This window comes from Haematobia irritans, chromosome 5 (assembly GCF_050003625.1).
Source record: "Haematobia irritans isolate KBUSLIRL chromosome 5, ASM5000362v1, whole genome shotgun sequence".
In the NCBI taxonomy this organism is placed as follows: Eukaryota; Metazoa; Arthropoda; class Insecta; order Diptera; family Muscidae; genus Haematobia; species Haematobia irritans.
Window position 1 is genome coordinate 151,745,610 of NC_134401.1, and position 72,089 is coordinate 151,817,698.

At 32.4% G+C, this 72,089-nt stretch overlaps 5 protein-coding genes across 5 annotated transcripts; 4 read left to right on the top strand and 1 right to left on the bottom strand.

The window, feature by feature from the left end:
- Window positions 1-15,399: 15,399 nt before the first annotated feature.
- LOC142240132 (uncharacterized) lies at window positions 15,400-22,364 on the top strand. The gene is made up of 3 exons (XM_075311843.1): window positions 15,400-15,441; window positions 16,242-16,362; window positions 17,140-22,364. The coding sequence occupies exons 1-3, from the start codon at window positions 15,400-15,402 to the stop codon at window positions 22,362-22,364; spliced, it is 5,388 nt and encodes a 1,795-aa protein (XP_075167958.1).
- On the top strand, window positions 15,857-23,824 carry LOC142241502 (uncharacterized). The gene is made up of 2 exons (XM_075313280.1): window positions 15,857-16,362; window positions 22,397-23,824. Exon 2 carries the CDS (start codon window positions 22,398-22,400, stop codon window positions 23,247-23,249), a length of 852 nt encoding a protein of 283 aa, XP_075169395.1. The 5' UTR covers window positions 15,857-16,362; window position 22,397; the 3' UTR covers window positions 23,250-23,824.
- Window positions 23,825-25,425: 1,601 nt separating this feature from the next.
- Window positions 25,426-26,206, bottom strand: LOC142238961 (endocuticle structural protein SgAbd-6-like). Its single transcript, XM_075310723.1, has 2 exons — window positions 25,943-26,206; window positions 25,426-25,839 (listed from the first exon to the last, which is right to left on the bottom strand). Exons 1-2 carry the CDS (start codon window positions 25,952-25,954, stop codon window positions 25,456-25,458), a joined length of 396 nt encoding a protein of 131 aa, XP_075166838.1. The 5' UTR covers window positions 25,955-26,206; the 3' UTR covers window positions 25,426-25,455.
- A 16,744-nt stretch (window positions 26,207-42,950) lies between these two features.
- LOC142238962 (larval cuticle protein 65Ag1-like) lies at window positions 42,951-47,130 on the top strand. The gene is made up of 2 exons (XM_075310724.1): window positions 42,951-43,040; window positions 46,500-47,130. The coding sequence occupies exons 1-2, from the start codon at window positions 43,029-43,031 to the stop codon at window positions 46,887-46,889; spliced, it is 402 nt and encodes a 133-aa protein (XP_075166839.1). The 5' UTR covers window positions 42,951-43,028; the 3' UTR covers window positions 46,890-47,130.
- An 11,763-nt stretch (window positions 47,131-58,893) lies between these two features.
- Window positions 58,894-63,990, top strand: LOC142237822 (endocuticle structural glycoprotein ABD-5-like). The gene is made up of 2 exons (XM_075309251.1): window positions 58,894-58,964; window positions 63,416-63,990. The coding sequence occupies exons 1-2, from the start codon at window positions 58,953-58,955 to the stop codon at window positions 63,806-63,808; spliced, it is 405 nt and encodes a 134-aa protein (XP_075165366.1). The 5' UTR covers window positions 58,894-58,952; the 3' UTR covers window positions 63,809-63,990.
- Window positions 63,991-72,089: the final 8,099 nt, after the last annotated feature.

A 72,089-nucleotide genomic window follows, 5' to 3' on the forward strand; every position in this document is an offset into this window, starting at 1 on the left:
CTATAGAAATAAAATTTCACGAGATTTTTTTTATCTGATGGCCTCTGTAGACAATGCTACTATTCTAATATTATTCTTATATTTTACTATAAGTCTTATTTTGTAAATAAATAAATAAATAAATAAAATTTTGATAAAATTTTCTATAGAAATACAATTTTAGACAGAATTTTCTATAGAAATAAAATGTTGACAACATTTTTCATAGAAATAAAATTTAGACAAAACTTTCTATAGGAATAAAATGTTGACAAAATTTTCTATAGAAATAACGTTTTGACAAAATTTTCAAAAGAGATAAAATTTTGACAAAATTTTCTATCAAAATAAAATTTTAACAAAATTTTCTATCAAAATAAAATTTTAACAAAATTTTCTGAAGAAATAAAATGTTCACAAAATTTTCTAAAGAAATAAAATGTTGAGAAAATTTTCTATAGAAATAAAATTATTGACAAAACTTTCTATAGAAATAAAATATTGATAGAATTTTTATAGAAATAAAAGACTGACAAAATTTTCTGTAGAAATAAAAATAGACAAAAATGCCTACAGAAATAAATTTTATACAAAAATGCCTATAGAAATAAAATTTTAACAAAATTTTTATAGATATAAAATGTTCGCTAAAGTTTCTATAGAAATAAAATTTCACGAGATTTTTTTTATCTGATGGCCTCTGTAGGCAATGCTACTATTCTAATATTATTCTTATATTTTACTATAAGTCTTATTTTGTAAATAAATAAATAAAATTTTGACAAAAGTTGTTATAGAATTATGACAAAATTTTTTATGTCTATAGAAAATTTTGTCAAAATTTTATTTCTGTAGAACATTTTGTCAAAATTTTATTTCTATAGAAAATTTTGCTTATTATTATTGCTGCAACTAAATAAAATTAAATAAAATTTTAACAAAATTTTTATAGATATAAAATGTTCGCTAAAGTTTCTATAGAAATAAAATTTCACGAGATTTTTTTTATCTGATGGCCTCTGTAGGCAATGCTACTATTCTAATATTATTCTTATATTTTACTATAAGTCTTATTTTGTAAATAAATAAATAAAATTGTGACAAACGTTGTTATAGAATTATGACAAAATTTTTTATGTCTATAGAAAATTTTGTCAAAATTTTATTTCTGTAGAACATTTTGTCAAAATTTTATTTCTATAGAAAATTTTGCTTATTATTATTGCTGCAACTATAATATGTTTGCGGCAACCATAATATGCTATGCAGCAAACATGTTATTTTTGGTGTCAAACATGTTATGTTTGCTGCAACCATAACGTGTTTGCTGCAAACATAATATGTTTGCAGCAATCATAAAATGTTTGCTGCAATAATAACATGTTTGCTGCAAACATATTATGGTTACAAGAAACATATTATGTTTGCAGCAAACATAATATGTTTGCAGCAAATATATTATGGTTGCAGCAAACATATTATGTTTGCTGAAACCATAACATTTTTGCTGCAACCATAACATGTTTGCTGCAAACATGTTATGGTTGCAGCAAACATAATATGTTTGGTACCAAAAATGACATTTTTGCTGCAAGCATAATATGTTTCTTGTAACCATCATATGTTTGCAGCAAACATGTTATTATTGCTGCAACTATAATATGTTTGCGGCAACCATAATATGCTATGCAGCAAACATGTTATTTTTTTAAACATTTTTGCTGCAAACACGTTATGATTGCAGTAAACATAATATGTTTGGTACCAAAAATGACATGTTGGTGCAAGCATAATATGTTTCTTGTAACCATAATATGTTTGCAGCAAACATGTTATTATTGCTGCAACTATAATATGTTTGCGGCAACCATAATATGCTATGCAGCAAACATGTTATTTTTGGTGTCAAACATGTTATGCAACCATAACGAGTTTGCTGCAAACATAAAATGTTTGCTGCAACAATAACATGTTTGCTGCAAACATATTATGGTTGCAGCAAACATGTTATGGTTGCAGCAAACATAACATGTTTCACACCAAAAATATAATGTTTGCTGCATATCATATTATGGTTGCCGCAAACATATTATAGTTGCAGCAATCATAACATGTTTGCTGCAAACATAACATGTTTTCTGCAAACATATTATGGTTACAATAAACATATTATGCTTGCAACAAACATGTCATTTTTGGTACCAAACATATTATGTTTACAGCAAACATGTTATGGTTGCAGCAAACATGTTATGCAACCATGTTATGTTTGCTGCAATCATAACATGTTTGCTGCAAACATATTATGGTTGCAGCAAACATGTTATGGTTGCAGCAAAAATATAATGTTTGCTGCATAGCATATTATGGTTGCCGCAAACATATTATAGTTGCAGCAATCATAACATGTTTACAAGAAACATGTCATTTTTGGTACCAAACATATTATGCTTGCTGCAACCATAACATGTTTGCTGCAAACATCATATGTTTGATGCAACCATAATATGTTTGCTGCGACATAATATGTCAAAACTAACATGTTTGTCGCAACCATAATATGTTTGCTGCAACCATAATATGTTTGCTGCAACCATAATATGTTTGCTGCAACCATAATATGTTTGCTGCAAACCTATTATGGTTACAGGAAACTTATTATGTTTGCAGCAAGAATGTTACTTTTGGTGCCAAACATATTATGTTCGCAACCAAACATATTATGTTTGCGACAAATATGTTTGAATAGGAAAATATGTTATCTGAACATTATCATTTCTATAGAAAATTTTGTCAAAATTTTATTTCTATAGAAAATTTTTTATTTCTATAGAAAATTTTGCTTATTATTATTGCTACACCTATAATATGTTTGCGGCAACCATAATATGCTATGCAGCAAACATGTTATTTTTGGTGTCAAACATGTTATGTGTGCTGCAACCATAACGTGTTTGCTGCAAACATAATATGTTTGCAGCAATCATAAAATGTTTGCTGCAACAATAACATGTTTGCTGCAAACATATTATGGTTACAAGAAACATATTATGTTTGCAGCAAACATAATACGTTTGCAGCAAACATATTATGGTTGCAGCAAACATAACATATTTCACACCAAAAATATAATGTTTGCTGCATATCATATTATGGTTGCCGCAAACATATTATAGTTGCAGCAATCATAACATGTTTGCTGCAAACATAACATGTTTTCTGCAAACATATTATGGTTACAAGAAACATATTATGGTTACCAAACATATTATGTTTGCTGCAACCATAACATGTTTGCAGCAAACATGTTATGGTTGCAGCAAACATAATATGTTTGGTACCAAAAATGACATGTTTGCTGCAAGCATAATATGTTTCTTGTAACCATAATATGTTTGCAGCAAACATGTTATTATTGCTGCAACTATAATATGTTTGCGGCAACCATAATATGCTATGCAGCAAACATGTTATTTTTTTAAACATTTTTGCTGCAACCATAACATGTTTGCTGCAAACATGTTATGGTTGCAGTAAACATAATATGTTTGGTACCAAAAATGACATGTTTCTTGTAAACATGTTATGATTGCTGCAACTATAATATGGTTGCGGCAACCACAACATGCTACGCAGCAAACATGTTATTTTTGGTGTCAAACATGTTATGTTTGCTGCAAACATAAAATGTTTGCTGCAAACATATTATGGTTGCAGCAAACATGTTATGGTTGCAGCAAACATAACATGTTTCACACCTAAAATATAATGTTTGCTGCATATCATATTATGTTTGCCGCAAACATATTATAGTTGCAGCAATCATAACATGTTTGCTGCAAACATAACATGTTTTCTGCAAACATATTATGGTTACAATAAACATATTATGCTTGCAACAAACATGTCATTTTTGGTACCAAACATATTATGTTTGCTGCAACCATAACATGTTTGCTGCAAACATATTATGGTTGCATCAAACATGTTATGGTTGCAGCAAAAATATAATGTTTGCTGCATAGCGTTACGACACCAAGCGTTAGATCGACTCAGGAGGTGATTCTGAGTCGATCGGTATATATTTTATGGGGTCTAAAATCAATATTTCTGGTAGGCACTTTTTTTGGCCGATCAAACTTATTATACCCTGACCACTATGTGGTTTAGGGTATAAAAATTTTATAGAAATAACAATTTGACAACATTTTCTATAGAATTAAACTTTTGACAAAATGTTGTATAGAAATAAAATTTTGAAAAAGTTTCCATACAAATAAAATTTTGAAAAAAGCTTCTCTCGAAATAAAATTTTGACAACATTTTCTAAAGCAATAATATTTTGATGAATTTTTCCAAAGAAATAAAATTTTGACAAAATTTTCTATAGAAAAAATTTTTGACAAAATTTTCTATAGGAATAAATTTTGACAAAAATTTGTTTTCCATAGAAAATTTTGTCAAAATTATCTTTCTTTAGAAAAATTCATCAAAATATTATTTCTATAGAAAATTGTGTCAAAAATGTATATAGAAAATTTTGTCAAAAATTTATATAGAAAATTTTGTCAAAAATTTATATAGAAAATTTTGTCAAAATTTTATTTCTGTAGAAAATTTTGTAAAAAAAGAATTAAATAAATTTTGACAAAATTTTCTAAAGAAATAAAATTTTGAAAAAATTTTCTATAGAAATCAAATCTTGAAAATGTTTTTTATAGAAATCAAATGTAGACAAAACTTTCCATAGGAATAAAATTTTGACAAAATTTTATATGGAAATAAAATTTTGACAAAATTTTATATGGAAATAAAATTTTGACAAAATTTTATATGGAAATAAAATTTTAACAAAATTTTCTACAGATATGACACTTTGATAAAATTTCCTATAGAAATGCAATTTTGACAAAATTCCTATAAAAATTAAATTTGGACAAAATTTTCTATAGAAATAAAATTTAAGCAAAATTTTCTATAGAAATAAAATTTTGACAAAATGTTCTACAGAAATAAAATTTTGACAAAATTTTCTATAGACATAACAAATGTTTCTATAGACATAACAAATGTTGTTATGTTTGCAGCAAACATGTTATGATTGCTGCAACTATAATATGTTTGCGGCAACCATAATATGATATGCAGCAAACATTATATTTTTGGTGTGAAATATGTTATGTTTGCTGCAACCATAATATGTTTGCTGCAAACGTATTATGTTTGCTGCAAACATAATATGTTTCTTGTAACCATAATATGTTTGCAGCAAACATGTTATTGTTGCAGCAAACATTTTATGATTGCTGCAAACATATTATGTTTGCAAAAAAAATCTCGTGAAATTTTATTTCTATAGAAACTTTAGCGAACATTTTATATCTATAAAAATTTTGTTAAAATTTTATTTCTATAGGCATTTTTGTATAAAATTTATTTCTGTAGGCATGTTATGTTTGCAGCAAACATGTTATGATTGCTGCAACTGTAATATGTTTGCGGCAACCATAATATGATATGCAGCAAACATTATATTTTTGGTGTGAAATATGTTATGTTTGCTGCAACCATAATATGTTTGCTGCAAACGTATTATGTTTGCTGCAAACATAATATGTTTCTTGTAACCATAATATGTTTGCAGCAAACATGTTATTGTTGCTGCAAACATTTTATGATTGCTGCAAACATATTATGTTTGCAAAAAAAATCTCGTGAAATTTTATTTCTATAGAAACTTTAGCGAACATTTTATATCTATAAAAATTTTGTTAAAATTTTATTTCTATAGGCATTTTTGTATAAAATTTATTTCTGTAGGCATTTTTTAAAGAAATAAAATTTTGACAAAATGTTCTACAGAAATAAAATATTGACAAAATTTTCTATAGACATAACATTTTGACAGAATTTTCTATAGAAATAAAATTTGGAGAAAATTCTCTATAGAAATAAAATTTTTAGAAAATATTCTATAGAAATAAAATTTAGACAAATGTTCTATAGAAATAAAATTTTAACAAAATTTTCTATAGAAATAAAATTTTATTTTCTATAGAAATAAATGTTTGGTTGCGAACATAATATGTTTGGCACCAAAAGTAACATTCTTGCTGCAAACATAATATGTTTCTTGTAACCATAATAGGCTTGCAGCAAACATATTATGGTTGCAGCAAACATATTATGGTTGCGGCAAACATGGTAGTTTTGACATATTATGTCGCAGCAAACATATTATGGTTGCATCAAACATATGATGTTTGCAGCAAACATGTTATGATTGCTGCAACTATAATATGTTTGCGGCAACCATAATATGCTATGCAGCAAACATTATATTTTTGCTGCAACCATAACATGTTTGCTGCAAACATATTATTATATGCAACCATAACATGTTTGCTGCAACCATAATATGTTTGCAGCAAACTCGTTATGGTTGCAGCAAACATAACATGTTTGACACCAAAAATAACATGTTTGCTGCATAGCATATTATGGTTGCCGCAAACATATTATAGTTGCAGCAATAATAACATGTTTGCTGCAAACATATGATGCTATGCAGCAAACATTATATTTTTGCTGCAACCATAACATGTTTGCTGTAACCATAATATGTTTGCAGCAAACATGTTATGATAGCAGCAAACATGTTATGGTTGCAGCAAACATAACATGGTTGCATAACATGTTTGCTGCAACCATAACATGTTTGCTGCAAACATGTTATGGTTGCAGCAAACATAATATGTTTGGTACCAAAAATGACATGTTTGTTGCAAGCATAATATGTTTATTGTAACCATAATATGTTTGCAGAAAACATGTTATGTTTGCAGCAAACATGTTATGATTGCTGCAACTATAATATGTTTGCGGCAAACATAATATGATATGCAGCAAACATTATATTTTAGGTGTGAAACATGTTATGATTGCTGCAACCATAACATGTTTGCTGCACCCATAATATGTTTGCAGCAAACATGTTATTGTTGCAGCAAACATTTTATGTTTGCAGCAAACATAACATGTTTGACACCAAAAATAACATGTTTGCTGCATAGCATGTTGTGGTTGCCGCAACCATATTATAGTTGCAGCAATCATAACATGTTTACAACCATGTCATTTTTGGTACCAAACATATTATGTTTACTGCAACCATAACATGTTTGCAGCAAACATGTTATGGTTGCTGCAAACATTATGTTATGCAACCATGTTATGTTTGCTGCAAACATATTATGGTTACAAGAAACATATTATGGTTACCAAACATGTTTGGTACCAAAAATGACATGTTTGCTGCAAGCATAATATGTTTCTTGTAACCATCATATGTTTGCAGCAAACATGTTATTATTGCTGCAACTATAATATGTTTGCGGCAACCATAATATGCTATGCAGCAAACATGTAATTTTTTTAACATTTTTGCTGCAACAATAACATGTTTGCTGCAAACATGTTATGATTGCAGTAAACATAATATGTTTGGTACCAAAAATGTCATGTTGGTGCAAGCATAATATGTTTCTTGTAACCATAATATGTTTGCAGCAAACATGTTATGATTGTTGCAAACATAATATGTTTGGCACAAAAAGTAGCATGCTTGCGGCAACCATAACATGTTTGCTGCAACCATAATATGTTTGCAGCAAACATGTTATGGTTGCAGCAAACATAACATGTTTCACACCAAAAATATAATGTTTGCTGCATATCATATGGTTGCCGCAAACATATTATAGTTGCAGCAATCATAACATGTTTGCTGCAAACATAACATGTTTTCTGCAAACTGGTTGCAGCAAACATGTTATGGTTGCAGCAAACATAACATGTTTCACACCTAAAATATAATGTTTGCTGCATATCAACAAACATGTCATTTTTGGTACCACACATATTATGTTTGCTGCAACCATAAAATGTTTGCAGCAAATATGTTATGGTTGCATCAAACATGTTATGGTTGCAGCAAACATGTTATGCAACCATGTTATGTTTGCTGCAACCATAACATGTTTGCTGCAATCATAACATGTTTGCCGCAACCATATTATAGTTGCAGCAATCATAACATGTTTACAAGAAACATGTAATTTTTGGTACCAAACATATTATGTTTGCTGCAACCATAACATGTTTGCTGCAAACATCATATGTTTGATGCAACCATAATATGTTTGCTGCGACATAATATGTCAAAACTAACATGTTTGCCGCAACCATAATATGTTTGCTGCAACCATAATATGTTTGCTGCAACCATAATATGCTATGCAGCAAACATGTTATTTTTTTAACATTTTTGCTGCAACAATAACATGTTTGCTGCAAACATGTTATGATTGCAGTAAACATAACATGTTTGCTGCAAACATCATATGTTTGATGCAACCATAATATGTTTGCTGCGACATAATATGTCAAAACTAACATGTTTGCCGCAACCATAATATGTTTGCTGCAACCATAATATGTTTGCTGCAACCATAATATGTTTGCGGCAACCATAATATGCTATGCAGCAAACATGTTATTTTTTTAACATTTTTGCTGCAACAATAACATGTTTGCTGCAAACATGTTATGATTGCAGTAAACATAATATGTTTGGTACCAAAAATGTCATGTTGGTGCAAGCATAATATGTTTCTTGTAACCATAATATGTTTGCAGCAAACATGTTATTATTGCTGCAACTATAATATGTTTGCGGCAACCATAATATGCTATGCAGCACACATGTTATTTTTGGTGTCAAACATGTTATGTTTGCTGCAACCATAACGAGTTTGCTGCAAACATAAAATGTTTGCTGCAACCATAACATGTTTGCTGCAAACATAACATGTTTCACACCAAAAATATAATGTTTGCTGCATATCATATTATGGTTGCCGCAAACATATTATAGTTGCAGCAATCATAACATGTTTGCTGCAAACATAACATGTTTTCTGCAAACATATTATGGTTACAATAAACATATTATGCTTGCAACAAACATGTCATTTTTGGTACCAAACATATTATGTTTGCAGCAAACATGTTATGGTTGCAGCAAACATGTTATGCAACCATGTTATGTTTGCTGCAATCATAACATGTTTGCTGCAAACATATTATGGTTGCAGCAAACATGTTATGGTTGCAGCAAACATGTTATGGTTGCAGCAAAAATATAATGTTTGCTGCATAGCATATTATGGTTGCCGCAAACATATTATAGTTGCAGCAATCATAACATGTTTACAAGAAACATGTCATTTTTGGTACCAAACATATTATGCTTGCTGCAACCATAACATGTTTGCTGCAAACATCATATGTTTGATGCAACCATAATATGTTTGCTGCGACATAATATGTCAAAACTAACATGTTTGCCGCAACCATAATATGTTTGCTGCAACCATAATATGTTTGCTGCAACCATAATATGTTTGCTGCAACCATAATATGTTTGCTGCAAGCCTATTATGGTTACAGGAAACATATTATGTTTGCAGCAAGAATGTTACTTTTGGTGCCAAACATATTATGTTCGCAACCAAACATTTATTTCTATAGAAAATAAAATTTTATTTCTATAGAAAATTTTGTTAAAATTTTATTTCTATAGAACATTTGTCTAAATTTTATTTCTATAGAAAATTTTCTAAAAATTTTATTTCTATAGAGAATTTTCTCCAAATTTTATTTCTATAGAAAATTCTGTCAAAATGTTATGTCTATGGAAAATTTTGTCAATATTTTATTTCTGTAGAACATTTTGTCAAAATTTTATTTCTTTAAAAAATGCCTACAGAAATAAATTTTATACAAAAATGCCTATAGAAATAAAATTTTAACAAAATTTTTATAGATATAAAATGTTCGCTAAAGTTTCTATAGAAATAAAATTTCACGAGATTTTTTTTATCTGATGGCCTCTGTAGACAATGCTACTATTCTTATATTATTCGTATATTTTACTATAAGTCTTATTTTGTAAATAAATAAATAAATAAATAAAATTTTGACAAAAGTTGTTATAGAATTATGACAAAATTTGTTATGTCTATAGAAAATTTTGTCAAAATTTTATTTCTGTAGAACATTTTGTCAAAATTTTATTTCTATAGAAAATTTTGCTTATTATTATAGAATTATGACAAAATTTGTTATGTCTATAGAAAATTTTGTCAAAATTTTATTTCTGTAGAACATTTTGTCAAAATTTTATTTCTATAGAAAATTTTGCTTATTATTATTGCTGCACCTATAATATGTTTGCGGCAACCATAATATGCTATGCAGCAAACATGTTATTTTTGGTGTCAAACATGTTATGTTTGCTGCAACCATAACGTGTTTGCTGCAAACATAATATGTTTGCAGCAATCATAAAATGTTTGCTGCAACAATAACATGTTTGCTGCAAACATATTATGGTTACAAGAAACATATTATGTTTGCAGCAAACATAATACGTTTGCAGCAAACATATTATGGTTGCAGCAAACATAACATATTTCACACCAAAAATATAATGTTTGCTGCATATCATATTATGGTTGCCGCAAACATATTATAGTTGCAGCAATCATAACATGTTTGCTGCAAACATAACATGTTTTCTGCAAACATATTATGGTTACAAGAAACATATTATGGTTACCAAACATATTATGTTTGCTGCAACCATAACATGTTTGCAGCAAACATGTTATGGTTGCAGCAAACATAATATGTTTGGTACCAAAAATGACATGTTTGCTGCAAGCATAATATGTTTCTTGTAACCATCATATGTTTGCAGCAAACATGTGATTATTGCTGCAACTATAATATGTTTGCGGCAACCATAATATGCTATGCAGCAAACATGTTATTTTTTTTAAACATTTTTGCTACAACCATAACATGTTTGCTGCAAACATGTTATGGTTGCAGTAAACATAATATGTTTGGTACCAAAAATGACATGTTTCTTGTAAACATGTTATGATTGCTGCAACTATAATATGGTTGCGGCAACCACAACATGCTATGCAGCAAACATGTTATTTTTGGTGTCAAACATGTTATGTTTGCTGCAAACATAAAATGTTTGCTGCAACAATAACATGTTTGCTGCAAACATATTATGGGTGCAGCAAACATGTTATGGTTGCAGCAATCATAACATGTTTCACACCTAAAATATAATGTTTGCTGCATATCATATTATGTTTGCCGCAAACATATTATAGTTGCAGCAATCATAACATGTTTGCTGCAAACATAACATGTTTTCTGCAAACATATTATGGTTACAATAAACATATTATGCTTGCAACAAACATGTCATTTTTGGTACCAAACATATTATGTTTGCTGCAACCATAACATGTTTGCAGCAAACATGTTATGGTTGCAGCAAACATGTTATGGTTGCAGCAAACATGTTATGCAACCATGTTATGTTTGCTGCAACCATAACATGTTTGCTGCAATCATAACATGTTTGCTGCAAACATATTATGGTTACTGTTATGGTTACATGTTATGGTTGCAGCAAAAATATAATGTTTGCTGCATAGCATATTATGGTTGCCGCAACCATATTATAGTTGCAGCAATCATAACATGTTTACAAGAAACATGTAATTTTTGGTACCAAACATATTATGTTTGCTGCAACCATAACATGTTTGCTGCAAACATCATATGTTTGATGCAACCATAATATGTTTGCTGCGACATAATATGTCAAAATTAACATGTTTGCCGCAACCATAATATGTTTGCTGCAACCATAATATGTTTGCTGCAACCTTAATATGTTTGCTGCAACCCTAATATGTTTGCTGCAAGCCTATTATGGTTACAGGAAACATATTATGTTTGCAGCAAGAATGTTACTTTTGGTGCCAAACATATTATGTTCGCAACAATCATAATATGTTATGCACCAAACATATTATGTTTGCGGCAAACATGTTTGAATAGGAAAATATGTTATCTGAACATTATCATTTCTATAGAAAATTTTGTCAAAATTTTATTTCTATAGAAAATTTTGTTAAAATTTTATTTCTATAGAACATTTGTCTAAATTTTATTTCTATAGAAAATTTTCTAAAAATTTTATTTCTATAGAGAATTTTCTCCAAATTTTATTTCTATAGAAAATTCTGTCAAAATGTTATGTCTATAGAAAATTTTGTCAATATTTTATTTCTGTAGAACATTTTGTCAAAATTTTATTTCTTTAAAATTTTTTGACAAAATTTTCTATAGAAATCAAATTTTGAAAAAGTTTCTATAGAAATAAAATTTTGAAAATAGCTTCTATAGAAATAAAATTTTAACAAAATTTTCTATAGACAGAATTTTCTATAGAAATAAAGTTTTGACAAAATTTTCTATAGAAATAAAATGTTGACAACATTTTTTATAGAAATAAAATTTAGACAAAACTTTCTATAGGAATAAAATGTTGACAAAATTTTCTATAGAAATAACGTTTTGACAAAATTTTCAAAAGAAATAATTATGACAAAAATAATTATGACAACATTTGTTATGTCTATAGAAAATTTTGTCAAAATTTTATTTCTGTAGAACATTTTGTCAAAATTTTATTTCTATAGAAAATTTTGCTTAAATTTTATTTCTATAGAAAATTTTGTCCAAATTTAATTTTTATAGGAATTTTGTCAAAATTGCATTTCTACAGGAAATTTTATCAAAGTGTCATATCTGTAGAAAATTTTGTTAAAATTTTATTTCCATATAAAATTTTGTCAAAATTTTATTTCCATATAAAATTTTGTCAAAATTTTATTTCCATATAAAATTTTGTCAAAATTTTATTCCTATGGAAAGTTTTGTCTACATTTGATTTCTATAAAAAACATTTTCAAGATTTGATTTCTATAGAAAATTTTTTCAAAATTTTATTTCTTTAGAAAATTTTGTCAAAATTTATTTAATTTTTTTTTTACAAAATTTTCTACAGAAATAAAATTTTGACAAAATTTTCTATATAAATTTTTGACAAAATTTTCTATATAAATTTTTGACAAAATTTTCTATATAAATTTTTGACACAATTTTCTATAGAAATAATATTTTGATGAATTTTTCTAAAGAAAGATAATTTTGACAAAATTTTCTATGGAAAACAAATTTTTGTCAAAATTTATTCCTATAGAAAATTTTGTCAAAAATTTTTTCTATAGAAAATTTTGTCAAAATTTTATTTCTTTGGAAAAATTCATCAAAATATTATTGCTTTAGAAAATGTTGTCAAAATTTTATTTCGAGAGAAGCTTTTTTCAAAATTTTATTTGTATGGAAACTTTTTCAAAATTTTATTTCTATAGAACATTTTGTCAAAAGTTTAATTCTATAGAAAATTTTGTCAAATTGTTATTTCTATAAAATTTTTATACCCTAAACCACATAGTGGTCAGGGTATAATAAGTTTGATCGGCCAAAAAAAGTGCCTACCAGAAATATTGATTTTAGACCCCATAAAATATATACCGATCGACTCAGAATCACCTCCTGAGTCGATCTAACGCTTGGTGTCCGTCCGTCCGTCTGTCCATGTATTTGTTGTTCACAGGATTCCGCAATTATTAACCGATTTTGATGAAATTTGGTACAGGGAGGTTTTTGGGCACAAGGACGAACGCTATTGAATTTGGAAGAAATCGGATCAAATTTAGATGTAGCTCCCATATATATGTATCGCCCGATTTCGACAAATGGGGTCACGTTGCGCTTTTTTTCAAACGGATCGTCACCAAATTTGGCAAGAGGTAATCTTTTCCATCGCCCTTCAAGTCTGCAAAATTTCATCCAAATCGGTTCAGATTTAGATATAGCTCTCATATATATGTATCGCCCGATTTTGCCAAATTTGGCCACAAAACCTTTATTTATCAACCGATTTTACTCAAAAATGGCTAAATATAATCTTCTATTGCACATACTATATGTGCAGAAAATAATCGAAATCGGTTCAGATTTAGCTATAGCTCCCATATATATGTACCGCCCGATTTTTCTAAATTTGGCCATAAAACCCTTATTTATCAACCGATCTTACCCAAATTTGGCTAAATGTAGTCTTCTATAGCACTAACTATATGTGCAAAAAATCATCGAAATCGGTTCAGATTTAGATAAAGCTCCCATATATATGTATAGCCCGATTTTCCCAAATTTGGCCATAGAACCCCTAATTATTAACCGATCTTACTCAAAGTTGGCTAGATCCAGTCCTCTATAGTACTAACTATATGTGCAAAATTTCATCGAAATCGGTTCAGATGTACATATAGCTCCCATATATGTATCACCCGATTATTATGGTTACAAGAAACATATTATGTTTGCAGCAAGCATATAATGTTTGCTGCAACCATATAAAGTTTGCTGCAACCATATAAAGTTTGCTGCAACCATAACATGTTTGCTGCAAACATAATATGTTTCTTGTAACCATAATATGTTTGCAGCAAACATGTTATGGTTGCATCAACATAACATGTTTGCAGCAAACATGTAATGGTTGCAGCAAACAAGGTGACTCGTTTTTCTAAGGATTTTCTTCGTAAAGAAAACATGTAATGGTTGCAGCAAACATGTTATGGTTGCAGCAAACATAATATGTTTGGTACCATAACATCTTTGCTGCATAGCATATTATGGTTGCCGCAAACATATTATAGTGTCAGCAAACATATTATAGTTGCAGCAATCATAATATGTTTGCTGCAAAAATAACATGTTTGCTGCAAACATATTATGGTTACAAGAAACATATTATGCTTGCAGCAAACATGTTATTTTTGGTGCCAAACATAAAATGTTTGCTGCAACCATAACATGTTTGCTGCAACCATAACATGTTTGCTGAAACCATAATATGTTTCTTGTAATTATAATATGTGTGCAACAAACATATTATGGTTACAAGAAACATATTATGCTTGCAGCAAACATGTTATTTTTGATGCCAAACATAATATGTTTGCTGCAACCAGAACATGTTTGCTGCAAACATATTATGGTTGCAGCAAACATGTTATGGTTGCCGCAAGAATGCTACTTTTTGTGCCAAACATATTATGTTTGCAACAATCATAACATGTTTGCTGCAACCATAATAGGTTATGCACCAAACATATTATGTTTGCAGCAAACATGTTATTTTTGACATATTATATTTGCAGCAAACATGTTATGGTTGCAGCATTTTTGACATATTATATTTGCAGCAAACATGTTATGGTTGCAGCAAACATAACATGTGTGGCACCAAAAATAACATGTTTGCTGCAAACATAATATGTTTGCATGTTATGGTTACAAGAAACAACTATAATATGTGTGCTGCAACTATAATATGTTTGCGGCAATATGTTACGCAGCAATCATGTTATGTTGGTAGCTGCAAACATAGTATGTTTGGCACCAAAAAAAAACATGTTTGCTGCAAACAAAATATGTTTGGTGCATAACATATTATGGTTGCAGCAAACATGTTATGATTGTTGCAAACATAGTATGTTTGGCACCAAAAATAACATGTTTGCTGCAAGCATAACATGTTTGCTACAAACATAATATGTCAAAAATAACATGTTTGCTGCAATCATAACATGTTTGCTGCAACCATAATATGTTTGCTGCAACTAACATGTTTGCTGCAAGCATATTATGGTTACAGGAAACATATTATGTTTGCAGCAAGCATGTTACTTTTGGTGCCAAACATGTTATGTTTGCAACAATCATAACATGTTTGCTGCAACCATAATATGTTGTTCGTGTGAAAAACGTTTCCCATCTCTGTAAAAAAAACCTCACCTGCAGAGGTCGTTTAGTTCGTAAGAAAAAACTTATCTACTTCGTTAAATTACCTATGTACAATACATTGAAATGGCGTACTGAAGTATCACTAAATCAATCTTGTTAACACCTTCAAACAATAAAGTTGAATTCCGTCTTGCTGAAAAAACCTTCGCTTTTATCCGTCTTTCACTACAACACTGGTAAGAAATCCTAGAACCGCTCAACTACTATATCGAGAATTTGCTTCCCGTGCTAATCCTGCCTTTATTCGATTACATTTTTTCCGTTCCATATTTCGACCATTGGATTGGATTTTGCTGAGTTATACCTTTGGGTACAATCTTTTGGGGAACCAGATTCACCAGCTTCCATTTTCCATTTCTCTAGAACCCTTACCAATCCTGCAGATTTACAAGGTCCTTCGAACCGGATCTGGATATCCTGAAAGAAAACTAAGTAATCCTGTCCAATTTGATTCCATTGCTGTAAAGGTAAAATTCGCCCAAACGAAAGAGAAGGAAAATTTCCGTGAGTACCATACCATTTTGTGTGTTAAAGGAAAAGTGCTCTTTAAAATTTTCATAAGGAAAATCAATAAAAAAAAAGTCCGTCAGAAACTCAAACCTATTTCCCAACTTTGAGTTTTTATTTCATTTTTTATTCAAAAATGAAAAAATATTTCCAGAATTAATTCCTTCATCGTGAAATGCGATTCAAAATTTCAGCAAAATTTTCCAGATATCACGTGAGGAAAAGAAACCAATGTAATTCGTACCCGTTGTGGGAGTTCAATCTACTAAAATTGATTGGAAAAAAAAAATAACAAATCCTTAATAATTAAAAAACAAAAAATTGACTATTTTTTGTGAAATTAGTATAAAATCGTCGGATCAAACAAATCAAATATTTTTCGGGAAATTGAAATTAAAATCTTCTGATCAAAAAAAGAGAATTTTTTTTTTTTTTTTATGATCGGGGGATAAAAAGTTTATATTGGATTTCTTTCGCCTGTTCATACACAATAGTCAATTATTATTTTAAAAAATACTTTCGGATTATTTCATAATTGTCATCGAACATCAAAAATACCCTTGAAGTCCTTCAACTCTGTTAAACTTTGTCACAGTTATCGTTTTGGAAAGGTGCTCAATTGTAACTTTCGATTTTAGATAAAAGAAACGGGTTCTTATCCACTCTTCGTATATATTTTCCATAATTTTTGTTTTTTTTTAATTCTGTTCTAAATTTTCCCTCATATTTCTTTATTTGTGAGGTTCCATTTTCGTATTACTTGTTTCTGATTAGAAATGTCCGCTATAACCAAATTCACCCAAATTTCGGACGCCTTGATTATATTCAATGCTGAAATTTGTGGTGAATCTCTTAACACATCTTCGATCCACACCTTAGAAGTTCACAGGGAGGAACTTCGGGACATTTGGCGACAAGTTAAGCCGCAATACGAAGAAAGTGTTCAAGAACTGATGGCTTCTAAAGACGAGGATGCCAGAGCCGATCTTGAGACTATTAGAGCACGACAGCGGACTACTTATATGACTTATGTGGAATGTATGTCCAAAATAGGGGAGGCAATTGAATCTCAGCAATCCTTGCAATCACTTTCCAAATCATCTTCAGTCCGACATGAGACATCCACTTTACATCTTCCTCCGTGCGATACAGAATTATTTCACGGTGATTACCTCTCTTGGCCATCTTTTAGAGACCTCTTTACGGCCATATATATCCGAAATTCACGATTATCTCCTGTTGAAAAGCTTTTTCACCTAAACAATAAAACAAGGAATGAGGCTCGAGAAGTTGTTCGGAAGGCTCCGTTGACCAATGAGGGGTTTGACATCGCATGGAAGGCTCTCCAAGTCCGTTATGAAAACAAAAGGTTATTAATTAATAGTCAGCTAAGGGTCCTATTCAATTTAAAGAAAATTCCCCTCGAGTCCGGAGATTCCATAAAGTCAATCCAAAATACAATTAATGGGATTATATCGGCCTTAAAGTTGTACAATATAGACATTCAGACTTGGGATCCGATATTCGTTTATCTGTGTTGTACAAAACTTCCAGAAACCACATTATCCTTATGGGAACAATCTGTGGTTAATAAGACAGAATGCCCGTTTTGGAGAGAGCTCGATGAATTCCTAACTCGTCGTTATCAAACATTGGAGACGGTGCTCGATCTAAGTGATCATCCATCTAATTCGCAGCCAAACGATTTTCCCAAAAACGTGCCGAAAGTGACAGCCCCAAAGGTTTCCGCTCCAAAACGAGTGAATTCGTATCAAAATAGCCTTGCAGTTCCTTTATGCAAACTTTGTCCAAATCAATCACACTCCATCCGACTTTGTCCGAAATTCGTAAACATGTGTTACAACGACAGAATGGGCTTAATAAAAAAATACAAACTTTGTTTGAACTGCTTTGCAAAGAATCATGCGGTGAAGGATTGCAAAAGCGCTTTTAACTGTCTTAAGTGTAAGCGACGACATCATACGTTATTGTGTACATCCTCAACTAATCCTCAAACCGACTCCGTTTCCGCTTCGACATCCGGTTCTTCCGTTCAAGCTATACAGTCCACTTCCGAATCCTCTTACCAAAACGGAGAAGAATCTGTTCAGTCGTTCGCGGCTACAAGTTCTAGACAAGTGTTGCTAGGGACTGCTATTATTCATGTTCTACACAAAGGCGATATTTTCAAGGCAAGAGCATTATTCGATTCGGGCTCTGAGGCCTCCTTCATTTCCGAGCATTTCTTCCAACTTCTCAAGCTCAATGCCAACAAAATATCGGCCCATATTTCTGGACTCAATGGTTCTATTTCAGCACGTTCTCAAAAAATATGCAATCTGTGTATAAGTTCTCCAATTAACTCCCAAATTTCTATTAACACTACTGCCATTGTACTTCCACAACTCACCTCATCGTTACCAACCTTTTCGACAAACATGGAAATGTTTTCCCATCTGCCAAATATCGAATTAGCTGATCCGGAGTTTTTCAAAACATCTTATATCGATGTTCTAATTGGCGCCGATCTCATTCCACAAGTCATGCTTGACGGAATAAAGCGGCAAGTTTGTGGGTCCCTTATGGCCCAAGAAACGATATTTGGTTGGATTTTGACTGGTCCAATGCCAATTCAATCCGAAAACATTTCGTCTTTTCGCACAATCGTTTCCTATTTCAATGAATTGGCTTTGGATAAACAAATTTCTAAATTTTTTGAGGTGGAAGACCTTCCTAAAAGGAAGTATATGTCCGAAGCAGATAGGTTTTGCGAAAACTTATATTCCCAAACAACAGAAAGGGATCCGTCTGGGCGCTATATCGTGCAATTACCATTCAAGGAAGAATTTCAAAAGACTTTAAAACTGGGATACTCGAAGAAAAATGCAATTGCACAGTATTTCCGTAATGAGAATCGTTTGCTTCGTACACCTGAACTCAAAAATCAATATGACGAAGTTGTTAGTGAATATTTGCAACTAGGTCATATGAAAGAAATTCTCTCCCATCCTTTGGAAAATGTCGATCGATACTATTTGCCTCACCATGCCGTAATCCGTCCCGACAGCGTTACAACGAAGCTTCGAGTGGTTTTTAACGCTTCAAATCCGACTTCAAATGGAATCAGTCTGAATGACGTCCTTCATTGTGGCCCTTCCTTGCAACTTGACTTAACGAGTCTTTTGCTTCAATGGCGATTTTTCAAAATCGTTTTTAACAGCGATATTGAAAAAATGTATCGTCAAATTTCCGTGGCTCCAAAACACACTCCCTTTCAAAGAATTATTTATCGAAATAATCCGACCGAAGATTTACGTGAGTACGAATTGAAAACGGTAACATTCGGCTTGAATTGTGCTCCGTACTTGGCACTTCGCACTTTACAGCAGCTGGCTACTGATGTGAAAAATACTTTTCCATTGGCCAGTCAAATCCTTATGTCTTCCATGTACGTGGACGATATCCTAGCCGGAAGTCATGATATTTCTTCGGCCATTCGGGCACAGACAGAACTGACATCCGCTTTAAATTCCGCTGGATTTTCGTTGAGGAAATGGACTTCAAATTCCACAGAATTCCTCCGCACTATACCAAAGGAATATTTGCTTAACGAAGACTTCCTTCAGTTTGACGATAGTAGTTTGGCGAAAACTTTAGGTGTAAGGTGGAACGCCAAGAACGACTACTTTTATTTCCACGCTCAGGCAATTAAATCCTCCAAATCCCCGACGAAAAGACAAATATTATCCGAGATATCGAAATTGTTCGATCCTGCAGGGTGGTTGTGTCCCTATATCGTTACAGCCAAACTGTTGATGCGAGATATATGGTCGTCCAAGGTCGACTGGGACCATCCTATACCATGTGAATTACTAGCGACATGGAAAAATTTCTTAGAAAACTATCCGTCCATTGAGAGAATAAGAATTCCTCGTTGGGTTCAATACCAACCCGGTTGCGAGGTGCAGTTGCATGGTTTTTGCGACGCATCCGAGAAAGCTTATGCCGCTGCAATCTACATTCGATCTGAAACACCTGATGGTGTCGTTCAAATACACTTGCTCACGGCAAAATCAAAAGTTGCTCCTCTCAAGACTATTTCCATTCCACGTCTTGAGCTGTGCGGAGCAGTTTTGCTTGCTGATGCTATTGAGTCCTTGATGGAGATTTTTCCCTTCCCTAATATTAAAATCTTTTGCTGGACCGATTCTATGATTGTTCTGGCCTGGTTAAAAAAGCCTGCTTTTTCTTGGAAGACATTCGTAGCAAACCGTGTTTCTAGAATATCCGAAATAGTCAATGTTGACAATTGGTTTCATGTCGAATCCAAGCACAATCCGGCTGATATAGCATCCCGTGGAGCATATCCGTCTGAAATGTTCGAGAACGAATTATGGTGGCGTGGTCCCTCCTGGTTACAACTTTCCGCAAGCCTATGGCCGAATTCAATAACCGAAGAAATCGATGAAAATCTTCTGGAGAAAAAGATTTCTTCTCATTTCGCCTACTTTCGTGAATACGATGATCCTCTAGCTCGATTTTCTTCTTTCGGACGAGCGCTAAGAGTATTATCATACGTTTACAAATTTATTTCCAAAATTCGCAAAATTTCTCCCTCATCCGACCCCATTCAATTGAAAAGAGAAGACATTGAAAAAACTAGGAATAGTTTAATCATGCTGGCACAAAAATATACATATCCGAATGAGTATAAAAATCTAACACAATCAAAAGTCATTCCTCCGTCCAGTTCGATTTCGAATCTCAATCCGTTCCTAGACTCCACTGGCCTTATGCGAGTTTGTAGTCGAATTGCTGGATCTGAAAGTCTAACATACTACGAGCAGTATCCAATAATATTACCATATAATTCCAATTTTTCGAGATTGTTGCTCAAATTCATTCATCAGATCACATTACATGGAGGAAATAATTTAATGCTCCGAATGCTAAGGCTTCAGTTCTGGATTCCAAAAGCTAAGAACCTTATAAAGTCCACAATCCATAACTGTAAAATATGTGTCATTTCGAAACACAAACTCCAGAAGCAGTTAATGGGCACTCTACCCCCTGAGCGAACAACGCTTTCCAGGCCGTTTACAAATACAGGACTAGATTTTGCTGGTCCTTTCGACATCAAGGCATATGCTGGCCGTTCACGTCTCATTTCAAAAGGGTACGTTTGCATTTTCGTGTGCTTCGCAACTCGAGCCATTCATCTAGAAATTACTTCCACCCTTTCGACTCCAGACTTCCTGGCAGCATTTCATCGTTTTGTTTCACGCCGTGGTTGTCCGAAAAATCTTTACTCAGACAATGGCAAAAATTTTGTGGGTGCGTCCAGAGAACTTGCACAAAATGTAATCCGATGTTCGCGAGAATCTATTTCTTCTCATTTCTCTCATCAAGAAATTTCATGGCACTTTATTCCACCTGGAGCTCCGCATATGGGCGGTCTTTGGGAAGCTGGGGTAAAAAGTTTTAAACAGCATTTCCGAAAGATAGCGGGGGATCATCGATTTACATTTGAAGAATTCTCGACAATTTTAGCCCGAATAGAAGCGTGCCTGAATTCTAGACCGATTTCCCCAATGTCTGAAAATCCAAACGATATGCTCTCCTTAACACCAGGACATTTCCTAACTGGTGGTCCGATCCTTTCCGTATGTGAGCCATCTGAATCTGAAACTAATCTATCCGTTATGAACCGGTGGCGTAAAGTAAAAGCTTTGTGCCAACAATTCAGTATTCGATGGAAGCATGAGTATTTAAAGGAAATGCATAAACGCATGAAATGGCAAACACCTCAGAAAAATATCGAAGTAGGTTCCATGGTTGTTATCCGCGACGACTGCCTACCTCCGACTGAATGGAAATTGGGAAGAGTTTCGAAAATATATCCAGGGAAAGATAATTTAGTTCGAGTAGTAGATATTCTGACGGCAAAAGGAATAATTACTCGTCCCCTTGTGAAAATTGTACTTCTTCCTCCATGTTAAAATTCGTATAATATCAATCCCTATCATTACAGAATGTCTTCCGTCCAAAGCAGAGTTACGAAGATCCCCCATGTTAAGAGGCAATATTCATGTAGGATTTGCAAAGGTGTCCATGGTCTAAGCAAATGCCAAAAGTTCCAGAAGATGTCGGTTGAGAAACGATTGCAAGTTGTCATTTCACACAATTATTGCACCAATTGCCTTGCCCATAAACATTCTTCCGGATCCTGTTTTTCATCACTTGGATGCAAACACTGTGGTGGCAATCATCATTCCTCGTTGCATATCCATCAAAAAGGCCATACTCAGATTCCCCTCCATAGTGAAAAACAGTTACGTGTTGACCGATCTACATCAAGAAGGAAGTCATCTTCAACTATTCCGAAAACTCTCAGTCTTGAGTCTATAACTAGCCCCAACTCAACAACGCTTTTTCCTACCGCAATAGTCGAAGTTTTACATGGCACCAAACGGCACCCAGTCAGGGCAGTTATAGACCAATGTACTTCCGTTAGCAAAATTTCATACCGCCTAGTTGAAGATCTCAATCTTCCGAAGACGACACTCGGTGAGGAAACTATATGTCCCGTAACCATTCGATCTCGGCAACCTCCTTACATATCCGTGGAAGCAATGATGATTGTCAACAATCGAATTTCTATGGACACCCCAAAGAAATCTCTGCCAAAATCGACCGCATCTAAATTTCCCAACTTGACATTAGCCGACCCTCAATTCTACAAAAGTGGACCCTTTGCGCTGGTCTTTGGCGCAGATATATATTCTAAAATAATTCAGCCTGGATTAATCACCAGTAACTCGGGTCTACCCGTTGCGTTAAACACCATTTTTGGATGGGTCCTTTCCGGTTCCTGTTCCGCTTAGATCAATTTATTTACCATTTCTCACATGTCTCATAAGTTACCAAATTTGCAAATTGAATTTCATTAACGCATAAATCAATTTTTTAAGTTTTTTTTTAATTTCAACTATTGAAGTAAAGTAATATATCCTAATTTTTGTTTTAAGAATTGCATTACTGCAAGAGGAGGCGGAAATGTTCGTGTGAAAAACGTTTCCCATCTCTGTAAAAAAAACCTCACCTGCAGAGGTCGTTTAGTTCGTAAGAAAAAACTTATCTACTTCGTTAAATTACCTATGTACAATACATTGAAATGGCGTACTGAAGTATCACTAAATCAATCTTGTTAACACCTTCAAACAATAAAGTTGAATTCCGTCTTGCTGAAAAAACCTTCGCTTTTATCCGTCTTTCACTACAACACTGGTAAGAAATCCTAGAACCGCTCAACTACTATATCGAGAATTTGCTTCCCGTGCTAATCCTGCCTTTATTCGATTACATTTTTTCCGTTCCATATTTCGACCATTGGATTGGATTTTGCTGAGTTATACCTTTGGGTACAATCTTTTGGGGAACCAGATTCACCAGCTTCCATTTTCCATTTCTCTAGAACCCTTACCAATCCTGCAGATTTACATATGTTATGCACCAAACATATTTGCAGCAAACATGTTATGGTTGCTGCAAACATGTTATGGTTGCCGCAAGCATGCTACTTTTTGTGCCAAACATATTATGTTTGCAACAATCATAACATGTTTGCAACAATCATAACATGTTTGCTGCAATTATAATAGGTTATGCACCAAACATATTATATTATGTTATTTTTGACATTTTTGTTATGGTTGCAGCAAACATGTTATGGTTGCAGCAAACATAACATGTGTGGCACCAAAAATAACATGTTTGCTGAAAACATAATATGTTTATTGTAACCATAATGCAGCAATCATAATATGTTTGCTGAAACCATAATATATTTGCGGCAACCATAATATGTGTGCACCAAACATATTATGGTTACAATAAACATATTATGTTTTCAGCAAACATGTTATTTTTGGTGCCAAACATATTGTGTTTGCAACAATCATAATATGTTTGCTGCAACCTAAATTTTTTTAAAAAATGAGAGTTTTTGCCAGTTCGAAACATATGCAACTAACATTAAGTGTCACATATATTTAAAAATAATTAATGTTTTTGTAACTTTTAGCGATAAATGTTAATAGTTTATACTATAGCCATGCCGTTTGACTACTTCTGCGTAACTTCTTGCCATTGGTTAGGATTAAATGGTCAATGATATTATATGGTTCAAGTTCAAATAGATTGCGTAAGCCTTTTGCAAAAAGTTAATACCAATTTTTCGTTTTACAACTTTTACAACTTACAAAGGCTATTTTATGACTTTTACATTAGACAATTGACCAGATCAGTCAAGCACCCGCAATTTGTCATCGGAAATCCATTGTTTTATCACTTTACACGTGTGCTGGAGGTCATGATCGCGCTGACAAATCCATACAGACGGCATTTCCCGGAATGCCCATGACAATATCACATGGAAACAGATGTTTTTGTAGACTTCCGACAGCATAATACCCTCGACTCTATAAATCGGGCCAATATATTTTCCAGAAAAATACCCCCACACCCTAACATTGGCCCCACCATGATTGACGTAACTATTTGTATTTCTTGGATTAAGGCTTTCTTTGCAGTATTCGTACTAAATTTCTACCTCCGATCCATGCAAGTTACATTTTGAGTCGTTGGAAAAAATAGCACATATCCACTGCTCCTAAGGCCATTTAAGGTATTTTTGTAAAATTTTAAGGCGCGTTAACCTATTTTTCGTGGAAATAAGTGGTTTTGGACATTTTTGTGTAATCGCACTCCGGCTTCTAATGCTCTACATCTGATCGTTATGGTTGATATATCCAATTTCTTTGCTAGGAAGTCATATTTATAAATATTTTTTTTAATCCATAATATAGGGTATTTTTATAGGTTCATCATTATTTATGAATGTCATAAACAAATATTCGCCACTTTACACCAAAGGTATCATCGAAACATTTCAAAGTGTGCCTCATGTAATCGTTTTGACATTTGGCCATTTGTTTTACAAATGACTCAATGACCTCCCTTGCAATTTAACAAAATGCCAATATAATAATAAAATATTCGTTTTGGTCTTTTATCTTAATAATAATTTATTTAACTACTCTTTTGTAAACTTCTTTCCAAGTTGGATTGTACTGCAGCATCAGCTGCAATCTGTGAAATTTCTTTGGGAATAATATTGCCCAAAGGTTGGAAACCATTTTCATCGGCTATATATTCCACGAGAATTTCTTCACCATTGGCATCAATATAACGATAAGAACCTTTTACTACTAAAGCCTCATCTTCAGTACCCAAATTCTTTATATAGGCCGATTCTTGACGTTTAGAGCCATCACCACCTTCAAAGTAATAGGCAAATGAGCCATCGGAATTTTTTTCTTCTCCTTGATTAAGGATAGGAACAATTGGTTTTTCTTCAATAGTTGCTTTAATACTGGCAGCGGTGCAAATGGCCAAAAGGGAAGCAAAGACAATCTGAAAACAAATGAGGAATATAAAATCAGTTTTATACAAGTGATATTTTAATATAAAAATAATTTTTAATTTTTATATTTTTTTTTTAAATATTTTAACTTACATATTTAAACATTTTGTATTTATTTTTTATTTTGTAGGCAGGTGGTTAGATTTTTCTTCTTTGAGTTTTTTCTGGTCTCTTGATTGATACTAATTTTTTCGCAAAAGAAAGTTCTTCTTTTATACCCTATATTATTTAGGTCATTCTTTAGAATATGAATATTAATTTATTTATTTGGTCATAGTGAGATTTTCATTGACCGAATTTAATTCAATGAGATTTACATATCTTTTGTTCTATCGATTATTTATTCTTCTTAATAACTTGGGGTATAAACGATCTTTCACATTATGGTTCTATTTATTCCATGAATGGCATCATACCATTCTGCTTTATTGTGTTCAAATACGAAATGTATAATAAACTGTAAATAATAAACAATTTCTATTCTGTCTGCTGATAACACTTTGTATGCATCAGTAGTATTTTGAAAACAAATTCATTTAGTAGGTAATTGATGCAAATAAACATGAAACCAATTTTGAAAAAATGAAATGAATTAAATAAATCAATTAATTGATAATTAAGATATTTTCAATTAAAAATTATGTTTTTCAAGTAAATTTTCGATTTAAAAAAAAATTTAAGGCTTTCTAACTAATGGTGTTTTCTTTTTTTTTTGTAATTTTTTGCATTTTGCCAGGAAAATGAATTTTTGAGTTTCTTTTCTAAAGAAACAGGCAAAAGTGCGAAAAGGCTTCGAATTCTGTTGTGAAAATAGTGTCACACATAGAAGTTAATTGCGGACATTTTCAGCACTGCCGACAAACGAGAGTGCTGTGATTTACCTGTTTGCTATAGCATTTTTTATGTTGCTGGCAACATTTTAAAAAGGCGGATTCTGAACAGACAAAATGAAGGCAAAGCACTTTTTCAGACAAGAAAACACCATAACTGTTTTGAAATATTTACTTCTAAAAGGATTTAATTCGTAACAAGTATATACGACCGTAAGTTCGGTCAGGCCGAATCTTATGTACCCTCCACCATAGATTGCGTAGAAACTTCTACTAAAGACTGTCATCCACAATCGAATTACTTGGGTTGCGGTAACACTTGCCGATGGCAAGGTGTTTTAAAACTTCTTACCGCCGTCTTCTAAATTGTAACTTAGTCCATACAGGTATAGTCGGTATATGAGGCCGACTAAATACGTATATAATTCAGACTGACAAAATTTGCTATAGAAATATAAGTTTGACAAAATTTTCTATAGAAATAAAATTTTGACAAAATATTCTATAGATATAAAATTTTGACAAAATTTTCTATAGAAATAAAATTTTGACAAAATTTTCTATAGAAATAAAATTTTAACAAAATTTTCTATAGAAATAAAATTTTGACAAAATTTTCTATAGAAATAAAATTTTGACAAAATTTTCTATAGAAATAAATTTTTTACAAAATTTTCTATAGAAATAAATTTTTTACAAAATTTTCTATAGCAATTTTTTTTTTTAATTTTCTATAGAAATACAATTTTGACAAAATTTTCTATAGTGATAAAACGTTGACAAAATTTTCTATAGAAATAAAATTTTGGTAGATTGTTTTTGACGATATGGGCCAATTTTTGTATGATTAGCGATCGGCTATATATAACTATAGCCGATATGGACCAATTTGTGCATCACTGTTAGCGGCCATATATTAGCGCAATGTACCAAATTTCAACCCAGTTGGATGAATTGGGGATCGGTTTATATGGGAGCTATATATAATTATAGATCGATATGGGCCAATTTTCGCATGGTTGTTAGATACCATATACCAACATCATGTACCAAATTTCAGCCGGATCAGATGAATTTTGCTTCTTTAAGAGGCTCCGGAGGTCAAATCTGAGGACCGATTTGACCTCCAAATTTCAGCCGGATCGGATGAATTTTGCGTCTCCAAGAGGCTCCGTAGGTCAAATCTGAGGACCGATTTATATGCGGGTTATACTCGTATATAATTATGGACCGATATGGACCAATTTTGCATGGTTATTAGAGACTATATACTTACACCACATGCCAAATTTCAACCGGCTAAGATGAAATTTTCTCCTCCAAGAGGCCCTGGAGGTCAAATCTGAGGACCGGCTTATATATGTGGGCTATGTATAATTATGAACCAATATGGACCAATTTTTGCATGGTTGTTACACCACATACCAAATTTCAACTGAATCGGGTGAAATTTGCTCCTCCAGAAGAAACCAAAACCAAATCTGGGGATCGGTTTGGATGAATTTTGCTCCTCCAAGAGGCTCCGAAGTTCAAATCTGGGGATCAGTTTATATGGGATTGGATGAATTTTGCTCCTCAAAGAGGCTCCGGAGTTCACATCTGGGGATCGGTTTATATGGGAGCTATATATAATTATAGACCGATGTGGACCAATTTTTGCATGGTTGTTAGAGACCATATGCTAACATCACGTACCAAATTTCAACCAGATCGGATAAATTTTACTCTTTCGAGAGGCTCCGGAGTTCAAATCTGGGGATCGGTTTATATGGGGCCTATATATAATTATAGACGGATATGGACCAATTTTTGCATGGTTGTTATAGACCATATACCAACACCATGTACCAAATTTCAGCCGGATCGGATGCGGGCTATATATAATTATGAACCGATATGAACCAATTTTCACATAGCTGTTAGAGACCATATACTTACACCACGTACCAAATTTCAGGCGGATCGAATGAACTTTACTCCTCCAAGAGGCCCCGCAAGCCAAATCTGAGCGTCGGTTTATATGGGGGCTATACGTAAAAGTGGTCCGATATGGCCCATTTGCAATACCATCCGACCTACATCAATAAAAAAAATACTTGTGCCAAGTTTCAAGTCGATAGCTTGTTTCGTTCGGAAGTTAGCGTGATTTCAACAGACGGACATGCTTAGATCGACTCAGAATTTCACCACGACCCAGAATATATATATTTTATGGGGCCTTAGAGCAATATTTCGATGTGTTACAAACGGAATGACAAAGTTAATATAACCATCCTATGGTGGAGGGTATAAAAATTAAATTCGAAATACTAAAATATCATCACACTTTAAGAACTAATGCCAAATCGATAATGCGGATGTTTGAACAGTTATATTTCACCCTATGACAATACGATGTGTTAGTCATTAATTCTAATCCAATTTTGCACCACTTCCGGATACAAAAATAATATTTTCATTGCTTTTCTTGGTACTTTTTTTGCTGGGTAATAAAGCATCGATATGATTCAATTGCCTGTTTGCTAGATGGCGAATAACGACATCACGTATCCAATTGCAAGCAGGGTTATATATCAGAACATAAAGCGAATCTAATGAAAAATAAACTTTTTCGAGATGAGTACATTTTTTGAACGGTTATTAAATTATACTTTGCGCCAATAGTTTTTGCAAAATTGCAAAATCGTCTCGAGAACACTAGCATATTTAGTGTGCGGTTTAAGTTTAAATGGGGCCATATTTGCTTGGTGTCGTTACAATCCTTGCAATTCTCCCATCGAACATTTGCCATCATGACAGCCTTCTCACGCAGTAAGAGCTTGCAGGTAGCCAGAGACATACCAACAGATTCTAGTTCCCCTGGAATATGTAAGGTAGTTCCTAGCCTTGCTAACTCATCGGCTTGACAGTTCCCCTGTATGTTTCTATGGCCAGGCACCCATATTAGGTGAATATTTTACTGCTCAGCCATTGCGTTGAGAGATTTGCGGCAGTCGATGGCCGTTTTAGAGTTAAGGAACACAGAGTCCAAGGATTTTATTGCAGGTTGACTCTATGAGTATATATTAATGCCAACATCTTTTGGAACATTATTTCTCTGCCAATTCGACATCTCTCTTATTGCTAATATTTGGGCCTGAAAAACACTACAGTGATTAGGTAATCTTTTCTCTATTCGAAGTTCCAGATCTTTAGAATATACTCCGAAACCCACTTGTCCATCCAACTTGGAGCCATCAGTGTAGAAATCTATATATCTTTTATTCCCCGGGGTCTGTGTACACCACGGCTCACTGTTGGGAATTAGAGTTTCAAACTTTTTGTGGAAAAGTGGTTTAGCCAGAGTGTAATCCACTACGTTAGCCACATCTGGCAGTACTTTGAGGACCGAATTGTGACCGTACATTTTTTCCGATCACAGCGATAGCTCACGCAACCGCACAGACGTTGTTGCAGCTGACTGTTTGGCCAAAATGTCTAAACGCAATAGATGCAGCATGACATTAAGGGAATCTGCTCCTGCCTTACTGAATGCGCCTGAGATACACAAGCATGCCATACGCTGAACTTTATCTAAACCTGTCGGTTGCTGAAGTGCCGGTCACCAGACTACAACACAGGATTTACTCCAAGACCATTCTTTTTCACCCTTTTCTCAGTCATCCGGAGGGCTCTTTGTATAACATCTCTGATTGTGGATGGTAAGTTTCCCCTGACTGCTAGAGCCACATCGTCTGCATATGCCACCACTTTTATCCTTTCTTTTTCTAGGGAAACCAGAAGGTTGTTTATAGCAACATTCCAAAGAAGTGGTGATAGAACTTCTCTTTGGGTATTGCCTCTGTTGACATACCTTTGTATGTTTGCATGTCCTAGTGTGGCTGAAATACGTCTCCTCATTAGCAGTTCGTCTAGCAGCCTAAGTATACCTGGATCAACATTCAGAGTTGCCAGTCCATTTAACATCGAGCTCGGATGGACGTTATTGAATGCCCCCTCGATGTCTAGAAACGCCACGATTGTGTATTCATTGACAGACAGTGAGCTTTCGATAAAGCTGACTAGTGCATGCAAAGCGGTCTCAGTAGACCTGCCCTTCAAGTATGCATGCTGTTGTTTCGAGAGCAAACTTGAATCGACGCTAGTTCTAAGATAAATATCTATCATCCTCTCCAGAGTCTTAAGTAGGAATGAGGATAAGCTGATTGGTCGGAAATCCTTCGCACTCGAGTGAGAGGCTTTTCCTGTCTTAGGTATGAAAACGACTTTTGTTTCCATCCACTTTTCTAGAATATATGCTAAGTTTATACATCCTTTATATATCACCGTCAACCAAGGGATAATTCTGCCAGTCACTACTTGTAACTCCGCCGGAGTAATTCCATCTGGTCCGGGGGATTTGAATGACCCAAAGCTATTTAACGCCCATTTTATTCTAGATTCCGATACAATTTCCTCTATAGGAAATGACCGCTCAGCCACTGTAGCACCGCCAGAACATGGTTCAACCGTCTGATTTCCAGGAAAATGTGTGTCCAATAGTACCTCCAGCGTGTCCTCACTGGACGTTGTCCAATTGGCCTCCGATGTTTTAATGAAACCTGGAGCGGAGTTAGTGGATGCTAGTGGATGCAAACATCACATTCCGAATTTCAACCAGTTCAGATAAAATGTCCTCAAATCTTGGAATCGGTTTATGTAGAGGCTATATATTATTACGAACCGATATCAATCAATTTTTGCACGGTCGTTAGGAGGCATGTACTAACATCGTGTATCAAATTTCAACCGGATCGGGAAAAATATATCCCTCCAAGAGGAGCAGGAGTTTAAATCTGGGGTCGGTTTTTAACGATTTTTGCATGGTTGTTGGAGTGCATGAACTAACATCACGTACTAAATTTCAACCGATATGGACCATTTTTTGCATATACTTAGAAATCATATACTTACATCGTGGACGAAATTTCAACCGGCTATTGCTATTCCAAGAAGCCTCGCTAGCCAAATCTGGGGATTGGTCATCGGGGATCATAACAACCAGTTTCAAGTCGAAAGCTTGTTTCGTTCGGTCATTGTGATTTCAATAGACGGGTGAACGGACGGACATCGCTACATCCACTCAGAAATTCATCGTGGTGATGAGGGGATGAGGCTAATATTTACCCATCCTATGATTGAGCGTATAAATATAATGTACAGTGGTGGTGGAAAAATGGTTAAATTTAGGAAAAATAATTCGAGTATGTATTTTCCATAAGAAATTAGCATATAAGACCCAATGCAACGATTGTCTCTAATATTTTTTATTTTTTTAAAGAATTTTTTTTTTGGATCAACCGAAAACTTTGTTTGTCTTCTTCAGAAAACTTTTCTTTCTGAAACATTTCTAACATCTAACAGAACTATGTAAAAATAATCCAGGAGGATTGAATTGTAAAGTTTATTTTATTCTTTCCTAGATCATAGAAACCGTATCTATTTAAACAATTAAACATTTCCTATTTATATTTTACTTTGCTCTAGTCATTATAAAGTAAAGTAAATCCATTTAAATAAAAAGAGCATTTTGATTGGTTCTCATACAAAACTTGTACATAATAAATTAATTTTTATTACATATACAAATGAATATCGATCCCAGAGATGAGTTTAAATTAAAATGCAAATGTTCTTCCAACAAAAATGAAGTTTATCTTTTGTGGGATTGGCTTTGGGCAAAAGCTAGACAATATCATCAGCTAGACAAGACTATCTTGAATGCATATAGGCCACAGTCAACCTTCCAACTGTGGTGAATGTTGAATTTTTATATCAACTACGAATGACTGACAGACTACGACGATAATTTTAAGCTCCAACAAGTGTAGGTGAAGATTTAAACACATTTTTATGGTTTAAATGTTATAAATTTATTATACAAATTCTACAAATTAAAAAAAAAGCGAAAAAAACTCTAATGATGATTAAATAAATAAAATTTTCTATTGTCAAAGTCTCTCTGCCGCATGTTGTCTTCGTAGACTATTATTGCTTCACTAACAGATTAAGTGCTAATTTAAATGCAAACTGTTACGTGGTATGGTTTTCAAGTACTTTAGCAGATTTTTAATCAAATAACAACATGTTCTTAAATTTCAATTTCAATACTATTTAGTTAGATGGTAAATGAAAAAAAAAAAATAAAAACAAACTGCATAGAAGTTGTGATACAAATACACAAGTAAATTAATTACTATTTTTATTTGTTAATTAAGCACAACTGAATTTAATTAAATTATGTACATTTATTAATTTAATTTATTGGAAACTTTCCCACCAACCTACGTATCGGTGCACTTTCAATTCCGTACCTTTGTCACAATGATGATGTTCTGGTTCAATTTGACACATTTGACAAATGATTCTACATTAGTCTCGGTTATAGCACAAACACGCTAAAATAGCAACGATGATAAATTTTCGATACTTTATGAAAATGGCATTTGTGTGGCTTGCTAACGATAGAAGGATCCCCGTTTTCATGTGAACTACGACAGAAACCAGTGAGAGAGTTACAGAGCCGGGGAGTATATGGTATGCAGACTTATACCGGCATTTAGCTATTTCCAATGAGAAACCTTTCAATGATACGAAGTTCTATCATTCATACAAACCCACGATTTAAAATTTATTAAGGTGTTGTGCTGCTGAAAAACAAACTAATGAAGAAAAGTTAAATTGAAAACAATTTATTTTATTGAAAATTGCTACTTTTAATTATTGAACAATTAGTTGAATGATATTTAGACATGCATGTTGTTCGAACAATATCAGATAGAGGCTCCGTAACAATGTGAAGGGCATTTAATTGAGATGTTTTTCAACGAAGCGACGTTAGATCATTCCTTGCCTATGTCTTCTAAAAGACAAGAAAAAAACACCTATTACTTACACCCAAAAAAAAGTAATTCTTTCCTCTAAACGACATTTTAGACAAACAAATATCATTTCTCATTTTTTTTTTCGTTATAAGGAAGTTTTTTTTTTGGGAGAAAAGTATATAATTTTTGTGATAAAGGTTGATTGATGATTTCATACAGACTAACAAGCAATTTTTTTCGGGCTAGGTTAGGTGACAGTCCGATGTATCAGGCTAACTTAGAGTATTCAGTCCATTGTGATACCACATTGGTGAACTTCTCTCTTATCACTGAGTGCTGCCTGATTCCATGTTAAGCTCAATGAAACGGGTCCTCCTTTTTATAGCCGAGTCCGAAGGGCATTCCACATTGCAGTGAAACCACTTAGAGAAACTTTGAAACCCTCAGAAATGTCACCAACATTACTGAGGTGGGATAATCCACCGCTGAAAAACTTTTTTGTGTTCGGTCGAAGCGGGAATCGAACCCACGACCTTGTGTATGCAAGGTGTACATGCTAACCATTGCACCACGGGAGCCACCGTCAGGAAGGAAGATGCAATTAGCTCTGACTAATTGCATCTTCCTTCGCACTTCAGCAGCCGACAAGTTTGGACAAATTTCAGCATATGGCGTGCTTGTGTATCTCAGTCGCATTCAGTAAGACAGGAACAAATTCCCTTAATGTCATGCTGCATCTATTGCCCTTAGACATTTTGGCCAAACAGTCAGCTGCAACAACGGCTGTGCGGTTGCGCGAGCTATCGCTGTGGTCGGAAAAAAAGGTACGGCCACAATTCGGTCCTCAAAACAATACCAGATGTGCCTAACGCAGTAAATTACACTTTGGCGAGACCACTTTTCGACAAAAAATTTTAAACTTTAATTCCCAACAGTGAGGCGTGGTGCACACAGGCCCCGGGGAATAAACGATATATAGATTTCTACACTGATGGCTCCAAATTGGATGGACAAGTGGGTTTCGGAGCATATTCTAAAGATCTGGAACTTCGAATAGCGAAAAGATTACCTAATCACTGTAGTGGTTTTCAGGCTGAAATATTATCAATAAGAGAGGTTGCGAATTGGCTGAGAAGTAATGTTCCAAAAAATGTTGGCATTAATATATACTCAGACAGTCAACCTGCAATGAACTCCTTGGACTCTGGGTTCCTTAACTTGAAAACGGTCATCGACTGCCGCAAATCTCTCAATGAGATGGCTGAGCAGTACAATATTCACCTAATATGGGTGCCTGGCCATAGGAACATACCTGGGAACTGCGAAGCAGATGAGTTAGCAAGGCTAGGAACTACCTTACATATTCCAGGGGAACTAGAATCTGTTGGTATGCCTCTGGCACCTGCAAGCTCTCACTGCCTGAGAAGACTGTTATGATGGCAAATGTTCGATGGGAGAATTGCAAGGGTTGTAAAAATATGGCCCCATTTAAACTTAAACCGCACACTAGATATGCTAGTGTTCTCAAGCCGTCAGATATCACTCCTAATATCTGCTATAACGGGTCGCCGCCTGATAGACGATTGTGCAAAAACTATTGGCGCGAATCAATTAAACACCTCTTGTGTGAGGCGTAAGCAAATTTTAGGGGCATATAGCTTTAGATTACTGGCGGACCTGGAAAACGTTAACTTAAGCAGTCTGCTAATGTTTCTGGAACAATCTGGTTGGTTCAACAGAATAAAATAATCGAGAAGGTTCAGCGGTTAAAACTAGAAGTGCCCATATGTAATAGGTACTTTTAGTTAATGTGATATCACAATGGACTGAATAGTCTAAGTGAGCCTGAAACTTAATCGGGCTGCCACTTTAACCTAACCTAACCTAACCTAACCTCACATCTTGCTCCATTCCACGAGGTTTTTAAATTCTTAGCACCTTTTTCTATATTACAAACAATGTAGAAGAAATTATTTGATTTTATAATTTTTGTTCATTTTAGCCTTTCGCCTGGACAGAGAATCAAACCGCGGACGATACAGTTTGTAAGCCAACACACTATCCACTGGGCTACGAAGCTGTTATGGTCATCAACAGATAATTATCGCTATAGCCATTAAAGCACAAGCAATACAAACAGTCAAGCTACATTTTGAAAGCATAGTTTTCGGCGCACACGAGCCGAAAAAAAAATATTTTCCAGAAACATTCATTTAGTTAGCCACCATAGATCTATGCCCGCCTCGCATACAAAGGGTCGTGGGTTCGATACCTGCTTCGACCGAACTCCAAATATTTTAGTTTGTTTACATATATTTCGAAAATGTTCGGAAAAATCCAGTATAACAATAACGAGCAATGATTCGAGAAACAAAAGATTTATTCACATTTAAAAGCTCGTACACCCAAAGAAAAAATCATGAACGGCGTTGTCATTTCAAAACGATCCGTTCATGAAAGTTAATCAACATACATGTGTTGTCAAACTGAAAATATATGGGGTCAATCTGACAACGTTAAAATGTCACCATGCGTTGTCAAAACAACAACCAGCGTTCATGATCTGAAAACCTAGTGGTTACGAATTTATAAACAAAATTAAAAAAAAGATTTCCACTACTGTGACTCGAACCTGTGTCGATAACAGTCGCCTTAGCACATTGCACCACTGGCAGAGTTGCCATAGCAAAGTCTAACGATTATTTTAAGAATTTTCATGGCCAAAGAAAAACGAATGCCGTTCATGAAATCGTGAATGCCCGTGGACGAAATCGTGAACATTCCATTTTGATTTTTTGTCAACATATCCGTTTAGGTTTGTCACCGTCCGTTCACGATTGTGAAACGCAATTTTTTCAATTATTGTAAACAATAAAATCAATTGTAAACGGAATAAATCTGTCAGTTGTCAGACCAGCAGTTTAGAAATGATAACAACTTGAAGTTGTGGTAGGGGTAAATAAGCAGAGAGTATTGGGAGCTAATCACGGCATTCCATATCGAATTCATAATCGTATCGAAAATATTGTATATATGATTAAAAGTTAGGATCAAGATATTCGATCAAAATTTTATGCAATTTCTCTAGCATTGCCAATAAATGTCCCCATGTCCTATAACAACCAATTTTATTAATATTTTGTCGCAACAGATTGATTGTTCAAGTGAGCTTTATATACTACGCTGCCACTATAATCTGCTATATTGCTTTGCAAACAAAGAAACATGGGTTCAATCCGTATAAAATAGTTAAAAAAAAAATTATTTTCATTTGTAAATGAGAGAAGCTTACACTACCCTCATGCGATATTCGTGAGAAATATGTGTCAGTTTAATAATCCAAGAACTCTGGGAAATGTTTACTACAGTTGTCATGGCGAATTTTCGGAAACCACTTTGCACACAGTACAAAATACATAAATTCGATTTAATCTATATTCTCTTTTAATGGAAGATCACCAAATATGCAAATTTGTCCAGGAAATTTTTCAGTGACTAACAGCAACATAACTTGTTATCTATACTAATTGATGGTGATATTTTGAAATTAAACGAAACAGAACTACAATTCTAATTAAATAGGTTAACAAAATGTACTAGAGACTTAGTTTAAGATTTCGTATATTTTTGGTTACGTAGAAACGTTAAATGCAATTTAAGAAAAACCGGAATTTTATTCATATATGGTGCTGACGAAACCAGTATGAAGCATTTACATTTTTGTTCAGTCACACTTTATAATACAAAACTAAATTTCTTCGAATAAGCCTAATGACTAATTTGCATTAATCTGTTTCAAGGTAACATTAACAAAAGCAAAACATAGAACGTGGATATAGCCAGCTTTGCGATTTTAAATTATTGGTCGTATATTCCAGATGTCATCAGTTAATACTGCTACCTAATATGATCAAATATTCATCGTTATAATTTGTAAATAGGTATCACAATGAAAAATAGGTACATAACTAGGTGCATATAATTTTGACAATTCAACATGTAAAATTGTCCATAGTTAATATATCTAGAGTAAGTACAGTAAAATCGAAAGTATATGTTGCAGAATATTAAACAGAACATTTGGTTATTGGTTACTGTAGCATTAGAGTTCATTATGGTGACCTCGTCGTGATTTTTATTCGCAGTAGTGGGCAATTAGAAAAACTCCGTATGAAATCAAAATAGAATTCCATTGATTGACATTTGGTCACAGATCAGCTACGTTGCTATCAATACCGGATCTTAGGCTCACATAGACTATTCAGCCTATTTTGACACAACAAAAACTAAACTTCTCTCTTACCAATTCTATGTTCATCTTAAGGAAAAGTAACATATTTTTTATAGTCGAGTCCGAACGGCGTTTCACAGTGTTTCACGACTAGCTTTTGCAGAGATTGGTGGTTAATGAGAACTTCGGACAGTTGTTCATCAGTAGTTCAGTTCATTGATGACCGGAGACTGTGTAATTCAGTGACCTAGTTGGGTCGTATATAGTCGGCAATTGTGTATTCGGAAATTTGTAGAAGTTGATAAACACTTTATCTTTGGCTCTTAGAAATGGACTTTCCTCAGCTTCAGTATCTGTAGCAGCTTTATGTCGCTAATAGCTGTGGGTTCAGTAGTTGTTTCGAGTTCTTTAATATTACTGACATCTACTTTCTTCAAAAGTAAACAAGTATATACGACCGACCGTACGGCCAGTCTGAATCTTATGTACCCTCCACCATGGATTGCGTAGAAACTTCTACGAAAGACTGTCATCCACAATCGAATTACTTGGGTTGTGGTATCTTAAAACTTCTTAACATCGTTTTCTAAATTGTGAGTTAGTCCATACGTGGCATATAACACATTAGACAACAAAGGTATGTGTAGGTAAGTCTACAAATTATTACGAATCGATATGGAATTTTGCACGGTACGTAGAGAGCAAGAATTGAAATATGGGGGTCGCTTATATGGGGGCTATATACAATGATGAACTTCATATGGACCAATTTTTGTGTGATTAGGGATCGATTTATCTGAGGGCCATAAGCGTAGGAAGGCCTCTGGGGAGGGGGCTTAGACCCCCCCCCAAAAATTTTAGCCCCCCCCCCAGAATTTGAAACTCTATTTATGATTTTCCATTTTTCAATAAATGTCAATAGTTTTTTTAATTTTTATAAAAATTAAACAAGTATATACAATCGCACAAATTTCCGCTAAAGACTTTCATGAACAATCGAATCACTTGGGTTGTGGTAGCAGTTGCCGATGGCAATGTTTGACGTCAGATATTTATGAAATAAAGCTGTGGTTGAACTTATGATTGATTTAGTTTAGTCAATTTAATTAAAAAAATAGTAATTGATATTAAAACTATTCTTTCATAAATTAATATCTTAATAATGCTGCGAAAAAGCGTTGCCAAAAAAGTAGTGAAAATGTTCTTTTTGGGTCTAGAAGTGGTGCAAAATTGGCGGAGAAGCAATGAATGTAATATGAGCTTGTCATAGGACAAATGTCCACCGTTTCAACAGCCGTTGCAATGAATTTGCATCACTTCTTAAGGTGAGATCCGAATTCAGTGTTTTGAATGTGAATTAAAAAATTTTTTCCCAAATAAATAATTTTTATATTGTTTTTATGATTTTCAAACGCTTGTTTGAAACGTTTTTCCTGGAATAATTTCCAAAATTATCGATTTTTCTATAATGGATTTAGCAGTTTTGTGGCAAAATTTGAATAATTTGTACCAATTTATTTATTCTTACTCTTTTTTTAAACTATTTGAAAAAAAAAGAAAACAAAAAATTACACATTAAAATAAGTAAAAAACTTCCTGTGTAGTTAAAATAATTGAGGACATTTTTGGAAGTACTTTTAAAGTTGTTCCTTTAGAACAACTCACAATTTTTTGCTGGGAAAAGTGTGGAACTACTTTTAGTTGCTTTATTATAAATTGTTTGTCGAGTTATTTTGATGTCTAATTTTTTATTCAATTTTATGAAATAAAACATTAATTGAACCTATAAGTTCAGTCTATAAATTTTAGCTAGGGGGGCTATGCCCCCCCCCCCCCCCCCCCTAGGAAAACTGTCTAGCTACGCTAATGCTGAGGGCTATATATAACTATAGACCGAAATGGACCTAGTTAGGCATGGTTGTTAACGGCCATATACTAGCACAATGTACCAAATTCCAACTGACTCGGATAAAATTTGCTCCTCCAAGAGGCTCCAAAACCAAATCTCGAGATCGGTTTATATATGGGGGCTATATATAATTAGGGACTGATATGGACCACTTTTGGCATGGTTGTTACATATCATATACTACCACCACGTACAAAACTTCAACCAGATCGGATGAATTTTGCTTCTCCAAAAGGCACCGGAGGTCAAATCTGGTGATCGGTTTATATGGGGGCTATATATATAATTATATGGACTGATATGAACCAATTCCTGCATGGTTGTTGGATACCATATACTAACATCACGTACCAAATTTCAACCGAATCGGATGAATTTTGCTCTTCCAAGGGGCTTTGGAGGTCAAATAAGGATCTGTTTATATGAGGGCTATATATAATTTCGACGAATTTTTGCATGGGTGTTTGAGGCCTTATATTAACACTACGTACCAAATTTCAACTGAATCAGATGAATTTTGGTCTTCCAAGAGGCTCCGGAGGTCAAATCTGGTGATCGGTTTATATGGGGGCTATATATAATTATGAACCGATGTGGACCAATTTTTGCATGGTTATTAGAGACCACATACTAACACCATGTACCAAATTTTAGCCGGATCGGATGAAATTTGCTTCTCTTAGAGGGTCTGCAAGCCAAATTTGGGGGTCCATTTATATGGGGGCTATATATAATTATGGACCGAAGTGGACCAATTTTTGCATGGTTGTTAAACACCATATACTAACACCACGTACCAAATTTCATCCGGATCGGATGAAATTTGTTTCTCTGAGAGGCTCCGAAAGCCAAATCGGGGGATCGGTTAATATGGGGGCTATATATAATTATTGACTGATGTGGACCAATTTTTGCATGGTGATTAGAGACCATATACTAACACCATGTACCAAATTGCAGCCGGATCGGATGAAATATATTTCTCTTAGAGGGTCCGCAAGCCAAATTTGGGGGTCCATTTATATGGGGGCTATACGTAAAAGTTGGCCGATGTGGCCCATTTGCAACACCATCCGACCTACATCAATAGCAACTACTTGTGCCAAGTTTCAAGTCGATAGCTTGTTTCGTTCGGAAATTAGCGTGATTTCAACAGACGGACGGACCGACGGTCGGACAGACATGCTCAGATCGACTCTCTCGACTCGAGCCTCTACACTGAAAAAAATATTGTCAAGATGCCAAAGATTACATATCCTTAAAATACGAATGCGAATTTGGCTTAGCATAGAAGTCGCATTTTTCTGATATAAAGTTTTTTTTTTTTTCCTTGTCCCAAAGTCGATTAACTTTTCAATGAAGTCGTTTTTTGTATTAAAGTTAAGCGATTCAACTTAAAAATGGATATCCTAACAAGAAAGAAAATTTTGTTTGACAACGGTCAACTTGACTTCCGAAAAATTCGTCAAAATTATTGAAATCATCTATTTTTAAACGCAAAAAAGCGTTTCAAAATAGGAGATGATTTTCAATACTTTATTTTAAAGTCTTTGTTACTTCAAACATAGTGTAATTTGTATGTGTTATCGAGTTCGAATTTGGAAGTTTATGTTGTTCTTAACACGTTATCGAAGGACTATGTTAGCACATGAAGAGCTGAAAAAACGAAAAAATTTAAATTTGTTTCCTAAAGTCAAAAAGGTAAAATTCAAGTTAAAAAAAAAAATGTGCCATAAAAGTACTCTTACTTCAATACTCTTCTTCTTTGACTCGTATTCAATAACAAAATCATTAGAGTAAGGACAACATTTTTGGAAATGGGCATGATTTTTTTGAGTGCAGGAGCTCTTTTTTACCATGAATATGACTTTTATACCCACTTTTATACCCATAGGTTAGGTTAGGTGGCAGCCCGATATATCAGGCACACTTAGACTATTCAGCCCATTGTGATACCACATTGGTGAACTATTCTCTTATCACTGAGTGCTGCCCGATTCCATGTTAAGCTCAATGACAAGGTACCTCCTTTTTATAGCCGAGTCCGAACGGCATTCCACATTGCAGTGAAACCACTTAGAGAAGCTTTGAACCCTCAGAAATGTCTGAGGGTTCATTACTGAGGTGGGATAATCCACCGCTGAAAAATTTTTTGGTGTTCGGTCGAAGCAGGAATCGAACCCACAACCTTGCGTCTGCAAGGCGGGCATGCTAACCATTTCACCACGGTGGCTCCCAAATATATACCCATAAAAGTATGTGCTGAAGTTGAAAAATAGGGTACCTCTATGAACAGCTCTAGCGATTTTAATCATACTAATTTGAAGATGATTTATCCAATCCTCCCGTTTTACTTCTTAACAATCCCACTTTCGAAGTTTAATTGCATTTGTAATATTTGTAGTCCGTTCTTTAAGTTACTAAAAATCCAGCAGATTCTAATGCTTCCTTCCAATCAATCGACCTTTAGACAATTCACAATATGTTGACCAAATCGTACATATCTCCAATAACTTTGATTTTATTGATATCTATATATGGGATTTATTTATCTGACATTGTCAAATTCAACTACTTTGTGCAAAAAAACCGTTCAAATTCGATACGCCCTAATGTCCGATGTGTAAATATATAAAGCAAATTGATAGCCTATAGTGACATCTTCTATCAACCTTATCGTTTAAAGCGATCAATTTTAACTATGACTGATTAATTTATGCAATTATGCATTTGTTTTGTATATTTTTCTTCAGAAGCTTATCACCATCCAACAAGAAGACACTCAAAATTTGTCTGATAAATTGGTCAAAAAGACCGACGAACAAGATTTTAAGAAACGATTTGTTTCCAGATTATCATATCAGCCTGTTTGTACTAACATTCAAATAGTTTGTTACGAAATTTTTTATATATATTGTGATTTTGTTTCTGTTTTCTTCGTGATAGTTAGTTAGCACTTTATGTCAACCCTGACATTTCTGATCACAAATTGTCTACGCTTGCAGCATTGCAGGTTGTTGTTAGTGTTGTCATGGGCTAAAAATTTCTATGTTTTCTATATAAAATCTATATTCAGTTATTTTGTTTGTTTTTGGTTCTTTGCTACTGTATGGTTCGAGTAAATAATCAAAAATTGTATATTAAACAGGATGCAGATCATGTTATGCATGCTTAAATAATTTTGTTTTTTTGATAAAATTCTCAAGTTTTTCACACATTTTTAAGTTTGAAGATATAAAAGCAGCTACATTTCAAAACTGGTCATCACTTTGGTAGTAGTCTTCATCGGTTCCTCAAATCCCATTTGAACTAGATTTTATACAAAAAAAAAAAACCACATAGCAAAATGTTCAAATATGTAAGTGTTGATTTTGGACCGTAAATTAATTTATTTAAAATAGTGTTACAGAAAACAAACATAATTAAAAGTTAATTTGGGGTCAATATGAAAGCTTATTAAGTGCTATCCAATTATAAATAATGTAGTTTTTGAAAATACATGTGACAATACTCGTTTACAACGATCTGATAAAGCTATAAAAAACATCGATTGACTATAACAAATCCAAGTAAATGCAGACATAAGCTGTTCAAATCAAAAACACAGTTATTAAGAAGAAAGTTTTAAATATTTCTTTTTTTTTTTCAAAACTATAATAACAATTAATTGTGCTGAATGATTTATGTTATGTTTGTGTCTTAAGTCTTTTTTGTGGTATTAAAAATTTACGTTTGTGTCTTAAGTCTTTCAACTTTGGGTAAAAGATTTCTAATGGAGTTCCTTTATGTTCTAACCTGCAAATATACGCTATCTTTACGTTTTTGATCACTTTAAAGCTTCAAGGAATATAGCAATGTCCATCTGTCTTGACGACTTTTGACGCATATTACTTTTTTGTTGACAAGTAGTTTGTAAAGTTTACAAACATTGACTCTATTTAGAATAGCCATCTTACCATACAATGGGTGATGAATTCTGTTTTAGTTTTGGCAGAAATCTTCGGACCAGATAGAATTACTATAATGAACTACAATCAATGACCGGAAGAATTATGTAAACTGTGGATATCGGCGGCATACAAAGGCTGTAAAAACTTACTGGGAGCACAAATTTAAAATACGGAATTTTTTAAAATTTATTCCAAAAATAATTGTAACAAACTGATCAATCCAAGTACTGCTCATCACTAGCCACTATATTTTCCCATCTCAATCCGAGAAGCCACCCAGTTCGACTTCCTCATAAAAAGCAGTCAGCTCATGCATCATGGACACGATTGCGACTGTTGGTCGAATTCTACCAATAATGGTAGATTTTTGACAGTTTGGATAATTGATACAATTCTTGATGTTTTCTATAAAATAAAATTTTGACAAAATTTTCTATAGAAATAAATTTTTGACAAACTTTTCTATAGAAATAAAATTTTGACAAAATTTCCTATAGACATAAAATGTTGACAAAATTTCCTTTAGAAATAAAATTTTTACAAAATGTTCTATAGAAATAAACTTTTGACAAAATTTTCTATAGAAATAAAATTTTGACAAAATTTTCTATAGGTATACAATTTTGACATGATTTTCTATAGAAATAACATTTTGACAAAATTTCCTATTGTAATAAAATTTTGTCAAAATTTTGTATAAAAATAAAATTTTGACAAAATTTTCTATAGATATAAAATTTTGACAAAATTTTCTATAGAAATAAAATTTTGACAAAATTTTCTATAGAAATAAAATTTTTACAATATTTTCTATAGATATACAATTTTAACATGATTTTCTATAGAAATAAAATTTTGATAAATTTGTCTATAGGTATAGAATTTTGACATGATTTTCTATAGAAATAAAATTTTGACAAAATTTCCTACAGTAATAAAATTTTGACAAAATTTCCTATAGTAATAAAATTTTGACAAAATTTTCTATAGATATAAATTTTGACAAAATTTTTTATAGAAATAAAATTTTGACAAATTTTTCTATAGATATAAAATTTTGACAAATTTTTCTATAGAATTATGACAAAATTTTCTATAGAAATAAAGTTTCGACAAAATTTTCTATATAAATATAATTTTGACAAAATTTTCTATAGAAATAAAATTTAGACAAAATTTTCTATAGTAATAAAATTTTGACAAAATTTTCTATAGAAATAAAATTTAGACAAAATTTTCTATAGAAATAAATTTTAGACAAAATTTTCTATAGAAATAAAATTTTGGCAATATTTTCTATAGAAATAAAATTTTTGGCAAAGTTTTCTATAGAAATAAAATTTTGACAAAATTTTCTATAGAAATAAAATTTTGACAAAATTTTCTATAGAAGTAAAATTTTGACAAATTTTCTATAGAAATAAAATTTTGACAAATTTTCTATAGAAATGTTGACAAAATTTTCTATAGAAATAAAATTTTGACAATATTTTGACAAAATTTTCTATAGAAATAAAATTTTGGCAATTTTCCCTATAGAAATAAAATTTTGACAAAATTTTCTATAGTAATATTTGCAAAATAAGATTATTTGTATGGTAGTTTTTTAAAAAGTGCTCCAAATTTTAGTAGATTATTTATGGCTCGAGTGGCAACCGTGATCATGGATTGGAACACGTGGTAATCAGAAGGACCAATGTTTGGACTTTATGGCGGGTGGGGTCGTGCTTTCCGTTTGGATATGACATGAATATGGATGAAAGTACAAATGATAAGAATTGTGTAATCCACATAGAAAGTCTCTCATCTAATGAAGGTACATAGGCATAAAACTGTATCGGAGAACTGCATATCAGATGAATTAGCAAAATTAGGAGGAATGGCACGATTCCAGGGAAATACAAACCTTCCAGTACATACTGTATGAGAAGGCTATTCTCTTTTCGCAGGTATATCAATAAATCTATTCACGTACAAATGTCAGTTTAAAAATTTTAGTTATAACAATTACTTCAAAGTAAAAATATACTTAATCCCAAAAAAAAACTTTAAACCAAAGATTCTAAATCCTCAAACTAAGTTTTAGCCTATATTTGAAGCGTTTTTATCTTAAATCTTAATATTGAATATTTCATTGAATTTAAGGACGACTTTTTAAATAAAAAATGGGTTTCTTTACTTTTAGGAAATTTTGCTTTAGGTCAAAGACATTGGTCTTTAACGGATGGACACACATTTTGCAATTGTCCTAAGTTTAATGAAAAAAACTTTTGAAGCAAAGATTATAACTATTATTTTAATTAAAATGTCATTATTTTAAAGAAATTTGACCTTCATATTGGGTTAATTTGCGCTTCCTTAAATTTAGGTTGGGTAATCTTTAATATCACGTAAATATTTTTTTTTTTTCACTACATCTAAACTTAGGGCGGACATATATGTTGTGTTGAACAGTCTAAAAGAATTAACTATGTAAAATATTTGTACATGCAATCTATGGCAGAAGCTTAAATAGTTTCATGTCATGGCTAAGTGAGCCTGAAACTTAATCGGGCTGACACTTTAACCTAAACAATTGATCCATTATGATTCATGGAGAATTCCATTCAGAAAATCATTTATGAAGTTAACATTTAATGGGGTCTACGGTCTATTCATACCTTTTGGTCCATCACAAGTTTTCATACTGAATTTTCTCTTGTTTTAAATACGATACAAACCTTGCCAAAATTAATAAAGCTTAGGTTAGGTTAGGTTATGTGGCAGCCCGATATATCAGGCTCACTTAGACTATTCCGTCCATTGTGATACCACAGTGGTGAACTAATAAAACACTATCCTTATATTATTAATACCCTTATTTACAGCTGATTGTTTTCGCCTGCTTCGCCGCTCTGGCTTTCGCTGCCCCTGCTAAGGAAGATAAAGAAGTTGTTGAAATTATTAAATCGGAAATCACCAAACACGAAGATGGCTCCTATCAGGTAGCAGTTGAAACTGGAGATGGTACTCACCGCGAAGAGGAAGCCTCTGTTGTGGATGAAGGAACTGAAAATGAAGCACTAGAAATCAAAGGATCTTACAAATACATCAATGATGATGGTGATGAAGTTGAAGTCTTCTATACCGCTGGTGTCAATGGTTTCGTTCCCTACGGTAGTGTGATTAACCCAGAAATCACTGCTGTCGCAAAGGCTGCCAAGGATTTGCCTAAGGATGAAGCTGACTACAAAAAGAGAAACAAGAATGCCGAATAAATTTTTGAATTCTGAGACAGAATGAAAAGAACGATTTGATGAAGCATCATAATCTCAGGGATGAAAAAACCCAAGCATAAAATTTTTCGCTCAAAACTCATGATGTTTCGATTTGTACATATCCATTTTGTTTAAGCCTATACTGATAAGTGTTTCATTTAATATTAGTTTTAATAGTAATTGAACATGTATGTATGTGTATGTTCCAGCCGTTGTAATAAATACCATTCGAATAACATTATGGGCATGTTTTTGTGAATGTAATTGGGACAAACTTAAAAGATTCTAGAATAGAATATGATGAATATCTACTAAGGAGAAATATTATTACAAATACTATATCAAAACAAGTAAATACGACAGGCCGAATTTTAAGTACCCTACACCATGGATTGCGTACAAAGTTCTAGTAAAGACTGTCATCTACAATCGAATTTGTTACTTCATGAGGCTTGCGAAGTTAAATGTTGGTGGATCGGTTTATATCGGAGCAATATATAATTATGGAGGGGTATGGACCAATTTTTACATTATTAGGGGACATATATCAACATCACGTACCTAATGTTAACCGGATTGGATGAAATTTGCTCTTCGAAGAGGCTCCGTAGGTCACATTTAGACCGATTTTTGCATGGTTATTAGAGTGGATATACCAACATTGCGTACACTGAAAAAAATATTGTCGTGAGGTCAAAGATTTCATGTCTTTAAAATACGAATACAAATTTTGCTTACCATAGAAGACGCATTTCTCTAATATAAAGTTATTTTCCTTGTCCAAAAGTCGATAAACTTTTTAATAGAGTCGTATTGTCCTCATAATTAAGTGATTTGACTTAAAAATTGGTATCTTAACATGAAAGAAAAAATTGTTGGGCTAAGGTCAACTTGACTTTAATAATTCAGAAAAATTCTTTAAATTTAATTAAATTGTCTTTAAATTTGTTGTCTTTTTGCATCTTGACTACAAAGCAAAAAATCGTTCAAATATAGGACATGTTTTTCAGAACTTTATTTTAAAGAAGTTTTTTACTTCAAACATAGCATAATTTCTACTGAAGTCGAGTCCTAATTTGGAAGATAAAGTTGGAAGATAATTTGGAAAACAGTGAACCCACCAAGAAATTTAATTTTAGAAAAATTAGATAATTTTAAATAAACTCTATTAAAAACCCTGACGACACGCCGATTTCATAAAAATAAGTAAATAATTTTCAACAAATTATAATTTATAAGCCAAAATTGTTATTTCATGTCCAAATGCATTATATCTAATTTTACAATTATTAATCGAGCTTTATGGACAGATTTCGATTAAGGAACATGATTAATTGAGTCATTGAAAAGAAAACGCCAGATACAAATCTATACATGCCTGGACTGTACATGTTTCGAATCGGGCGAATGAATCTTTCCACTGCCTTTAGTATAAATCTGGCTGGGAGAGATAACTAAATTTTGGGCTCTTTATGCTAACTCCTTATGGAGAAAACATTTGGGAAATTTCCTCTTACAAATTCAATCATCTTTTCTCCCACTCTACATCATCTTCTCATATAACTACAAATATAAATAAAATAAAAATAAGATTAAGAGACTTGTAGTTATATGAAAAGATGATGTACAGTGGGAGAAAAGATGATGACATATATGGGAGCTATATATATTCTTAGTGCAAAATTTCAACGAAATTGGGGTAAAACTCTGGCTTCTGGGACCGCATTAGTCCATATCGGGCGAACGACATATATGGGAGCTATATCTAAATCTGAACCGATTTCAATAATATTTGGCACACTTAACTACACTACTAATTATACTCCTAGTGCAAAATTTCAACCAAATTGGGGTAAAACTCTGGGGCCATATAAGACCATATCGGGCGTAAGATATATATGGGAGCTATATCTAAATCTGAACCGATGTCTTTCAAAATCAATAGGGTTCTATTCTGAGCCAAAACACATACTTGTGCCAAATTTGAAGTCGATTTGACTAAAACCTGCGACCTAGACTTTGATTACAAAAATGTGTTCACGGACAGACGGACGTGGCTATATCGACTCGGGAGCCCACCCTGAGCAATTTTGCCAAAGAAACCATGTGTCTATCTCGTCTCCTTCTGGGTGTTGCAAACTTATACACTAACTTATGTTCCACAGTGTGGCGCAGGGTATAAAAAACAAACCAAAGATGCGAAATCCTCGAAATAAGAATAACCCCATATTTGAAGTTTTTTATCTTTAATAAAAAATATGTCTCAGTTAATTTAACAATAATTTATTGAAATATTTAACTGGCAGAGGCACTCAAATTTCAATGATTCGTGTCCTAAATTTAAAGGAAAAATTCTTTTAATTAAAAGTTTTTCATTTTAAAGAAATTCATCCTTAATATTGTTTAAAGTGCGTATCCTAAAATTTTGGTTGCACATTTATCGAGGTAATAAACATTTCCAAAGAGAAAATTTATCATACGAAATTTTTCTAAAGAAACAAATGTATAGCACGCTAAAAGTTCTTTCTAAATTCTCTAAATCTAAATCTGTATATTTTTTAAACTTAAAAATTACAAAAAAATGTTTTTTTTTAAATCTTATAACTCGAAAGTTTTTCCTTTTATTAAACTTCCTATACTATCTAATTTAATACAAATCATAAGCTTAGCCATTAAATGTTTTATTTAATTCACCAAACCCAAGAAAAGAGTATTAACCTTTGAGAATGATCCAAGGAGGCATTCATAAGATAAATATTGGATTAAATAGACCTCAACTTCACAAATACATAAACAATATAAACAGTTTTTAACAAAAATTCATTCACACCTTTTGTCATAGTCAAATGTCAATATTACACCTGCATAAATTAAGACCACTAACACCAACACAGTTTAGCCTCATTTGAATTTCAAATATTATGTTGATGCTCGTTGGTATTTTTATTCAGTTAACAAAAATTGCCTAAAAACATATGAAGTCATTCAATGCTAAAATGATGTAAGTTTAAAAAAAAGATCTTTTAAATATGACACCCAGCTCAAAAGAGCCTCCAAAAAATAGTTTGGATCTGTGACTTGTGATCCGGACTTAGCGCAAATTTTGATCATCTCCAATGAATAGGACAGAAGTACTGCGTTTTCGAATTTTTTGAATTGCTTTATGTCTACTTAAATAATGAAATTTAATAAAATCTTATACAACATGGTCAACAATTTCTCCTCTTATTATTATGATTTTTAAATTCTATTTTTTTTTTACACTTCTCAACGCTTAAGAAAACAAATTGGGAGACCGGTCAAATTTTAAAATTGATTTAGATTTATTCCAATGGTAGCCACCTTTGTCATGTATCTTGGCCTTCAAATAGCCAACAAAGCCATCGTACGCTGTAGCATTTTGGCCCCTTCTCGGATAGGCGCCGTCTTGAGATGATCGACTCTAAGGCCAACGTTATTCTCGTAAATTCCCAACAGAGATCCGGAGATTTTGGTGACCATTAAGAGGAAGGAATAAACCAACGATCCTCATTTCTAAGCCTGTTTTGGTTGACGCATGTTGAGTGTGATGGTTCTGAGTTCTGTTAGTCTGTGGCCGAAATATTGAACATGTTTGAGGTGATCATATACCATCTCTGGGTGTACCATAACCCTGCAAAAAAATTTGGAAGTTATTCTAAAAACTCTTCCAAAGATGTTCTTCATTTTAACTACACAGGAAGTTGTTTTTATTCACGTTTTATACCCTCCACCATAGGATGGAGGGTATATTAACTATGCCATTCCGTTTGTAGCACATCGAAATATTGCTCTAAGACCCCATAAAGTATATATATTCTGGGTCGTGGTGAAATTCTGAGTCGATCGATGTCCGACCGTCCGTCCGTCTGTTGAAATCACGCTAACTTCCGAACGAAACAAGCTATCGTCTTGAAACTTGGCACAAGTAGTTGTTATTGATGTAGGTCGGATGGTATTGCAAATGGGCCATATCGGTCCACTTTTACGTATAGCCCCCATATAAACAGACCCTCAGATTTGGCTTGCAGAGCCTCAAAGAGAAGCAAATTTCATCCGATCTTGCTGAAATTTGGTACATGGTGTTGTTATATGGTCTCTAACAACCATGTAAAAATTGGTCTACATAGGTCCATAATTATATATAGCCCTCATATAAACCGATCACCAGATTTGGCTTGTGGAGCCTCAAAGAGAAGCATATTTCATCCGATCCGGCTGAAATTCGGTACATGGTGTTGGTATATGGTCTGTAACAACCATGTAAAAATTGGTCCACATCGGTCCATAATTATATATAGCCCCCATATAAACCGATCCCCATATTTGACGTGCGGAGCCTCTAAAAGAAACAAATTTCATCCGATCCGGCTGAAATTTGGTACATGATGTTGATATATGGTCTCTAATAACCATGCAAAAATTGGTCCACATCGGTTCATAATTATATATAGCCCTCATATAAACCGATCACCAGATTTGGCTTACGGAGCCTCAAAGAGAAACAAATTTCATCCGATCTTGCTGAAATTTGGTACATGGTGTTGGTATATGGTCTCTAACAACCATGTAAAAATTGGTCCACATCGGTCCATAACTATATATAGCCCCCATATAAAAGGATCCCCAGATTTGGCTTGCGGAGCCTCAAAAAGAAGCAAATGTCATCCGATCCGGCTGAAATTTGGTACATGATGTTGGTATATGGTCTCTAATAACCATGCAAAAATTGGTCCACATCGGTTCATAATTATATATAGCCCTCATATAAACCGATCACCAGATTTGGCTTACGGAGCCTCAACGAGAAACAAATTTCATCCGATCCGGCTGAAATTTGATACATGGTTTTGGTATATGGTCTCTAACAACTATGCAAAAATTGGTCCACATCGGTTCATAATTATATGTAGCCCTCATATAAACCGATCCCCATATTTGGTTTGCGGAGCCTCTAAGAGAAGCAAATTTCTCGGATCCGATTGAAATTTGGAACATGATGTTAGTATATGGCCGCTCTATAGTTATATATAGCCGATCTCCAATCACACAAAAATTGGTTTATATTGGTTCATAATCATGGTTGCCACTCGGGCCAAAAATAATCTACCAAAATTTTATTTCTATAGAAAATTTTTTTTTAAATTTTATTTCTATAGAAAATTTTGTTAAAATTTCTTTTCTATAGAAAATTTTGTCAAAACTTTATTTTTTTTTGGAAAATTTTGTCAACATTTTATTTCTATAGAAAATTTTGTCAAAATTTTATTTCTATAGAAAATTTTGTCAAAATTTTATTTCTATAGAAAATTTTGTCAAACTGAATTATATACGTTTTTAATCGGTCTTTTTTTATTTAATAGATACCACGTATGGACTTACTTACAATTTAGAAGACATTGTTAGGAGGTTTCAAGATACCTTGCCATCGGCAAACGTTACCGCAACTAGTAATTCAATTGTGGATGGCAGTGTTTAGAAGAAGTTTCTACGCAATCCATGGTGAAGGGTACATAAGTTTCGGCCTGGCCGAACTTACGGCCGTATATACTTGTTTATTTCTCATCCAAAACACTGAATTCGGATCACACCTTAAGAAGTGATGCAAACTCACTGCAAGAGGTGCTGAAATGGTGGACATCCGTCCTATGACAAGCCCATGTTAAATTCATCGCTTCTGCGCCAATTTTGCACCTCTTCGGGATCCAAAAAGAACATTTTCACTACTTTTTCGGCGACGCTTTTTTTTTGCTGAGAATGAATTTGGTGTGGTTTGACATCGGATGAAACCAAATTCGGTAACTGACCAATTTCGTGCAAGCGAAGAAACTTCTTGCCTCTTTCCAGTGTAACTTTCTTGAATTTTTAGGAACTTCAATGGCTTTAGTCCAAACTCATTTGTCGATATGTGTCGTATCCGTTCTCGGGAGCGAGGTTTCTCAGATAACTTTTCTACCACTATGGCGTGGTTTTCGATAAAATCTGGACTTCACTTTTCGGACCGTTTTTTTCTAGTGCGTTTTGGACATAATGCGGCACTGCCAGTGTCACAGTAACAATGATATTAGAAATAAAAGTTTATTAACATTTAAATGCTGGTGGGCTCCAACGATAGTTTAATATAAAGCAATCACTCTAATATGTTTGAGTTACATAGCGAATAGCTTTATTTCTGAATTCATTATATCAAAATGCTTTTGTTAGCTTGTAAACAATAAAATAAACTGTCATTGGAATATATATGCATGCTGTCATATGAGCTGTTTAGAAACAAGAGCAACCTGAAGTTAGTTGCAATACGTTACAGTCACCATTTTTTACTATGAAACTTTAAATTTTTTGTATGAAACTTTGAAATTTTCGAAAAAATAAAAAAAACTACCAAAATAAAAACATTTTCGATACACGTTTTACAAACATTTTTTTCTTTGCGTGTAAAAATGTTAATATTGATCTCGTGGATTACTAACTGGCAAATGGGCTTAACAGATTTTAATGAAATTTTTGTGTCTATTATTTGCGTTGGACCTTGCCTCGAGAATAATGGGACTATGACAAATTCCATATTAACAAAGGGGAGAATATTCACAATTATTGCCTTCATCAAATGCTAGCAGGTCAATTCCCCCAAATCCCTTAATCTTCTTTCTCCAAAAGCTCGAATATTATGTACATTTTGATAAATAGGGAAATAGGCTCATTAAAGAAATTTTAGACAAATTAAATACCCTTTTGTTATAAAGTATTTTCTTAAAGAGCCAATAAATCCGAATTTGTGACAAGTGTTGCAACAATTTTATCTAATGATTCTTAATTACTTCAATAGAAAATTTTTTAGCATTAAAAGAAAATTTGGTTTGTCTAAAATTTCTGTTCCTCAGAAAAGAAAAATCTTCTTTCAGTGTAGTTAATCATGCAAATATTTCTATTGTCCACTAAATTAATTGTGATTATGATGAATAATTCATTGTGCTTCATATTCTTCATTAACTGTGTATTTATATAGACCGGATACTATTAGCGAGCACAAGTATTTTGCGCAACCTTTAAAGTAAAACCTTTTGCAATTAAAGAAACTCGCTTGAGTTACTATATAAATTCATTTATGTTATATGGTTTGTTTTTAGTGGCATTCGTTTTTAATAATTAAGATATAAAAAACAATTAATGATAGTCACAAGTTGCAGACTTCATTATACTCTAATTTTGCGAGTCTTTACAATTGAGTTAATATTATTGGTTGAACACAGAAAAAAAGTCTATTGTAAAACTGATACATAAATTAACTGATAGTTATTGCCAAAAAAAATTTTTTCTCAGTCCAATAAATTTTCCTTATTCCAAGTTAGTCTCAAAAATCTTATGAAATGGTAACTAAAAGAAGAAATTTTTCCAAAAGTTATCAAAAATACTAAGAATGAAATACAGGGTAATTAATATAGTAATGACCAGAGATGGTCGGTATCAAACTTGTTTGCGACTGTGGCAAAGTTGTAAACGTCGTAAACTTCACATACGCGTCGTAAATGTAAAAAAAGGAACAAAAGTCGCAAACTGAAAATACTTTAGTCGCGTCAGCTAGGCAGCGAATTCGATGATATCCAAGACGATGGTATGTGCGAAGAAGTTTCAATTTTCGGTTTTAGTCCTCACATTTTCCCTATTGCCTTTTGCACGAGTACAGGGTAACCGTGGATTTTCTCGTCCTTTCTTAGCTTTAAGTTCAGTCTCCTGTCCAATATAAACCCAAGGTATTTTGCACACTCACCAACGGGAATTTCGATACCATCTAAGCAAAATAGGAAAAACTTTCACAAATTTCTGCAGAAACTCACAGCGAATGCTGTCAAACTAAATTAACAAATGTTCAGGATTTCTTCTATTCAAAATTTGGTTTTCTACAGTAGGTTTACGACTTTTGAGACATACGTATTATACCGTCGCAAATGTATGTCGCAAAAGTCACAGTTTGTGACAGGCCAACCCTGGTAACATGACATGACACCAATTGTTTTTTCTTTACTTTTAGTCCATTTTATTAAAGGAAGAATTTCGTAAAAGGTATTTAAAATGCACAAATATCAGGAAATTTTCGTTATTTTCACAACACATTACGAAAATCCCAAAAAAAAATGATATTTTTTTTGCTCGAGTTAGTTAATTATACCCTGCGTCACACTGTGGAACAGGGTATTAGAAGTTAGTGCATAACTATGTTTGCAACACTCAGGAGGAGACGAGATAGACACATGGTGTCTTTGGCAAAAATGCTCAGGGTGGGCTCCTGAGTAGAGGTGTGTACGTGACACGAAATTGTCGTGACTCACACGTGAGTCGTTAACAAAATAAATGTCGTGCGTGACTCACGAAAATGATTTCTTCGTGAGTGTGCGTGTGTAACGAATTTCGGAAAAATACGCTCACGACAATAATCCCGCCCAGGATCATAAAACGCTTACAAGTTGAATTTATTTACAATTTTAGTGACACCTGAGATGTTAAAAGTTAAATAACGGTCTCGATTTTAATCATGCTCATGTTTTTAAACATGTCTGTAAGGTAAAGTACTCATGAAATTATTCGCGAGTCACGACATTTTTCGTGATTCACGATATTTTTAGTGAGTCAGAAAATTTTCGTGCGTGAGTACCAATTTTCTTTTCGTGAGTGTGCGTGAGTAAGATTTTTCCGTCGTGAGTGTGCGTGAATAAAATATTACTCATGTGCACACGCTCACAAAAAATCGCTTCTGTAACATATACTCCCAAACATATTTTGCTTCAAGCATATATATTTTTGGGTATTGCCCAAACATTTATATGTTTGATCTCTTCCAATATATAATATGTTTGAAAGCATATTGGTCTAAACAATATATGTTTGGGTAGTCTAAGTTCCAAACATTTTGTATTTTTGCATCCAAATTCAATAATGTTGTCTTTCAAAAAACAACATGTTATTATGTGAACATATAATATCTTTGGAAGCATTTTGCACCCAAAAATATTATATGCTTAAAAAAAAATTCTCCCAAACAATATTGTGCTCAAAATTTTATTTATATATTTACAATCATAATGAATTATGAAAATAAACAGGTAATATAGGTGCTAACAACATAAGTTTTCGACCTGAATGCTCAAAATTTTGTTTCTGCCCAATTGTATATTCCCCCAAATCTTTCTCACTTCCACGAGATTTTTTAGTTCTTAGCACCTTTTTCTGTAATAGAAACATTGTAGAAGAAATTATTCAATTGTATGATTTTTTTTTATTTTAATTTTACCTTTTGCCGGACGGGGATTCGGACAGCGGACCACACAGTTTGTAAGGATCAAAGAAGTAGTTGATCAATTGCCCAAGGAAAAATAAAATGTTAATTTTGTAATAACAAGCAACAACCACCAACTTAATTCAATATCGCTCCCTGTTAAATAGCGCTCCAAGCTACTAAACACATATATGTTTATAGGCTATTTCTAAATTAATATATGTTTGCATCCAAGCATATTATATTTACAAACGTTTTATGTCCCAAACATAATATGTTCTAACATATTAACATATATGTCCCAAACATGTTATGCTAGTTTATGAACATTATATGCTTGCACTCAAAAATATTGTGTTTAAAAATTTGTGTTCCAAACATATAATGTTTATAGCCAAACATATGAAAAACAGTCTTTTTCATCCGTGCACACCTCTACTACTGTGTCGATATGTCCATGTCCGTATGTCTGTGAACACATTTTTGTGATCAAAGTCTAGGTCGCAGTTTTAGTCCAATCGACTTCAACTTTGGCACAAGTATGTGTTTTAGCTCAGAATAGAACCATATTGATTTTGGAAGAAATCGGTTCAGATTTAGTTATAGCTCCCATATATATCTTTCGGCCGATATTGACTTATATGGCCCCAGAAGCCAGAGTTTTACCCTAATTTGCTTAAAATTTGGCACAAGTAAAACAATTGGTACTATAGTCAAGAATGCCAGATGTTATTGAAATCGGTTCAAATTTAGATATAGCTCCCATATATTTCATTCGCCCGATATGGACTAATATGACCCAGAAGCCAGAGTTGTACCCTAATTTGGTTGAAATTTTGCACTAGGAGTACAGTTAGTAGTGTAATTAAGCGTGCCAAATTTTATTGAAATCGGTTCAGATTTAGATATAGCTCCCATATATCTCGTTCGCCCGCTTTACACTCATATGACCACAGTGGCCAATCTTTTACTGCGATTTAATTGAAATTTTGCACAGGTAGTAGAATTAGCATTATAGCTATGCGTGCCAAATTTGGTTGAAATCGGTTTAGATTTAGATATAGCTCCCATATATAGCTTTCGCCCGATTTACAATCATATGACCACAGAGGCCAATTTTTTGCTCCGATTTAGTTGAAATTTTGCACAGGGAGTAGAATTAGCATTGTAGCTATGCGTGCCAAATTTGGTTGAAAGCGGTTCAGATTTAGATATAGCTCTCATATATATGTTTTTTCTGATTTCGGCAAAAATGGTCCTTGTAAAATCGCCACTGCTTAGTCGAAAAGTTGTAAAAATGACTTTAATTTTCCTAAACTTCTAATACATATATATCGAGCGATAAATCATAAATAAACTTTTGCGAAAATTCCTTAACATTGCTTCAGATTTAAATGTTTCCCATATTTTTTATTAACATTGTGTTCCACCCTAGTGCATTAGCCGACTTAAATGTTGACTCAATAGATGATGATGTAGAAGTCTATCAAATTCTGTCCAGATCGAGTGATATTTAAATGTATGTATTTAAATATTTATATGTATGATATTTAAATGTAAATATTTAAATGTATGATATTTAAATGTATGTATTTAAATGTATGTATTTGGGAAAAATCTTTATATATAGCACCCAACACATTTGACGGATGTGATATGGTATCGAAAATTTAGATCTATTTACAAAGTGGTGCAGGGTATAAAATAGTTGGCCCCGCCCGACTTTGGACTTTCCTTACGGTTTAGTTTTTTCTGTGTACAGATATCCAAAGCATAGATTAATATCATTTATGTTTTTTAATACACATTCTCAAACTTCGCCCACAGTTGACTATTGCTAATATTCTTAGTTTATCCAATTATCATTTTAAAAACATTGTCATTAAAGACGCATTAAGAGAATCCGTCTGTTTTGCGAGATCGAATCTTTTTATTAAACAAAAGTAAGCATCTTAATTATTTGGGCTAATGATAGCATATTTTTGTTTTGTTTTTTTTTTTTTTTTAATTACCCTTTATATCCATAGTAGATAATTAATTAAATAGTGGTTATTACTTATGTACGAAAAACAAACTATATACAAAATACATTTAAATTTATCTAAGCAAAAACCTAGTCTATAGAAAAAAAAAACAATGTTGTGACGTTAAGCTCATCATCTGAAACGAAAGACTTAAGACACATGCGTAAATATCCAAAGTTCTGGAAAAATGTGTTCGAGGTTTTTTTTCTTGTGGCTGCTGATAAGAAATTTGTTGACTCAGAAGCCACTACATGCAAATTTGTTTTTGTACGTTTTTGGATGGAATCAACAAAACGAAATTCTCATTAATATAGAAGAGATTAAACCAAAATAAATTTAACTTTTTTCTGCTAATTTAACTTTTCGATGGTTAGGTGTTTTTGTGTTTTTTGTAGTCTTTGAAGTCAGTAGCGTAGTGGGAAGTTTTGTTTAAATTATGAGAGATATTTTATCTTTGAATGTCGGAGATGTTCTCTTTGCTGTTCCTTTTTTCTTTCATTTTTGTTTGTGCGTTGTATGCGATTTTTTGTTGTTTTTGTTTTTGTGTTTTGCTTTTGATTTTTAGAATCATCCATCCATGTGACAACACCAAAAAAAAAACACAGACGTAGAAAAAATACTCAGCAAGTATTTTTAACTTTTTTTGTGTATAAAAATGCCAGAATATTGAATTATGATTTAAGTTTAGTTGCGAAGTTTGTACAGTGAAGAAGATCCATTAACGATTTCATAATAAATTACTCAAATAAAATGTTGAAATACGTAAGTGTTTTTATGTGAACAGAAGTTGTTTGGGCGAAAACATTTATTATTGCATTTGAAAGACATGACACAACTATGTGATATGAGTGAATAATTTGGATTATATGAAAAAATTAACTGAAGAAAATATTGCCAGAAAAATGCAAAAATTAAGAAATTTGGTTATTTGATGAAATAGTGACAAAATAAAATTGTGTATAAGTTTTGTGAATTTTTATAATTTGTTTCGAGTTTTCGGTGTGTTATATAAATAAGAAAATGTTTCTGAAACAAAAATGCCAATCCAGACCACGTGTTTTTTTACAGACCGACTCTAACACACTCAATAAAATATACTGGTTTTAAATCAGTATGCTATGACATATATCTTATACTTATATATCTGGGTTTTTGTATAACACAAAATATATCAGAATAAGATTCGATATCAGTCCATCTGTCAATCTGTTTTGAAGTGAACAATAGTTTGCTTTTCTCAAGAACGAAATTTTGTAACAATGTTCTTTTAACAAAAAGACGATACACAATAAAAATATCGCTAAAATTTTTGAAATTAAAATTTTAATGGAATTTAAAAAAAAAAAATTTAATTAAAAATTTATTAATTTTTCAATTAAAACTTATGTTTAATTATGTCAATCAATGGGTTTGGCGATTATTATACCCTGACCACATAGTGGTCAGGGTATAATAAGTTTGATCGGCCAAAAAATGTGCCTACTAGAAATATTGATTTTAGACCCCATAAAATATATACCGATCGACTCAGAATCACGTCCTGAGTCGATCTAGCGCTTGGTGTCCGTCCGTCCGTCTGTCAATGTATTTGTTGTTCACAGGATTCCGGTCGCAATTATTAACCGATTTTGATGAAATTTGGTACAGGGTGTTTTTTTGTCGGATCAAATTTAGATATAGCTCCCATATATATGTATCGCCCGATTTCGACAAATGGGGTCACGTTGCGCGTTTTTTTCAAACGGATCGGCAAAAGGTAATCTTTTTCATCGCCCTTTAAGTCTGCAAAATTTCATCCAAATCAGTTCAGATTTAGATATAGCTCTCATATATATGTATCGCCAGATTTTTCTAAATTTGGTCATAAAACCTTTATTTATCAACCGATCGTACTCAAAGTTGGCTAAATCCAGTCCTCTATAGTACTAACTATATGTGCAAAATTTCATCGAAATCGGTTCAAATTTAGATATAAAGGGTGATACGGTCAAAATTTGGTCAAGGGAAAACGCGTGTAAATCGGTGAAATCGTTTATTTAAAAAATCAAATTAAATTTCTTTTTCAAGTTCAATTAGTATAAAATTCAGGAAAATTATTCAGTTAGGCTTTCGCTTTTCCAAATCCGAATTGCCGGGCCTCACGCTTGACACCTGCCATCAGATTTTGTACAGCCACCTTGTCCACCTTCTTCGCCGCAGAAAGCCAGTTTGCCTTGAACTGCTGCTCGTCCTTAGCAGTTTTTTTGGTCTTCTTCAGGTTCCGCTTGACAATAGCCTAGTATTTCTCAATTGGGCGGAGCTCTGGCGTGTTGGGAGGGTTCTTGTCCTTGGGAACCACCTGCACGTTGTTGACGGCGTACCACTCCATGGCCTTTTTACCGTAAGATGCCAAATCCGGCCAAAACAGTACGGAACAACCGTGTTTCTTCAGGAAAGACAGCAGACGTTTATTCAAACACTCTTTCACGTAAATTTCTTGGTTGACAGTCCCGGAAGCTATGAAAATGCTGCTTTTCAAGCCACAGGTACAGATGGCTTGCCAAACCAGATATTTCTTTGCGAACTTTGACAGTTTTATGTGCTTGAAAATATCTGCTACCTTTCCCCTTCCTTTTGCCGTATAAAACTACTGTCCCGGAAGCTGCTTGTAGTCGGCTTTGACGTAGGTTTCGTCGTCCATTACCACGCAGTCAAACTTCGTCAGCATCGTCGTGTACAGCCTCCGGGATCGCGCTTTGGCCGTCGTATTTTGTTTATCATCGCGATTTGGAGTCACTACCTTCTTGTAAGTCGATAGTCCGGTTCGTTTTTTGGCTCGATGCACAGTTGTAGATGATACACCCAGCTTATTTGCGGCATCTCGGAGAGAGAGGCTAGGGTTTCGCTTAAAACTACCGGCAACTCTCTTTGTCGTCTCAGCGGCTTCCGGTTTTCAATTTCCCCCCGATCCAGACTTCCTGGCTGTCGACAAACGTTCCCCAAACACTTTTATTACATTTGTAACGGTTGATTTGGCAACTTTTAGCAATTTTGCCAGCTTTGCGTGCGAGTAGCTCGGATTTTCGCGATGCGCGAGCAAAATTTTGATACGCTGCTCTTCTTGCTTGGACGGCATTTTGACAACTGAAGAGTGAATTCCAAAACCAAAATAGGAGGAACATTTTACACACACACACCTTCAAAATGAGGGGTGGGGGGTGTTTTTTAAATGCAAAATTGAAAGTTTATATTGACCAAATTTTGACCGCATCACCCTTTATGAGTGTAAATCGGAAGAAAGATATATATGGGAGCTATATTTAAATCTGAACCGATTTAAACCAAAATTGGCATGTATATCGAGAACATTAATTCTACTCCCTGTACAAAATTTACAGCAAAGCAGGGCAAACTTCTAGCTTCTGGGGCCATATAAGTTCATATCAGGAGAAAGATATATATGGAAGCCATATCTAAAACTGAACCGATTTGTTCCAAAAACAATAGGGTTCTATTCTGACCAAAACACATACTTGTGCCAAATTTGAATTCGATTAAACTTAAATTGCGACCTAGACTTTGATCACAAAAATGTGTTCACAGACAGACGGACAGACAGATAGCGGACATTGAAATAAACTTTTGACAAAATTTTCTATAGACGTAAAATTTTGTCAAAATTTTCTATAAAAATAACATTTTTACAAAATCTTCTATGGAATTAAAATTTTGACAAAATTTTCTATAGAAATAAAATTTTTACAAAATCTTCTATGGAAATAAAATTTTGACCAAATACAGAAATACAAATTTGACAAAATTTTCTATAGAAATAAAATTTAGACAAAAATTTATATAGAAAAAATTTTGACAAAATTGTCTATGGAAATAAAATTTTGACACAATTTTCTATACAAATAAAATTTTGATAAGAATTTTTTATACAAGTAAAAATTTGACAATATTTTCAATAGAAATAAAATTTTGACAAAATTTTCTATAGAAATAAAATTTTGACAAAAATACAAATTTGACAAAATTTTCTATAGAAATATAATTGTGACAAAATTTTCTACAGAAATAAAATTTACATAAAAATTTATATAGAAAAAATTTTGACAAAATTGTCTGGAAATAATGGAAATAACATTTTGACACAATTTTCTATAAAAATAAAATTTTGACAAAATTTTTTATAGAAGTAAAATTTTGACAAATTTCCTATTGAAATAAAATTTTGACAAAATTTTCTAAAGAAATAAAATTGTGACAAAATTTTCTGTTGAAATAAAATTGGTAAAAAATGTTCACAGAAATTAAATTTTTACAAAATTTTTTGCAGAAATAAATTTTTGACAAAATTTTCTATAGAAATAAAAGTTTTCAAAATATTTTTTTTTAGAAAATCTAAAAAAATTGTCCGAATCGGTCTAGATTTAAATATACGTATACTTTAACAATAGTTTTTAAATTTATATACTTTTACAATAGTTTTTAATTTTAGCACCTTTTGGCTTTGAAAAGTAAATTTTTAATAAATTTTTAGAACTTGATACATTCTCATATAGTCCACTATCACGATTTCAGCCAGATCGGACTGATATATTTATTTTTATCATAGTAGTTTATATTTATCCATTTTCTTGGTCAAGCCGTAATTTTAATTTGGAACTTCTCCAAAAATATATGTCCAATTAAAAATTTGACTGAAATTAAAAACGTAATCAATTAAAAAATTAACTGATTAAATTTTGTATCCAATTAAAAAATATATGCAATTAAGAAAATGATTGAACATTTTATTTCGCAATAATTAATTTCATACTATTCATTAAATTTTGACTCAAATATAAAGAAAAATCCAACTATATTTATAATCGGGGAAATTCATAAAAAATATAAACTCTTGTAAAATTACAAGAAAAATTATTTCATCTAAAAGAAAAATAATCAAAAATATGCAAATTAAATTAACAAAATAATTGAGTTTTTGACCAAACTTTGAGATCAATTTTGTTAATTGAACAATTAAAAAAATATTGAAATTGCCAAAAGAAATCAATCAATTTTTTATTCAAGTACACAATTTATTTCTAACTCTATGATTAATACTATCATTTTCTTGATTGAAGAAATTTTAATTGAAAAATTAATTGGATCGATTAATTTCATGTTTAAATCAAAAAAAATCGTTCTGACGATAATCTTTAATCTGTTTTCTTAAACTTTTCCAGATCTGTTTATTGGCTTTGGTATCCTGCGTCTTTGCTGCCGCCATTGATAGCACAACTGAAAAACGTGAAATAATTCCCTTGTTGAAATATGATCGTGTTAACAATCCTGATGGCTCTTTCAACTTCGTCTATGAGGGTGGTGACAAATCCTTCCGTGAAGAAACCGCCCAAGTAATCAATTCTGGTACTGAAGAAGAAGCTTTAGAGGTTTCCGGTTCTTATCGTTATATTGATGAAGAGGGTCGTGAAATTGAAGTTCATTATACAGCTGGTAAAAATGGTTTTGTACCAATTGGAACAAATATCTTCTCTGAAATATCGGAAGCTGCTAAACTTGCTGCCGAAGCAGCCAATGCCCAAGACGAAGAAGAAAAGAAAGAAAAAAGAAATTGAAATGGATATGAATCATAAGAAGATAATGTGATATGACTTAGTTTAGAAATTAAGTGATAATTGTAAAAAGAATTCAGAAGCTCAGGATATACGTAAAGTATATGTTAATCTTTTATGCTTAAGCAATAGTCAAAGAGCACCAATAATTTTTTTATAAATAATAAAATTAAACATCAAATGGATATTATTTTACAATGATGATTTACAAACATCCATGACTTTATCGTCCACCGTGGTGCACTGGTTAGCATGACCGCCTTGCATACACAAGGTCGTGGGTTCGATTCCTGCTTCGACCGAACACCAAAAAGTTTTTCAACGGTGGATTATCTCACCTCAATAATGCTGGTGACATTTCTGAGCGTTTCAAAGCTTCTCTATGTGGTTTCACTGCAATGTGAAACGCCGTTCGGACTAGGCTATAAAAAGGAGGGCCCTTGTCATTGAGCTTAACATTGAATCGGGCAGCACTCAGTGATAAGAGAGAGTTCACCACTATGATATCACTGAATAGTCTAAGTCAGCCTGATACATTGGACACCTAACCACCTAAACTAACCTATGACTTTATCGTGAGTCATTTAAATAGAATGAACAAATCCATTAAATTTTTTTAAACATCGTGATGGAAGCACGGTTGCCACACATGCCAAAAATAATTTACCAAAATTTAAAACAAGATTTACCACATTAAAAAAAAATAGTGAATTAGTGCAGTTTTTGAATACATTTTTGGTGGTTAGTATAAAAAATTGTTTTTTCTACGAAAACTAGGTTTTATTTTTATTTTAGAAGTGTTATCAGTATTTGCAAAAATATTTATTATGATTTCCTTTATTAGTGACAATTTTTTGGTTGTATACTACATTTTGCGAACATTAACATTTTTAAAGGTACTGAATTTATGGAAAATTTTTTCAAAATTTTCTTTCTATAGAAAATTTGTCAAACTTTCTATAGACAATTTTCTTAACATTGCGTTTTTATAGCATATTTTCTCAAAATTTTATTTCTATAAAAAATTTTATTTCTATAAAAAATTTTATTTCTACTGAAAATATTGTCAAAACTTTATTTCTATACAAAAATTTTTAAATTTGACAATTTTAAATTTCATAGCAAATTTTGTCAACATTTAAATTCTATAGAAAAATTTGTCAACATTTAAATTCTATAGAAAAATTTGTTAAAATTTTATTTCTATAGAAAATTTGATCAAAATTTTATTTCTATCGAAAATTGTTTCAAAATTTTATTTCTATAGAAAATTGATTCAACAATTTTTTTCTATAGAAAATTGTTTTTTTTTATAGAAAATTTTGTAAAAACTTTATTTCTTTAGAAAATTTTGTCAAAACTTTATTTCTATGGAAAATGTTGTCAACATTTTATTTCTAACGAAAATTTTGTCAAAGTTTTATTTCTATAGAAAATTTTGTCAAGATTTAATTTCTATAGAAAATTTTGTCAAAACTTTATTTCTATAGAAAATATGTAAACATTTTATGTCTATAGAAAATTTTGTCAAATTTTTTTTTTGTAAAGAAAATGTTGTCAAAATTTTATTTCTAAAGAAAATTTTGTCAAAATTTTATTTCTATAGAAAATATGTCAAAATTTTATTTCTATAGAAAATATGTCAAAATTTTATTTCTATAGAAAATTTTGTCAAAATTTCTTTTCGATGGAAAATTTTGTCAAAATTTTATTTTTTATAAAAAATTTTGTCAAAATTTTATTTCTATAAAAAATGTTGTCAAAATTTTTATTCTATAAAAAATTTTGTCAAATATTTAATTTCTACAAAAAATCTGCCAAAATTGTATTTCTATAGAAAATTTTGTCAACATTTTATTTCTATAGAAAATTATGTCACATTTTTATTTCTATAGAGAATTTTGTCAAAATTTTATTTCTATAGAAAATTTTCTCAAAATTTTATTTCGATAGAAAATTTTGTCAAATTTTTATTTCTAAAGAAAATTTTGTCAAAGTTTTATTTCTATAGAAAATTTTGTCAACATTTTATTTCTATGGAAAATGTTGTTAAAACTTTATGTCTATGGAAAATGTTGTCAAAATTTTGTATCTATAGAAAATTTTGTCAACATTTTATTTCTATAGAAAATGTTGTCAAAATTTTATTTCTAAAGGAAATTTTGTCAAAATTTTATTTCTAACGGAAATTTTGTCAAAATTTTATTTCTAAATGATTTTTGTGAACATTTTATTTCTATAGAGAATTTTGTCAAAATTTTATTTCTATAGAAAATTTTGTAAAATTTTTATTTCTATAGAAAAGTTTATCAAAATTTTTATTCTATAGAAAGTTTTGTCAAAATTTTATTTCTATAGAAAATTTTGTCGAAATTTTATTTCTATAGAAAATTTTGTCAAAATTTTATATCTATAGAAAATTTTGTCAAACTTTTTTGTTCGATAGAAAATTTTGTCGAAATTTTATTTGTGTAGAAAATGTTGTCAAAATTTTTATTCTATAAAAAAGTTTGCAAAATATTTAATTTCTAAAAAAATCTGCCAAAATTTTATTTCTACAGAAAATTTTATCAAAATGTTACTTCTATAGAAAATTGAAGTGCCTCTTAGTTAAAGAGGAATATTTTCTACCAAAACGCAATGGTTCTAGCAATCATCCAAAAAGCAAAAATCTAGCTCTTTTGGTAGAATTCTACCGACTGTGACAACCGTGGATGGAAATCCCTGATAAATCGACCTTGATTGTGACGAAGTGCACAAATCGGTTCGATATCTGATATGGAGACTTTGTCAGCATTTATACAAAAGTATTTTTAACAAGTATATACAGCACTAAGTTCGGCCGGGCCGAATCTTAAATACCCACCACCATGAACCAAATATTAGGGTTTCCTTTGAAATTTCAGGAGGGCTTGAGGACTTGATTATAAGAACCATTTTTGTGCAAGAAAATTATAAAATAACGTCTTGATTTTAAATCTTAAATCTGTAGAAGTAAAATCTGGAAATTTTATATTGAGTATCAAGCAATTTTCATGATCAGTGCGCCTTCTACAACCTCAAGAAGTGAAGTCGGTCTATATGGAGGCATTACCAAATGGACCGATAAAAAATTAATCCGATACACGTTTTTGTGAGCCTAAAATACCAGAATATTTACATTTTCAGGCAAATCAGATAAAAACTACGGTTTCTAGAAACCCAAGGAGTTAAATCGGGAGATCGTTCTTATGGGGGATATACTAAAATATGGACCAATACTCACCGTTTTCGGCTCACCTCTTTATGACCCGAAAATACCTCTAGATTTCCAATTTCAGGCAAATAGGATAAAAACTTCGGATTCTAGAAGCCCAGGAAGTAAAATCGGGAGATCGTTCTTATGGGGGCTATACTCAAATATGGACCGATACTCACCATTTTCGGCACACCTCTTTATGGTCCTAAAATACCTCTAGACTTCCAATTTCAGACAAATTGGATAAAAACGACGGTTTCTATAAGCTCTAGACCCCAAATCGGGAGGTCGTATTATATGGGGACCATACCAAAACATGGACCGATACTCACAATTTTTGGCACACGTATTTGTGGTCCTACAATACCTCTAGATTTCCAATTTCAGGTAAATTGAATAAAAACTGCGGTTTCTATAAGCCCAAGAAGTAAAATCGGGAGATCGGTCTATATGGTGGCTATACCAAAACATGGACCGATACTCACAATTTTTGGCACACCTCTTTATGGTCATAAAATACCTCTAGATTTCCAATTCCAGGCAAATTGGATAAAAACTACGATTTCTATAAGCCCAAGACCCCAAATCGGGAGGTCGGTTTATATGGGGACTATATCAAAACCTGGACCGATATAGCCCATCTTCGAACTTGACCTGCCTGCAGACAAAAGACGAGTTTGCCCAAAATTTCAGCACGATTGCTTCATTATTGAAGACTGTAGCGTGATTACAACAGACAGACAGACAGACGGACATCGTTATATCGTCTTAGAATTTCTCCCTGATCAAGAATATATATACTTTATATAGTCGGAAATCGATATTTCGATGTGTTACAAACGTAATGACAAACTTATTATACCCCCGCCACCATTCTATGGTGGTGGGTATAAAAATATTTAAATTGCTACCATATTTGGTTCGAAAATCAGATTGATTTCAACAGATGAACGTTTTAAAATTACTCAAATTTTGGAGGCTATTAACTTAAGTTCGAACCTGAAATGGAGATTTGGAGGCCTAACTACTGTCAATAATATGATCTAGTAAATTATATCCGAAGTTTTTAGTTGTTACTTATTTATGTTCATGTTTTTTGGTTCAAAATACAACCATACAGTGTGAGACCAAAACATGCAAGTGAGACTTGCCAATCAAAGATTATGTCAGTTTATGATCGTTTTCAATAAAACAACAAAAACCTTAAACTAATCCCATATTTTAATCAAAGTCGTATAATCCTCGACGCGTTAAATGTCGACAATATTTCTTAAATTACAAATTGGTCAATTATACGATCGCACCAAAAACTGAAAAGATGAAACTAAAGGAAATCGAAAAGAAAAAATATAACATTTTCCAAAGCAGACCTAAACTAAAAGTCTTCTTCCATGATCTTCTTGCAAAAACCAAAAATCTGACAATATAAACAAATGAACATCACGAAAATATCTTGTTTTAAAGATCGCCACCATCATCCGTCTTTTGAGTTAAACCGGCAAAATAGAGAATAAGCATAACCATACTCGAATATGTACATGATGCTTAAAGAAAAACCCAAATACTTGCATAAATGCATTGCCCACAGATATAAACAAAGGCAGTCCGTCATTCAGCCTAGTTGCCAGCTATTCAGCTTAGCCCCATACAATGACTTCTAAATCATGGATGGGCTTTGAAAAAAAAGAGCTCAAAAGAGATCAATGCAATGCGATGGGATGAAGAGCAGAGCAGTATAGTGCAGAATGCAATGCAATGCGAACTCGTATCGCCGCATATTAGCCACCAAGCTTGTAAAGTTCAAAATTCCAGACACACCTCCGCTGGCAAACTATCGCAGTGGGCCACTAAGTCAGGGAGGCGACAGCATTTAAACCAATTTTTGTCTCAATTGTGTTGCTTTGTTTTTTTTTTTTTCATTCAAGTTTTGAAGTTTTCGATTTCAAACATTTTGGGCCACAGCGTCACAAATGAAGAACTGGCAAGGAGGAGGAGTACGTCCTATGACTAAGCTTCTTTGCAACAAAAGTGAAAAGTTAGTAACACACAAAAAGGCGTTTGAAGCGACATACAAAAATTAAAACTCGTAATATCCACTGGACGATAAATAAGTAAGCGATACGACTTTTTATAAGATTACAGGCTCAGTATCAGGAAGGCCTGAAAAATTGTGGTAAAATTAATAAGAAAATCAAAAACGAACATAACCCTAAAAGGCGAATAAAGAGGAAGTAATCTCACCTCATGTGGTCATGGTATAAAATAATTTTCTTTCCCATGATATTGATCCAGAAATCAAATACGAAGAAAATCAAAAATACGAATAAAGGGAATGAACCTTGTCATAGCTGATCCCAACATGGTGGTTCAGGGCATACATTTGATCTGGGTAAAAATATGCATTCCTCTGCCCAACCATACCTGTCTTTCGATCTACTTTTTGTTCAAAATATAAATTTGTTAAGTCTTAACCAGGGCTGTGGAGCCGGAGTCGGAGTCTAAAGATTTTGCTGGAGTCGGAGTCGTAAAAATTTTGCTCGACTCCGATTCCGGCTAAACCAAATTTTTTAAAAAACTTCACATTTTTGTAACTAGGCAAGTTTTTAGGCAAATTAGTTTCCATTGCGTTATTCATTCGATCAATGTACAGCATGATTGTAAATGAAAATCAACTTCCAATTACGGCTATCTTTTGATGTTTCCTAGAATGTTAGACTAGCAGATGGGCTGGATCGATCCATTTTAATGCCCGAAATTATTTTTTTTTAATTTTACTTTAAGGCCATATACATATGTCGAATATTGACAGAAATTTTTTTTAAAGTTGTTTTTTATAGAAAATTTTGTCAAAATGTTATTTCTATAAAAAGTTTTGTCAAAATTTTATTTCTATAAAAAATTTATTCAAAATTTTATTACTATAGAAATATTTTTTCTATAGAAAATTTAGTCAACATTTTATTTCTATAGAAAATTGAGTCAAAATTTTGTTTCTATAGAATATTTTGCAAAATTTTATTTCTATAGAAAATTTTGCAAAAGTTGTTTGTTACACAATTTTTTTTAAGTTTTATTTCTATAAAAATTTAAGTCAAAATTTTATTTCTATAGAAAATTTTGCCATAATTTTATAGTAATAGATTTTTTATTAGAAAATTTGGTCAAAATTTTATTTCTATAGAAAATTTTATAGTAATAAATTTTTTTATTAGAAAATTTTGTCAAAATTTAATTTCTATAGAAAATTTAGTCAAAATTTTGTTTCTGTAGAATATTTTGCAGAATTTTATTTACTACACAAAAATTTTTCTAAAATTTTATGTTTATTGATAATTTTATCAAAATTTTATTTCTATAAGCAAAAATTATCAAATTTTATTTCTATAGCAAATTTTCTCAAAATTTTTTTCCTTACTAATGCTCACTGCTATAAAAAATGTATTCGAAATTTTATTACTATAGAAATATTTTTTTCTATATAAAATTTAGTAAAAATTTTATTTCTATAGAAAATTTAGTCAAAATTTTGTTTCTATAGAATATGTTATTTTGCAAAATTTTATTTCTATAGAAAATTTTGCAAAATTTTATTTGATACACATTTTTTTAATTGTATTTCTATTGATAATTTTTTCAAAATTTTCTTTCTATCAAAAATTTTGCCAAATTTTATTTCTATAAAAATTTTATTCAAAATTTTAGTTCTATATATTTGGTCAAAATTTGATTTCTATAAAAAATTTTGCCAAAATTTTATTTCTATAGAAAATTTAGTCAAAATGTTGTTTCTGTAGACAATTTTATTTTTTATTTACTAGACAAAAATTTTTCCAAAATTGTATGATCACTGATGCTCACTGCTAAGTCGAAAACTTGTAGAAATGACCCAAATTTTCAAATTTTTCAATAAATGAATCATAAATGCATTTTTGCGAAATTGTCTAAACAGTTATAAATATTTCCCAAATATTGCCCGAGATTTTGTAGAAGTCTGTTTTGAGATTTTATCAAAATGTAGATCTAAATACAAAGTTATGCAGAGTCTATTATAATCGGCCCGCCCGACTTTAGACTTTCCTTTCATTTTTATTTTTTGTTAAAATTGTGTTACGTCCCATAACGTTAGATTTAAATTTAATGTACATAGATTTTGTAGAAGTATATACAATTTTGTCTAAATTGATTCAGATTCAAATGCATGCATATGGGAATATAAACCTTTCACAGAAAAAAATTTCACGAAAATTTTTCCAATTAAAATCTTAATTGAGTTTTAAAAAATATTCAATTAAAAATTTAATTGATTCAACAAATTTTTTAATTGAAATAAAAATCAATCACATAAATTAATAGTATCAATTAAATATTTAATTGGATCAATTAATTTTTTAATTGACTGTCAATTAATTTTTTAATTGATACTATCATTTCTGTGATTGAAGACATTTCAATTAAAAAATTAATTGGATCAATTAATTTCGTGATTGAATCAGAAATTTTTTTTGTGTGTTATATAGCTCCCAACAAATTTAAAGGATTTGAGATAGTATCAATAATTTTGGTCCACATATACATATACTGTTGGTATCTTCTCATATTATGATGGGTATTTATAGCATTATTTTATTTATTAAACATAGCCCTAAATTTGACATATAGAGTTTAATTGGCATCTAATGTGAAATTAAGACCTTTTTTTGCACACATAAATAAATACGATACTTTATATCGATCCACTTACGGTACCCCCACAATAGAACTACAAATTAGTGGTATTAAAATGAGATTAAGTTATATTACCCGGAGTCGACTCCGGAGTTGGAGTCGAGCAAAATTGGCTCGACTCCACAGCCCTGGTCTTAACAGTTCTTTACGGAATTTGGTATAAGTGCGATTTTCAACTAAGGATCCTGTGGGGCCTAATTGCTAACTGAATGCGGCTTAGTACATTTTATTGTAAGCGATATAAGCTCTAAGAAAAGTGAAGACAATAAAATGAGAAATAGTAACCATAAACTCATTCAAAGATACCGGCCGGTTTTCCAT

Excerpts from the sequence above, each read along its gene's own strand:
- LOC142240132 (XM_075311843.1), top strand. The coding sequence starts at position 15,400 with ATGTTACGCAGCAATCATGTTATGTTGGTAGCTGCAAACATA. Across the intron at positions 15,442-16,241 it reads TGTTGGTAGCTGCAAACATA|ATTTACAAGGTCCTTCGAAC; the intron begins GTATGTTTGGCA and ends CCAATCCTGCAG. Across the intron at positions 16,363-17,139 it reads GAAAGAGAAGGAAAATTTCC|AAATGTCCGCTATAACCAAA; the intron begins GTGAGTACCATA and ends GTTTCTGATTAG.
- LOC142241502 (XM_075313280.1), top strand. The coding sequence starts at position 22,398 with ATGTCTTCCGTCCAAAGCAGAGTTACGAAGATCCCCCATGTTAAGAGG.